Source organism: Sceloporus occidentalis, unplaced genomic scaffold (genome assembly GCF_023333645.1).
Source record: "Sceloporus occidentalis isolate IW3139 unplaced genomic scaffold, rSceOcc1.0.p SCAF_1, whole genome shotgun sequence".
Classification (NCBI taxonomy): Eukaryota; Metazoa; Chordata; class Lepidosauria; order Squamata; family Phrynosomatidae; genus Sceloporus; species Sceloporus occidentalis.
This window is the reverse complement of record NW_028316981.1, coordinates 21,197,041-21,257,988: the sequence shown is the minus strand read 5'-3', so window position 1 is coordinate 21,257,988 and position 60,948 is coordinate 21,197,041. Positions and strand designations below refer to the sequence as shown.

General features: G+C 40.7%; 1 protein-coding gene and 1 pseudogene across 1 annotated transcript; one reads left to right on the top strand and one right to left on the bottom strand.

Moving 5' to 3' along the window:
- Window positions 1-251: 251 nt before the first annotated feature.
- On the top strand, window positions 252-319 carry LOC149321100 (U6 spliceosomal RNA; annotated as a pseudogene).
- Window positions 320-1,391: 1,072 nt separating this feature from the next.
- Window positions 1,392-13,921, bottom strand: LOC149321099 (uncharacterized). Its single transcript, XM_089491292.1, has 4 exons — window positions 13,825-13,921; window positions 9,630-10,700; window positions 5,470-5,576; window positions 1,392-3,669 (listed from the first exon to the last, which is right to left on the bottom strand). Exons 1-4 carry the CDS (start codon window positions 13,889-13,891, stop codon window positions 3,571-3,573), a joined length of 1,344 nt encoding a protein of 447 aa, XP_089347418.1. The 5' UTR covers window positions 13,892-13,921; the 3' UTR covers window positions 1,392-3,570.
- Window positions 13,922-60,948: the final 47,027 nt, after the last annotated feature.

Here is a 60,948-nt window from a genome sequence, read left to right as displayed (position 1 = left end):
TCTGGAATAAATACTAAGGGCTCATTGTAACAGGCAGGATAGATGTAGTCTGAGGAGGAAGGCTGAAAGCAAAAGCAGCCTGAAATTTACCCATGATACGGGGGAAAGAAGGGTTGCTAAAAGGCTAAGGGTCAGCATTTTGAAAAACTGGCTCTGCCTGCTTCCTTCCCGCACATTTAAAGCATTCCACCACTACCACCCCATGTTTTCTGTGGTGGCTGCTTAAAAAGGAAGACTCATGAGATACAGCATAGCTCACTTTGGCAGCACATATACTAAAATTGCAACGATACAGAAAAGATTAGCATGGCCCCTGCACTTGCTCTCCAACATTTTGCAGATGAAAGTTGGGACATGCATGGCCTAGAAACTCAAGGTGTGGTCAAGATGGCAAAAGAGGTGAATGCGAAAGAATACGGAAGCTAGGAGAGAATGCAGCAGTTTGCTTTTGCCTAAATCTGCTTGGAAAGACAAGACTCCCCTCCCTCCCCCCCTCTCACCCATGCTGAGTTAACTGAGTGCAAATTCAGTTGATAAGCAATTCAAGGAAGAGGGAAAAGGAGAGAGAAACTGGGATATTTTAAATGTAGCTGAAACCATGGGATAACAGAGGATTAATTAGGACTGTCTAGGCAAAACGGAACAGCTGGACGGTATAGATACAGTACTAGCTCTCCACTCCCTGCCATTTCGTGTTATTAAGTTGAGGGGAAAAAAGATTACATCCCTTGTTGCTTTTAAAGTTACTTTTGAAACTTTGAGGGAGAAAAATATTGTTCAATAGTAACTTTTGAAATAGAAATTAGTGCACATTACACCAATAAAGTAACTCCATTTTTTAAACATTACTTTTGAAATGTAGCTTCATTACACTTTTTTTGGGCTTGTGCTACTACTTTTGTACTTTGCATTCAGTTTGGAGCAATCGTAATTTTAAACATTTTTTAAAGAAAAGAAAAAAAACCTAGGGTCTTAAATACCCCAAAGGCACCAGATTCTGTCTTGTCTAGCCAGCCCTGCTTAGTACTTGGATGGGAGATTGCCAACCAGGTGCTGCAGGCTATAGTTCAGAGGAAAGAACTGGCAAAACCATTCCTTGCTTGCACACACAAACACACACACACACACACACACACACACACACACACACACATCATGGAGGGGAGTGGGATCCCAGGCATTATTTGTTACACAATAAAAGCAATGCCCAGTTGGTCCCAACAACTATAATCTTTATAGTCAATTTGTCAACATATTTTTGTCCCCAGTGCTAACAAATTTCATACCACTCTTACTATTTTTGAACTTCACAGTACTTGGGGATAACAAGAATAGGAAGGATACATCACCAGAGCCAGAATTTGATTAGATAATGCAGACAGTGCAGATATTGTTACTTTATTTATTAAAATTTCCCATTAATAAATTATATTAGAATAAATTACAGTAGGATACATTCCAGGATCATATTCATCTACTCAGGCTTCTTACTAAGACCAGTAACCACATTTTTAAAGCTAATTTTCTTATTGGGATATGATAGCATCCAAATATATTCTGGAATCTTTGATTGAGCTGAGATTCCAAATTCTCCCAGTTTCTTGATCTTCAACTCAGTCTTCTCTATATATTTTATACTGTAAGTGTCATCATCCCCAGCAGGCATGAACTCAATGAACTCAATTCAACACCCAAATGTTCAGTTTCCCTCACCCACACCTACTATGGCCTGCCTTCTGTAGGACATTCAACTGTTAGCAGGGGAGAGAACTGAGATATTAGACCATCTCAAGAGCAAATTTAAAGCAAATTAACCACAAAAATAACTTACAATGATTTAAAACAATACATAAAATTCTGTACATATAGGCAAAACAAGTTACAAATACTTGTAAATCTCCTGAAACATCAGTTTAAATAAGAGGAGTCACTATATTTTCCTGAGAAACAGCAGAGCATGGGTCTGGATGGTTTTTGTTAGGATGCATTTTCCATAATTCTGGCGCCATGATGGAGATGACCTGTCTATAGTTCTAACATGTCTGATGGATGGGACTCTGAAGAGGACATGAATTAGATGATGGCATTAAATTACTGATAAAAGAAAAATGTACTATTTCTCCAGAAGTGATTGAAAATGGTTCTTTCTTCAAAGGCAACATTTTTCCTGAAGAAATAATTGAGTTGAAGGCCCTTTCAAATATGTAGTCCATCCACAGCTAATGTTTGCTAATATGAGATTTTCCCATGAATATTCAAACTGGTGGAGATGAATATATACTGCATATACTCGTGTATAAGTCTAGAAATTTTAGTCAAAAAAGTGACTGCAAAAACCTGAGTTGACTTATCCACGGGTCAATGTAAGTATTGTGCTTTAACTCTCATATATATATATATATATATATATATATATGTGAATGAACATGAACCAGCCCCTGGTGAAAGGCAAGAGAGTAATCTGTCCTGTAAGCAATGACTTCCCTCTATTCTCTCATCGATCCAGCTTTTAGCCTCCTGGAATTTTGTAAGTACTTTGGCATTGTTTTCCTTTGCTTCATCCTTTATATCCTTTGTTACATGGCCCTAAATTTTACCCTCAACATGTCCACGGGTCATATAAAAATTCATAATTTTGGCTGCCAAACCTGCTCTCGACTTATACATGAGGTTGATTTATAGTTGGGTATATACAGTAATCAACCTCATTTATTTCAATATTTACATCCCAAGGCTTGCAAGGTTACACGGTGTTTAGATTCCTTTGTCCTCACAACAGTCTTCCAAGTTATGTTTAACTGAAAGACAATTAACTGGGTAAGGATCACCCAGTATACTTCATGGTCAAAGAAGGATTTGAACCCAGATTTATGTAATTACTATATGACTGAGCTTCTGTTGTACTCATTAGCCCCTTGTTGGTGTTGTTATTGTGTGCCTTCATGTCATTTTTTTTTTTTACTTATGATGAGTCTAAGGCGAACTTATCTTAGGGTTCTCTTGGCAAGTTTCTTCAGAAGGGATTTTGTCATTGCCATCTTCTGAGGCTGAGAGAATGAGACTTGCCCAAGATCACCCAGGGAATTGATTCCTGATCTCCAGAGTCAGATTCCAATGCTCAAACCACTACACCATGTTGGCTCTCTAGCTCTTTATCTACTTTATTTTATTTACTGGATATGGACATAACTCCATGACCAAGGCCTAGTTGGCTCTACTGGACTAAAACAAAAGAAAAAGTCCCTGCAGACTATATCAGTTTATCTAATCAACTTATCCTTAGCTGCCTTTCAAGAGCATGGCCTGCTCAAGCTGATTTACAATACTTGAATGAGCAAAATCCAGTATCAAAACAACAATTTAATATGTATTCTTCCCAAAATTGCACTGCAACGAAATGTTTCTCTTGTCCCACTTCTGGCCTCTAGGGAAGTCTCTAGGTGCTTGGCAAGAGGTGAAGGCCTCAAGACACTGATGAAGATGGGATGTTCTCAACAGACAAAGGGGAAAGTCCACCGACATGAGTTTAATGAAGCTTATTGCTGTAACTGGCTCAGAAAGTCTTTCCCTTCACCATCTATAGTCACGGAAACTCTGGAAGACATGGTGGGTCCGATACAGAGGAAGGGAGACAGGGCTGCTTGTCTCTGCTCTTAGGCAATAGTAAACCTAGAAATATGGGGAAAACAGAGGTAAGTGTGAGGGGAAACATAATGTATAAACAACAATGTGTCTGATCTATAATTATCAGCTGTTCTTCCATAATTAAGATACATCTTCTCTTGAGGTCTTACACATAGAATCATACACATTCGCGTCTCATTCACAGACTTATAGCCCAGGATATAGTGGATCCATGCACTCAAGTGAGGTTTCAGCTGGGAACACAAGTTTAGCTCTGTGGTTACAGAAGCCTATGGATTTAGTTTTTATTTCACCTATCCAAGTGAGATAATTGGTTAGCTCTCTGGGCCAAATTTATGGTGTTCTCCAGCTTAATGCTTCCTGCCAGTACTGAAGATTTTTGCTACTTCTCTGTTAGAGTGGCTCCTTAAAAAAAAAATCTTTGCCACAAAATTTTGAATGAATTATAGCCAGTAACGGGTGGTAATGAGGGTTTGGAAAACACCCCACCCCACCCCAAATGTCCTTTTGAGCTCTTCTCCCATAGCAGGGATGGACTGGCCACTAATCTTACTGGGAGGTGTCTGCCCTGCCCATGTGTATCTTTGTTTTCTGGTGGATGATATTAAATCCATTTTTAAATAATGTATTTAGAAATATCAGACCTCATCTACTTTTCATTTACTTATTCCACCTGTCCTCATTCTATTCAGGCCACCCCACCTCATAATTTCTTACTATAGGCTTGATCATGTGTCTCCTTTTAATGGTTTTCCATGAAACAAGTTGTGTCTGTCTATTGCCTGTACTCAAGACAATCATGCATAGAATGTGTTTACGTTACAGCAGTTTGATACTACTTTACCTGCTATGGTTCTACCTTATAGAATCTTGGGATTTGAAGTCTGACAAAATTAATTAGCATTCTCTAGTATATTGCTCATAGCCTGCAACAGCTATGGGTCAGTCAGGGAAACCACAGCTTTGTTGTTGTGTGCCTTCAAGTTGTTTCCAGTGTATGGTGAACCTGTCATGGGGTTTCCTTGGCAAAATTGGTTGGCTTCCTCTGAAGCTTAGGCTGCATCTGCACTACAGAAATAATTCAGTTTGTCATGACTTTAATTGCTATGGTCAATGCTATAGAATTCTGGAAATGGTAGTTTTTTGAGACATTTAGCCTTGAGAGAGTTCTGGTGCCACAACAAACTACAATCCCCAGAATTCCATACCATTGAGCCATGACAATTAAAGTGGTGTCAAACTGGATTATTTCTGCAGTGTGGATGCAGTCTGAGAGAATGTGACTTGCCCAAGGTTACCCCGGGGTGTGTGTGTGTTTCAATGGCTGAGCGAAGATTTGAACCCTAGTCTCCAGAGCATTTGTAGATCAAAGCTCTACACCACACTGGCTCTCAACCCACAGTTAGTTCTCTGAACTCCCAGCTGGTCCTACAGAGTTCCAATTTTCTCCTGGAGTCCTGCCTGTTGAGCCAAGCATATTGGCTGCTTAGTTTTTTTTTTGTGTGTGTGTGTGTGGGGTTTTTTGGCTATGTGGCCATGTTCTAGAAGAGTTTCTTCCTGATGTTTTGCCAGCATCTGTGGCTGGCACCTTCAGAGAATGCTTGCCTGGAAAAGAGTTGGGTATGTATATACTGTGTGACCCTGGGAAGGCAGGAGTGATTTGCATGTGGATTGTTCTGTTACTAATGGCAGGCATAGCAGGTGGTATCAAACTGCTATAATGAAGTATAGTAACTATAGCCAAAGCTTTCTTAAAATCTATTTGCTTCTGTTTTGCAGTACTGTACTTGGTGATGGACTTTCTTGAGCCAGTTTATTTCTTACCAAGCAGCCAAGCGATATCAACAAAGCAGCACCGAATGCACAAGCCAAACCGATCAAAATAATAGCCCAGAAGGGAAGGCCAGCTTCATCTTTGGGTTTTGCTGTAGCTTTAGGAGAATGAGAAAAGAAAAGAAAAACTTTAATGGATCACAATAACAAGATAGAAAACAGTCATCTCCTTCTACTTTTTTGGAGCTCTAGGACCAAATCCTTCCATAAGCAAGTGTGTGTGTTAACTGCCCTCAAGTCAACCTCAATGTATAGCGACCCTATGAATGAGACCTCTCCAGGACACAGACATACCAGGACCTACATCTCCCAATTAGTTTATTGAGAGTGAAGAAGGTTGTGTGAAGGACCTGCCACAGGATCTTCTGGCAAGCCATTTTTTTTTGTAATTGGAGTGAGGTTTTCACCCACCATTATCCTTCTCCTCTTAAAGGCCTAATTAGTTTGCAGATGACGCGAGATTTTTATTTTATTTTATTTTAATCTCATTTTTCTCCAAGTATGGGACCCAAGGTAGCTTACAATGCAGTAAAAACAAAATATAACTAAAACCAATGGATAATACAAATGTTTAGAAAAACCATTAAATAAGCGATCTCATTATAATTAATTTTAAAACATTTTAAAATATAATAGAAATAGAAGCCCAGCATATTTCCTCTGCACAACCAATGAAAAGTTGATGTCTCTCAGTTCCTGCCAGTGATAAGAGAGTCCAGAGGAGGCCAGCCATGTTTCTTGAGGGAGAGAGTTCCATAGTCTGGGAGCAGCCACTGAGAAGGCCTCACTCCTATACTCACTCACTTGTGGAGGTAGCAGGATGGTATAATAGATAGTTCTCTCCCAAAACTCACGCAGGAACATGTGGAAGAATATGCTGTGTCTGATAAATTGTATCTATACAGGGCCTTATAAGTCATAAAGAGTACAGTCAGCCATCCTTATCCATGGATTCTTTATCCATGGATTCAATCATCCACTGTTGAAAATACTTTAAAAAATAAAACTTCCACCCAAAAACAAACAAACAAAGAAACAAACAAACAAATAATACAAGGGACACCATTTTACTATACCAATGCATATAATGGGACTTGAGCATCCATGCAATTTGGTGTCCACCGAGGGTCCTGGAATCAGACTCCAGCAGGTACCACTGTACTTTGAATTTTGTCTGGAAACCACCTGATAGCCGGTGGAGCTCTGTTGCAGCAAGGGAGTTGTCTGTTTACTACACCCAGCCCTGGTTGGCAGCCTGGCCTCAGCCTTTTGGACCCACTGAATTTTCTGAAAAGTTTCCAAAGGCAGCCCCACATAGAATGCATTTTAATAATACAAACTGGATGTTTTGAAACATCACCCCTTGATAAATAATTTGGAACTGAGCAGTGCCATTACTAGGGTTGGCATCATGGCAGTGTGGTAGTAGTGGTAGTAGTAGTAGTAGTAGTAATAATTTATTTCTCACCTCTCCTCAGGGTTCAAGGTGGGGTACAGCATGTTAAAACACGATTAAAAATACACAAACCTACGGTTTTAATGTGGACTGTAAAGTTATTGGCCTTTCATCTGATTCAGAGCCTAGGTATGATGGAGCTGTGCCTGCCTCTTCTTCTCTCCCTCCAAGGTGTCTATCCATTGTCCAGATGCCTTTCCCTTTCTTTTTTGGACCAGAGTTTTCCTTCCCTTTCTCCCGTGCACCCCAAACTGGCAAATATTTTCTAAGCAATTTTGCTTTGCAGAGGATCTCCCTGTGTTTGTCTTCATGATCTGGGTTCTGGGCACCACAATTTAAAAAGGATGTTGAAAAACTGGAGCGTGTCCAAAGGAGGGTGACTAAAATGGTGAAGGGCCTGGAAACCATGCCCTATGAGGAACGACTTAGGGAGCTGGGGGTGTTTAGCCTGGAGAAGAGAAGGTTAAGAGGTGATATGATAGCCCTGTTTAAATATTTGAAGGGATGCCATATTGAGGAGGGAGCAAGCTTGTTTTCTGCTGTTCCAGAGACTAGGACCCAGAGCAATGGATGCAAGCTACTGGAAAAGAGATTCCACCTCAACATTAGGAGGAACTTCCTGACAGTAAGGGCTGTTTGACAGTGGAACAAACTCCCTCAGAGTATGGTGGAGTCTCCCTCCTTGGAGGTCTTTAAACAGAGGCTGGATGGCCATCTACTGGAGATGCTTTGATTGGGAGTTCCTGCATGGCAGGGGGTTGGACTGGATGGCACTTGAGGTCTCTTCCAACTCAATGATTCTATGATTCTTTGATCTGAAATAGCTTTCCTCCTGGTCCTGCTCAGGTATTGGCTACACACTGATTTCATTCAAATAATAATAATAATAATACTAATAATAATAAATTTATTTATACCCCGCCCTTCCATGAGTATGATCAGGGCGGCTTACAAAATTTATAAAGCATTTCAATACAAAGTTAAAAATTCAATAAACAGTTAAAAACAGTTACTACAAAAACGGGAACAGGAAAACAATAAAATACACATATCAAGGGCAAATAAGAGCAAAAATTTACATCGGTCCGGAGTTGAAAAGGAAAAAGGAGCAGGAAAATAAATAGACAATCTAAGGTGGGAAGGCCAGCCGAAATAGATATGTTTTCAGCTGTTTTTTAAAGACAGCTAATGAGGCGGCGGAGCGAAGCTCTGCAGGGAGCTTGTTCCAATGTGAAGGGGCAGCAATAGTAAAAGCCCTCTGTGAGTTCCGTGTAAGGTTAGACCTAGGGACCTCCAACAGTTTAGTCCCGGAAGTTCTGAGTGTGCGAGGCGGATTATATGATCTCATGTGCACATTCCTTCTAATTTTACCTTTTGTCATACAATTGCATAATTGCTTATTCCAAAGCTTTGATCTGTGTGTCTTCTCGAGTGTGGTACCCTTTTGAGTATCTGAACCACCCCACCAACAACTATAATGTAATTATTACTTGACCTGGGTCATTGAGATACATGAGTACTGTTATGTACAGGCATGTGGTCATCCATGCTCATACTCATTTGAGGAGCAAGTGTCTACTACAGTGGGTCCTCGCCATACGCTGTCTTTTTATAGGCGGCTTTGAGCATAGGCGCTCAAAGCCGCCGGCGCGTGCGGGGCGGAAGGGGCGGCGCGTCCCATTCAATTGAATGGGCGCACGCGCCCGTTGCACCCTGCGCATGCCCGCGCCACCGTGCACGAGCCCCATTGTTTCCAATGGGGCTCGAGCATAGGCGGAATTCGCCTTACGCGGAGGGATCCGGAACGGATCCCCCACGTAAGGTGAGGACCCACTGTACTAGGAATAGATGTGCCGAAGTCAGTATATCTAGATGCAACTTCTGAGGCTGTTTTATTTAAGTTATGGTGCAGAGAGGATGGCCTGAAGTGACAGCAATAGACTCAGTCACAGTTTCAGTGTTAACATTAAGTGTTGATGTTTGCTGAACAGTGCCATTTTTTTACTACAGTCCATGATTCAACACACAGCAGTGACCACATCATAGAATCATAGAATCATAGAATCGTAGAGTTGGAAGAGACCACTAGGGCCATCCAGTCCAACCCCCCTGCCGTGCAGGAAATCCAAATCAAAGCATCCCTGACAGATGGCCATCCAGCCTCTGTTTAAAGACCTCCAAAGAAGGAGACTCTATCACCCTCCGAGGGAGTGCATTCCACTGTTGAACAGCCCTTACTGTCAGGAAGTTCCTCCTAATGTTCAGGTGGAATCTCTTTTCCTGTAGCTTGCATCCATTGTTCCAGGTCCTGTTCTCTGGAGCAGCAGAAAACAAGCTTGCTCCCTCTTCAACATGACATCCTTTCAAATATTTAAACAGGGCTATCATATCACCTCTTAACCTTCACATGCAGGATGGGGGGAATCAAACACATGGTTATCACATGCTGCTTTGATGGCTGCATGTGAAAAGGATCTTGGTCTGTTTTGTCCTTTTCTTGAGGGACTAGAAATCATTGCAAAGCTTTCTGACACATTCCAATAAAGTTCCTCACCCACATGAAGAAAAACAATACATTTTGGAGAAAACAAGGTCATACCCTTCTCTTTTAAATTTTTTGGGGTACAGGGATTAAACACACATAAACATATGGCAACCTAAGGTGCTGGGTTATAGTATGAATAAATAAATCTACCTGTGCTGGCAGTTGATGGCCAAAATGAAGTAGTGTTTCCAGAAACTGAAGTTGCATTGTTGCTTGGTTGTCTTGCAGTGGTGCTGGGACTAGCCTCAGCTGATGGCGATGCAGGAGTGCTGGAGGGGGAAGAAATGTCTGTGGAGCCAGGAGAGGTGGAGGCAGAGGATGCAGTATTAGAATAGGTTCCATTTGGAAAAGATATAGGAGTGCTGGAGGAAGAAGGAATGTCAGTGGAGCCAGGAGAGGTGGAGGCAGAGGATGCAGTACTAGAGGTGATCTCAGTTGCAGGAGATGTAGAAGTGCTGGAGAGAGAAGTAATGTCAGTGGAGCCAGGAGAGGTGGAGACAGAGGATGTTGTATTAGAGTTAGTCCCAATTGGAGCAGATGTAGAAGTGCTGGAGGAAGAAGAAATGTTAGTGGAACCAGGAGAGGTGGAGGCAGAGGATGTAGTATTAGAGGTGGTCTCAGTTGGGAGAGATGTAAGAGCACTGAAGGGATAAGAAATGTTAGTGAATCCAGGTGAGTTGGAGGCAGAGGATGCAGTATTAGAGGTGGTCTCAGTTGCAGGATATGTAGAAGTGCTGGAGAGAGAAGTAATGTCAGTGGGGCCAGGAGAGGTGTAAGCAGAGGATGTAGTATTAGAGTCGGTCTCAGTTGCAGCAGGTATAGGAGTGCTGGAGGAAGAAGAAATGTTAGTGGAGACAAGAGAGGTGGAGGCAGAAGATGCAGTACTAGAGGTGGTCTCAGTTGCAGGAGATGCAGAAGTGAGAGAAGTAATGTCAGTGGAGCCAGGAGAGGTGGAGACAGAGGATGTTGTATTAGAGTCAGTCCCAATTGGAGCAGATGTAGGAGTGCTGGAGGAAGAAGAAATGTTAGTGGAGCCAGGAGAAGTGGAGGCAGAGGATGTAGTATTACTGTTGGTCTCAGCTGGGGGAGTTGTAAAGGTACTGGAGAGAAAAGAAGTGCCAATGGAGTCATGAGAGGTGGAGTCAATGGATGCAGAGCTGGAGTTGGAGCTGGATCCTTCCGTGGAAATTGTGGTAGTAGAGTCATCTGGTGACACAATGGCTGTGGAATTCAAAATTATGTGGTTGATAAGACATTCTTTGCAGCAGTTGCTACCTCTAGAGGCAAATCACGGCTTCCATGTCAATGGAGTAGTAAATCTGTTCTGGGTTTTAATCTGTTTTTAAATTAGCTATCCAAGGTGCTGAACCTGTTTTGGCGATAGTGTTCAATATTTTGAATAGCTGTTTTGAAGTTAAAATCTTTATTGGAATTACTCTCTCTGTACTGCATAAGTTGCATCTGAATAATAATAAAAATGGTCCTGAGAAATAAGATGCACAATTCTTTTTGTGGATCATACATGTGTACATCACTATTGTTGTTGTAGGTCCCCCAATGAGTTTCCATGACTGAGCAGGATTTTGGCCCTGGTCTCCAGAATCATAGTCCGATGCTCAAACTACTACACCACACTCATTCTCATATTTCTCACACTGGTTCTTCATCTTAATAGAAACATTTCTTCATGTGTAAAGAAGAAAGGGAAATACCACTGCTGAGATGGCACTTGTTATCGAGAGTTTTTGTTAAGTACTTTCATTTTTCAAAAAAATCCATAAATTGTCTGCTCAGTTACTATTTCTAGTCAATCAGAACAGAAGTCAGTCTTTTGAAGTTCTAACCAACTAAGCTGAAGGTGGGCATCTTTTGGCTATCCAGATCTTGTTGAACTGTAGCTCTCAGTGCCCTTCACAAGAGACTATGCTTGCTAAGGCTACCACAAGTTGTTGGCTTCTGAAGTAATCAATCAAATGTTTAATCTTTAGGAACAATTCTACTGTCTTAAGATGAGTTACCAAACCCTTGGACCTGGTTATTTAACGCATCAGTTCATCCCACATTGTGAAATGATTTACTTAACAGATTACCTTTCCAAGTTCCATAAGCAGCTCCATAATTTACATGACAGAAATACAAAACATAGAGAGCTATCATAGCATAGTGGTTTGAGTGTTGGACTATGACTCTGGAGACCAGGATCCAGTTTCCAACTCAGCCATGAAAGCCACTGGGTGACCTTAGGTAAGTCACATGCTCTCAGCCTCAGGGGAAAGCAATGGCAAACCTCCTTTGAACAAATCTTACAAAGAAAACTCCAGGATAGGTTCGCCTTAGGGTCATCATAAGTCAGAAATGACTTGAGGGCACACAACAACAATACAAAACATGACAGGTACACCAATGTCACATGAGTAATTCTCAGCACAAATGTGGAAGAATGAAGAAACAGACACATATCCATTGGCACCCACGAACATCAATGAAGGACTTAAGAATACATTTAAGTTCATAGTATACATGGTGTTGTGGCAAGGCAAGTGGAGCTTGGGGGACCTGGCTAATGTACAAAATGTGAAGCTGTTTTTATCTAGTAGCTGACACATACCCTCCTTCCTCCACTGAAGTTGAAATGTGATCCTGAATGGTGGCACTTCACAGGATTTAGAAAGGGAGGTTTTTTTCCTGGTGGGTTGCGTCCCCCAGCCAGAATGACCAGTGGTCCGTTTAAAAAAGTAGAATTTTGGACTTTTATTCAAAGTAACAGCAAGCAGTTGCACAGCTGAATATTCTCCATGCAAAAATGACCTCCACATTGAAAACTACATAGAGATCATCTAAGCCTTGTCTTTTTCCAAATGATCTTGTTTTCTATGTGTACTGTATAGATTTGTTTTGTACAGGTGTGTATTTAGTAACCTCATCCCTTATTAGCCATCTGATATAGAAAAAGCACAACACAGGTTTTCTTCCTCAGTGTAAATTGAGTCTTTCTCTCAGTGCAGAGAGAACCAGTGTGATGTAAGGATTTGAATCTTCAACTAGGGATCCTGCGACACTGCAGAAATAAAGCAGTTTGACTCCACTTTAACTGCCATGGCACACCGTTAGGGAATTCTGGGATTTGCAGTTTGGTGGCGCACCAGAGCTCTCTGATAGGGAAGGCTGAATGTCCCACAAAACTTCAAATTCCAGAATTCCATATTACTGAGCCATGGGATTTACTCTGGGAGACCAGAGGTCAAATCCTTGCTCAGCCATGAAAACCCACTGGGTGACTTTGGATAAGTCACATTCTCTCAACCTCAAAGAAGGCAATAATAAGCCCATCTAAACTAATCTTGTAAAAAAACAACAACCAGTGAAGGGTTTGCTTTAGGTGAGCCATAAGTGAGAAATGACTTGAAGCCACACAACAATAACAACAGCAGTAGCAGCAGCAACAACAACAACAACAACAACAACAACAACAACACAGCACATAAATACCCAGTATATGGACAAATACATTTTTATAGACTCATGTTGGAGAGGGACAATTGATGGGTGGGAAAATGTTATCTGATACCTGTTGATTATTTATCATAGGAGAGAAGCATGAGTTGATTCTCTTCGGCCCTGGTTTAAAGAGGGCTGGGGGAAAAAGTTTCTGTGGTTGTTTTGTTTTAAACCAGGTTTTTTCCTTTTGCATTAATGGGTAGTACTACAGTATACTGATATAGGACTAAATCAGAAAATTAAGTAGTAAAATGTAGCTCAGATGTTATGGGCAGCAGCTTTTGAAGCAAGTTGTTTTTGGTTGAAATTATTTCTGAATGACATTTCTTGCACTATACAATAAAGTGATTAAAAGAAAGCAAGCGACACTGGATACTGATCTAACAATGAACAACTGCTAACAAACTGTTAAAGTTAAAATGTTTACATTCACACAGTCATTGTTGTTTCAGTAAGAGGGCTGGAAATAATAATAATAACCAGAATTCTTTTTAAAAAGTTACTTGCTTTAAAAAAAGGTTTAAACCAAATTGGTTTAAATCAGCCAAATTTTGCTGTCTGAAGCAAAACAGCTCCCCATCTCAACTGGCTAAGATATTTAATATCTGAGGCCAAAATCACATAGGTGCCCTGAGAATGAAAAAAAACACCACACAAATAAATTAAATAACTTGAGTTAGTTGCTGTTCTTACATGTCAACCAAGCCAAGCTGTCTAGATCAGGCTCTTTATTCTACCTAATTGCAGGACCACCAGGGGAAATTATGAATTTCTGCCTTCAGTCCAGGAGTGAGATTTCTGGGATTTGATGCCATAGCAAAATGAAGCACAGGGGGAACTTTCTTACCTGGCATGTTGAGGCACAAATACAAAATAATCCATACGAGAAATCTGTGTCCGATCGAAATGTCCATTGTGGCTAAAGCTGGCTGTGATATGATAGCTCAGAAACACTCTTCCTGCTTATATAGCTTCTTACAAAATGAAGCGCCTCTAATTCAGAAACTATCTGATCACATAATTCCTGAGCCTTCATATTTGTAATGGTGGGCGAAAGCAAATGTGCTACTTTTGGTCCATAGGGTGTGGCACACCTTATTCATATTAATGGACTGTACATAAAGGGCAGGGCTCAGCATGAGTGTTTGGAGAAGCTCATGCACTTAATCTTATTCTTTGCTCATTTCATGACGAAGACGGTGAAATATTCCTCTTGACAAAAGGAGTGGAAGAGTTAGTTTGTAGCCAAAAAAAAAATTGAGTAGTTATGTGAATTCTCCCCTCCTCTGATCTTTTTTTTCTTCAAAAGGAGGAAGTATGAACAATATGCCCCAAGGGAGTTTTATGTAGCTGAATAAGACTAGATTTAGTTCCAAATGCAGAACTCATGGAACAAGAAGTGATGAATCAGATGTCTCAACTCATATTGTATGCATGACAGGAGACTTCAGGAGAGAGCGATTGGGGAAGAAAGTGAGAATTTCCTAAATAGAGAGGCTGGTCAGGGTTAGGAAGCCATTTTGACTTGGCAAATATAGGGTTGGCAGATTGCAATCTCAAACTGGCTCCATTCCCTTTAATGGTTGTATAGAAGAGGAAATTTCAGAAAGCGTTGCTTGTCACGCAAACAAATCGCCTGGCCCGGGCATGGAAATTTGTCATCCTGTCCTTGATGGGATTAAACTTCCCCTGAAGGACAAAGTACGTAGTTTGGGAGTACTCCTGGATCCATCCCTATGTTTATCATCTCAAATAGATGCGATGGCCAGGAGTGCCTGGTATCAGCTTTGGCTGATATGCCAGCTGCGTCCCTGTCTGGACCGAGGGGACCTAGAAAAAGTAGTACATGTACTGGTAACCTCTCGTTTGGATTTCTGCAATGTGCTCTACATGGGGCTACCTTTGTATCAGGTTTGGAAACTTCAACTGATCTAAAATGCAGCAGCCAGGCTAATTACGGGTACAACGAGATTTGATCATATAACACCTATTTTAAAATATCTACACTGGCTGCCAATTCGTTTCCGGTCCCAGTACAAAGTGTTGGTTATTACCTTTAAAGCCCTAAATGGCTTGGGCCCGGGTTACTTGAGGGAACGCCTCTCCCTGCATAATCCTCCCTGCACACTCAGAATTTCTGGAAAACTGTCTCTTAACCAACCTAAGGTGAGGCTGGCGTCCACTCAACAAAGGGCCTTTTCGACCGTGGCGCCCTCTCTATGGAATGCCTTACCTGAAGGGATCCGTCTTAGTGGATCAGTGGAAGGCTTTAAGAAGGCTAAAAAACTCATCTCTTCCTTCAAGCCTTCCCTCCTAATTCCGTTTAAGAATATATTCCCCTATTGATGTATAGTATTTATGATTTTTGATTTTAACAATGTCATTGGATGTTTTAAAATTTTGCTCGCATTTAATCTATTTTAATTATCTATTTTTAGGATGTGGTTTTTACTGTTTTTATTGTCTGTTTTTAACAATTTCTGTACACCGCTTTGATCGTTGGAAAAGCAGTTAATAAATGAACAATTTATTATTATTATTTAAACAATTATTTTTTCAAAAATAACTTCCATACACTGCAAGTGTTCCAGTTTGTTAAGGACAGTCCTGTTATCCTACCTTTTCAGCTGCTTTTTAAATGTCTTAGGAGACTATCACACGGGAAAATCAGGGGTTTAAACAGGCATTTCCCGAGGCAGTTGTGCGATCGCGGCTAAGATTTTCACACACATGGGGTTTCCCTGTGAATGATCTGTTGCTGAAGCATTCCTGGTTATTCCTGGGATAAGTCCTCTCTAATCACAACATTGTGTGAAAATCTTTGCTGCAATCATGTGACTATCCCGAGAAAATGCCTGTTTAAACCCCCAGTTTTTTCCATGTGATAAAGTCACCTGTTTCTCTTTCTTCCACCTGCTTACCACTTTTCTCATCAACCTTGAGGACAAAACTGAGACCTTTATCTTACTTCAGTTGCTGCAAAATGAGTTCAAACTTCAAAAGTAGCCTGCACTCAGATAATCAAACAGGGGAGAGGAGAAGAAGGGACAGAGTCTTGCCCTTCCCAGAATCAGGCAAAAGCAAACTGGTGTAGCCTCTCCCAGCTGGTGTGTTCTTCCTTATTAATAATGTTTGCGTCTTGACCTCACACTGAAGTTATTTGGCCACATCTGTCTCCCTTAGAAAATGAAGGTGTAGGAATTATCATGATATTGTCTGTAATAATAGTTCAGGGGGAGGATTTTTTCAGTTCTGGAAGTGACAACATTGAACAGTTTTATTAGACACCAGAAACACCGCTGTATTGGGGACAATACAGGTACAATGTGTCAAGAAAATAATAGAGGGGAGTGGAATTTAGCAGCACCTTTAAAACTGATTTATTTTAGCGTGGGCTTTCGTGAATATCAGTCCATTTCTTCTGATGCACTGTTAGAACATCATTAAAGGTACGGCATATTTACACACTTGTGGGGATGAGAGGGAATGTAATTGTTAAAGATGCCAATGGTGATTTTGGCTGTAAATCTTCAAAGGGTTGTGCAAGATTACACAGGTCTTTCAAGTAACTGGTCTTTCCTGTACCAGCACATTAGTATTTACTCCTGAAATCAATACATTTGCTTACCAAAGTCAGCTTCCTTGGAGTCAAAACCTCCTCTGAGGAGATTCCTTTTGTTATATTGGCAGGTGTGCTTGTGAGGATATGTGTATTAATATATGTACTATGTCAGGAAACCATTGTTTCTGTTTATGCTTCTGATCTATGCTGTTGCTAGATCTCCCCATCTCCTCTCCCCCATACATTTCTTTTACTCTGTGATGGACTTACATGGCCATCTCTTCAAAAAAATGTGTCAAGAGCAAGTTTCTTGGCATATGAGGATGAAATAGTTCATATAGGTTGAATCTCCCTTATGCAAAATTCCCAAATCAAAATACTCCAAAATCCAAAATTGTCCACATGGGTGCCTGAGATAGTGACATTTTTGCTTTTTGGTGGTTCAGTGTACACAATCCTTGTTTTATGCACAATATAAATTATGTATAAAATTAAATTCAGACTATGTTTATAAGATGTATAAGAAACATGAACGCATATCATGCTTAGACTTGGGTCCCATCTCCAAGATATCTCATTATGTATATGCAAATATTCCAAAATCTGAAAAAACCCAAAAACTTCTGGTCTCAAATTTTTTGGGTAAGAGAGACACAGCTTGTATTATGACGAACCATAATGACATAAAGAGGGTCATTAAAGGAGACTGTCAAGGTGAAGGGTCACATGTAAAAAGGATATTTTGAGATAACTGAATCACTTGCAAATACAAAAGTAGGGTTGGTTTGCCAAATGCATGACATTTTGCCACCTGAGGGAGAATTGCCAATACCTCCCTCCTGCCCAGTGAACTGACTCAGTACCAAAGCTGGTCAAGTTATTTTGGCATCTGAGGTGAGAAATCCACTAAACCGTTTTCCTAGGCATAACAATATAATAATACATTATAAGGTAACCATTTGCTAACCTGTCACAACAGCATCCCAAATCAGCTGCCCTGCCTCACTTGGTCTAGTAATAAGGCCAGTCCTGGGCATTTTGGTATGATTGCTTAAAATTTATAGAGGATTTCCTGCCTCTGAAACTGCCACCTGCAAGGAGAGTGTTCTTTTAATTATGGCCGTGGTGCTTTTGAAGGCCTCTGTAATAATGACCTGAGACAGTTGTTGAGTCAAAACATAATTTATGAAGACAGAAGCAGGTTGCAGTCTTTTGATTTTAAAAAATAGCCTAGTATATTCCTGCTAAGAGGACTGATCCAGAGTATTTTGCTGCCTGAGGCAAAGAACAAATTGGCACCCTCTCCATATTCCATGTCTAGAAGCTGACTGGAATGGCATTGTCCAAAGCATCTTCCAATGCACCTGAAAGGAGCAAGCTACCTTAGAGCAAATCATGCAGCATTAAGCTTTTTTTCCTCCCAGTTTTTGCTACAACCAGCTGAAGCAACCATCTCACCCTGACTAATGATAGGGCCCAGCCTTGCTTGCTGACAGCAAAAGCTTTCTTTTGCCCCTGCAGCTGGCAGATAGAGTGGGCTGAGCCTGTGTATGGATCCTAGTAAATGGCAAAGATGATAGGGAGGCAAGGCAGGAGGTATGAGAATGTAAACCATAGGTATTGTTGGCACTAGAGACAATCTGATGGGAAACTTCACCTTAAAAATGGAGGTGTGGTGGATTTTGAAATTTGGCAAGAGATAGCAGGGGGCATGGATAAGGCAAAATTTTAGAAATTTGGAGGCGGACATATTGTCAGAAACTTCTTTGACGTTTTATTTTGTGGGGGTAGTTATGTTAGCAGAGCTCCATAGGGCAGCCGAAGACATCTGTTTCCATTTCCATTGGTCAAAGCATTCTTGTGGGGCATGTGGAGAGAAAAAGCAAAATGTTGGCATGATCAATGTGGTGGCAAAATATTTTATTTATTTATTTATTTATTTAGAGTACATATAGTCTGCTCTTTAGCGACAAAGGATCTCAGGGTGGCTTACAAAATGTTAATTTGTTAATATGGGCGGGGGGGAGGAATCAAGAAGGTCATGTTTTATCACTGCATCGATGACTGGAAGGCAATTATGTTGTAGCTTCACAGGCCTTGGTTGAAGTCAAAGGGCTTCCTTCTGACTTCTTGCTGACAACATTATAGTCATATTTTGGGGGTGGGAGAGATAAATGTGGAAAAAAGAGATTTAGACCTGAAGCCACAGAGGTACTTATAGTAGGGCCCCCTAACCCAGATATTGGGATACAACCTCCAGTCCTAGACTGGCTCACACTCTCCTCAAAGGACTGTGTTAGCAGTCTGGGGGTACTCCTAAACGTGTCGCTCCAGATGACAAATCAGGTAGATGCGACAGTCAGGAGTGCCTGTTATCAGTTTCACTGACATGCCAGCTGCATCATTTACTGGAAGTTAGGGACCTAGAAACTGTGGACCTAGAAACCCCAGTTGTCTCGGATAGAGAGGCGGGATACAAATAGAAAAATGTATTATTATTATTATTATTATTATTATTATTATTATTATGTTTATTCAAATGCTTGCATGTGTGAGCAACCAAACTTGTAGAGGTACATATTGATGCAGTTCCATTGTGTGAACAATAAACCCGGAATGCGTGAGTGAGATGATTTGCATCCTCACACTGACCAAAATGACGTCTGAATGACCCCAAAAATAGAGTTGATGATGCAGATGTATTTGAAATATGTTCAAGACATACAGAGTTTTATCCCAGTTTAACCCAAGTCTGTCACATCAATTATTCACACTGCTGACAATGCTAATCTTTCAGGAAAATGTAAAAAGCCCCCCCAAACCTAAGATTGGTTATCCTGTGTTTTGTAGGGTTTTTTTGGCAGCCCCCTAAAAAAACTTAATCAGATTCATTCAAAATTCATGGGAACAATAGAGATTCAACCCATGTTTTACTAGGATTATTTACACTGTCTGAATAGCCCCCTTCTCTAATTTCTCTGTGGGAACTCAACAGTGTTATTTTGCTTCAGGATGCAAGGTGGACACACCTCTTTCTCTGCCCTGTGTGTCAAATATTCTAGGTATGCCACTATTGGCATATAGTCAAGGAATACCTGTTACCCCTCAACCAATGAACAGACGATACCTAAATTAGGGAAGGTTTGGAAGAGTGATTCACAAATGATATGACCACGTGAGAGGACACATTGAGGTCAGAGGCAACAGACACCTGTTAATCTTTTGAGTTACTTTTCCTTGTTTTATGAGCTATTTTCAGCACTGATTTTTGTGTGTGACTTGACTTTTATGACACTAGCAGGAAATTCTTCTTTCTTGAATGAGGATTTGTAGAGACTTGTCCTGCTCTTCTACTAGATTAGCTAGAAACATGAGATGGAGTAAGTTAGGGTGGGGATCTGATGGGAATCCATATTCACCCAACTGAAGTGTTGGAGGAAGTTAACAATACCGGGCACATCAAGCCAAAAACGGAAGTGACTAGAAAGAGACAGCAGTGAAACTGTCTTGTTTTGGTTAACAAAAGAGCATGTGAAACCTAAACAAGGGGACTGTAGTGAACCAGGGACAGAATGGAACCACAAATTCTTCTCAATATTCAGTTTTCATATCGAATATCCCCCAGTTGTTGAAAATTTGCTGAATATTTCTGGAACAGTGGATAACTGCATTTGATTCCATTACTTGAGTACAATCCAGTTGACTCTGGTGGCAACCAAGCTTGAAATCTTATCCTGTTTAGGATTGTCAAATGCTGTATATATCAAATATCAAATTAATATCATTTGTCAAACATCAGGGCCCCAATTTAGTTAATGCAATTGAAATAAATATAAGTTCAATGGGTCTTATACCTATTCACAAATAACATGCACCAAATTCACTAGGACAATAATAATAATAATACTGAATTGTGGTGAACGTCCCACTGAAGGCTAATTGCCATACCATGGATCTGCTACTACCTCGTACCCCCTACCTTCCTCCACCATCACCGCTACTGAGAGACCTCTGTCACTGCATCTGACTTGGAAACAGAGCACTTGGCTGCATCCACATGGTCAGGTACCCTGTTTCCACAGCAGGAGTCTTCTCAGTAGTGTTGGTAGAGGAAGGTAAGGGAAAAATGGGACCTGCTGGATCCACAAGATCCCATTTTCACTCTACCCAATACCAACATGATTCTGACACAGGGCTAATGGCAGACATCATCTGAAAAGGGTAATGTGAGGCCAACGGGAGCATGGGCCTTTGAAAATGGGACATAATTCCGCTCTTTTAAATCCCATTAATCTCAAATTGGACCTTCTTGGGGTTATCCATAGTTATGGAAATCCTGATCTGGTTGTGCCCCACAATTTTGTCTTTCAGGCCCCTATTACAAACATATCTGTGTATATAAGCTTTCAGCAAATGTTCAAGTTGTCTCTGACTGGTGCTCATTGTACTGCTTTTACCATATTCTAGCTAACCCTTTTAGCTAATTTTTTAAAAATAATGTATGATTTTAGATGAAATGTAATTTTGAATGACATGTAATTTTGTGATTTTAGATTTGGGATTTAGATATTTGTAATTTATGATTTTTTTTATATAAGACTGTTAGCCATCTTGAGCTTGCACAAAGAAGTGAAGATTATAAACAAAAAAGAAAAGAAAAAAATGTTGGGTTAAGTATCTGTTTAGCTCTCTCATGGTGAAACCAATGGGATTTAATCGTGTTTAATTTTGACAGGGCCGTGAATCAAACTAAATGACTCATTTGGTGCATGAATGCATTTTTCTTTTGTTACTAAAACAGAAGCCATACAGGCACTTGATTAAATTCAAAGGTTACTTTTTGGATTACAACCCAGTAATAGTCCAGAAAGTACATTTAGAATGCAGTATGTGGAGGAAGCTTTAAAAAATAGCAACAATGTTCTATCTACCTATGTTGTTGTGCTGATAAAAATCAAGGTAAAGAAGACAGTCCACTTATACTGGAACTGTGGAGAAAAAATGATTAATCTGCAGGCTACCATTTGTTTGATGCTATCAGAATGTCTGGTCTCTCACAGGGTTGCCACCTCAGGAGTATCATAGCTCATAAAATTTCAGCACCAAAACCTAAGGCATAGGCATGACTCCCTATGATATAACAAGGACATATCTGAGCCAGAATGGTGTAGTGGTTTGTGCTATGACTCTGGAGTCCAGGGTTCAAATCCTGACTTGGCCATGAAAACCCATTGGGTGGTGAACTAGGGCAGGTCACACTCTCTCAGCCACAGAAGATGGTAATGGCAACCCACCTCTGAAAAACTTGCCAAGAAAACTCTGTCATAGGGGTACCTTAGGGTTGCCACAAGTTCGAAATGACTTGAACACACACAACAGCAAGAGCAGTAACAACAACAACTATTACAAGCAGTAGCTTCCTGGTGAAGCTATAAATTAAACATTAAATACAATTAAAACACCAAGTCTAACAAATGAGGAAAATACACAAAGAGTAGTGTTCTTGCCCTGAGATCACCCCACTTTCCTTGAGGACTGGAGAAAATGGGCCAGGCCCTGAGAATCAGGTCCAGGTACTGAGTCCTGTCAACCCTTGGTTTCTGTTAGTCTCCCATACAATCATCTGATTGCAAGTTAATACTGTACATACAACTAGTTCAGTACTAGGCTTCAGCATGAATACAATAGAAAAGATGGACAAATAAAGGAGATCCATATATCCAGTACCCTTGAAAGAGTCCCATCTAACCTGTGTTTAAAGACCTCAAAAGAAGGGGATTTCACCTTCCTCCAAGGTAATCTGTTCTGCTGTTGAACAGCTCTTACATTAAAAGGGTTTTAATGTTTAGATGGAATCTGTTTTCTTGTAATTTGAATCCTTTGGTTCATGTCCTGGGCTGCAGCCACTCTGAAAAATCAATGCAGTTTGACCCTGCTTTAACTGTTATGGCTCTGTCCTGTGGAATCCTGGGATTTGTAGTTTGTTATGGCACCAGAGCATTCTAACAGGCCAGGCTGAGTACCTCACAAAACTACAAATCCCAGGATTCCATAGCATTAAAACATGATAGTTAAAGTGGTTCAAACGGCATTAATTCTGGAGGGTAGATGCAGTCTGAGAGAATGAGACTTACCTAAAGTCTTAGTCTCTGGAGCAGCAGAAAACAAGCTCACTCCATCTTCTACATGACATCCATTCAAATACTTAAAGATGGCTATACTGGAGATTATTGCATTAGCTTCACTGCCAGAATAGACCTGGGATGTAACTTTCTTAGGGTGGATTTTATTGCATTCACCCATTGCCAGGCAATATGCAGCCCATATACAACCTGGGCTTCTCTAGGCTTGTCCCACAGCTTTTCAAGAATGGGAAAATCCCATTCTTGAAAAGCTGCGAGAGAAGCCCAGGTTGCATAAGGGCTGCATACTGCCTGGCGATGGGTGAATACAATAAGATCTGCCTTGAGAAAGTTACATCCTGGGTCTATCCCAGGAGCAAAGCTAATGTGATAATCTTCACTATCACCTCATAGTCATCTGTCTGTCATTGGTATTTATAAACAACTGCTCTTTTCTGTAGTATTATTCTGCAAAGGTGAATTGTGGTGGACTCATGGATGATTATTACATAGGGCAGAGGAATTTTGAATAACCAAAAAAGTTGTTTTTCTTCTTTATTTTTTCAAGAAAATGAATACATAAAAACAGAACAATTGTAGCACACAGACAAATTGCTGCCTAACACCTGAGACTGTACAGTGCAGTTCCTTATTCTGTCATAATGGCTGGTCTCTAGTCTATGCTATGTGAACAGCCCAAATGGAGAAAAAGGTACAATAATTTTTTTTAAAAAATGACTTTTGTGCCCTTCCCTCAGCCTCAGTTCCTCTTCCTCCTACTTTATAGTGGGGTGAATAATACTGACTGGTTTACCTTACAGGGTTGTTGGAATAGCTCTGCAATAGTGCATTAAAAGCTCTTTGAGCACAGAGAGTGCAATATCAAATTCTGCGTAGCACTGCTGTGAAACAGCAGGTTTGTGTATCGCTCTGAAACTGCAAGCACTGCTTTCAATGGAAAAGCACCTCTATCTATAAATAAATATATTTATGTTCAAATATAAATAGTGGAGAAGTGGGCCCTGTCTTTTGGTGCAAAGAGAAACAGAACATATCGAGCAAGTTTTCGAAGAAGTAGCTATGTTAGTCTCTTGCAGCATAAAAAGGAGGAAAGTGAGAGCAAGGGAGAAAGAAGAAGAAATGCGGCAGCACTTTTAAGACTAACTCGTTTTTATATTCACATAGTGTAAACCCATTTCTTTGGATGCAACCTATCAGATGCAGAAGTATCACTGTGTACTGCATCCAAAGAAGTGGGTTTTATAGCTACGGAAGCTCATGTGAAAATAAAAACCAGTTAAGTTCTAAAGATGCTGCCAATTTCTTTCTCTCTCTCTCTCTCTCTCTCTCTCTCTCTCTCCCTTTCCTCCTTTTTAAAGCTTATCCAGGCTGCTGTCCACTGACAGAGAGTGAGCCCTTGCTGCTGCCATCTAGAGGTAGTTACAAATACTTGGTAGCAGGTGAGCAGATTGATTTTTCTACCATTTATCACGCAAGAAAAGAATGCTGAAATGGAGCAAGAGGGTAGTAGCTTTTCCTGTGCCTCTCTGCATGCCATCGAATCACTTCCATTCTCTTACTGAGGAAGATGGTTGTAAAAGTGTTTCTTTTGTCACTCTGGAAAAATCCTTTCAAAGGCACACCTTTATGACCATCTCCCTTGGGAACAGAATGGAAGTGGTATGACGGCATGTGGAGAGGCATGCCGAAAGCCATTACTCTCCCACTCTATTTCAGTTTTCTTTTCTCACATGATAAAGCTCTTGCAGTGCAACAAAAGACATGTTTTTATGACTGTCTCCCCCGGGAAAGAGAATGGAAGTGCTATAATGGCATGCAGAGAGACATGGAGAAAACTGTTACTCTCCTGCTCTGTTTTGGCTTTCTTTTCTCATACAATAAGGCTCTTCCAGTATGACAAAAGACATGTTTTGCAACCATCTGCCTTGGGAAGAGAACAGAAGTGCTTTGGCGGCATGTAGAGAGGCATGGAGAAATCTGTTACTCTTCCGCTCCGTTTCAGCTTTCTTTTCTCATGCAATAAGGCACCAATAATTATTCCTAGCAGCGCTCCTGCCTCTTTATCTGATAGTTACAGCACTCCTCTCATCACTGCTTCAGAAGCACTTTACCTCCTGTACATTTCCTGGTTATGCAGCTGCTAAAAGCGCAAGAGGGGGGAAAAACAAGGAGATCAGTTGACAAACCTTGGAGCAGCTCTGCAGATCCCAGAGTAAAAGTTTTTAACCAAAGTGATCACAGGCAAATAAATATGTCAGGAAGAAAGCCCAAAGCCTTGTTATACCAAGGCATAATTATTATTATTACTTTTATTGTTTTGGTAGACGTTCTCCCTTTCCCAGTTCCAGTCCTGTGGGGTCTGCAGTATCTGCTGGCTGTTGTTCTGGCGCCTCTGTTGGCCATAGTTCCTTCCCCAGCTGCACTGCCGGAAGCTCTGCAGTATAAAGTGGCTTCTGTATACATCAAAAGTTACAGGTCTTACCATGGACATGGGAGACTTCAGGCAGTGGATGACCTGCAGGAGAGAGCAGTTGAAGTAAGAGAAAGTGGGAGGCTATGGGAAAATGGAAAGCACCAAACAGCACCAATAGAAGTCAGCTAGGGATGCTTCTAAACTGCAGAATTAATGAAGTTTGACACTGCTTTAACTGCCATGGCTCCATGCTATGGAATTCTGGGATTTTGTAGTTTTGTGAGATATTTAGCCTTCTCTGTCAGAGAGTGCTGGTGCCTCAACAAACTACAAATCCCATGATTCCATAGGATGGAGCCAGGGCAGTTCAAGTGGTGTCAAACTGCGTTCCTTCTGTAGTGTGGTAGCAGCCTGAAAAACACTGTAAGGTACAGGGTCCCTGGTGCTGTTTTGGATGGTGGCCTTTTCAGATGCCGTGCCAAGCTCATAAGCATGATGAACTTGGAAAACTTTTTTTATTTAGACTACAATTGCCAGAATATTGCGTGGATTCTGGCAATTGTGTTTTTAAAAAGTAACTTCTTCCAGCTCTCCCTGAAGGCAAACAAATATTGTATATCTCTAGGCTGAGAAAGAGGGAGAGAAAGGACCTCCATTAAGCCTTGCTTGTCCCCAACAATCATATCAGAGGAATCAGTAGAATTCTTCATCGTTCTGTCATGGGCCACACAACTGCATGAAACATTTAAATCACATGCTCTAAAATGAGGTTATAGGCTGGGGACAGCATATAATGAATCATAGAGGTTGAGGTCAGCATGCATGAGCTCACACCTTAATCACACATTCAATCTACTCCAAGGATGGGAATTGTTTGGCCCATGTACTACACGTGGCCCATGGGAGTCCTGTGTATTCCATTGGGTGTCTCTTGTGGTCCTTGGGCCCCCATTGTACATCCAAACCCAACAGTCTCCATTTCAAAATTTCAACAGAAACCTCCAATTTTTGGCTGAAAAAAATAGTCTAGGGGTGCATCTACACTGTAGAAATAATGCAGTTTGACACTATGTTAAATAGAGGCTCAAAATAGCCTTTTGTGTCTCCAAGCACATGCACCCCAGCCTATCATGTTCAAAGTATATGCTAAAATGCTTGAACAGGACTGTTGCTATGCTGGTGCTCTGAGTATGAGGATTTAACGTCATGGAGGACCTGTCTCTCACACACACTCTGTCACCATTTAGAAACAATCCAGAATCTACTTTTCTTTTGCTTTGCTTTTCTAAACAGTTAAGACTTTGAATTTGTGTTGACTGTCACCTGGTGGTTAGAGAGTAGAAATTCAGAGACAGATCAAAGAACAACCAGCCTTCAGACAATATTTTTAAAAAAAATTAAGGATGAAAGCAGTGGATGTAGGAATGCTGAGGTAAAGTTGGAAATGCTAGGAGAAAAAAGGCTGAGGAACCAAGTCAACCCATACCACTAGCATGTATATAAAAAATACAATAGGCAAGGGCAGGAGTTGAAGAAGGAAAGGAAAGGATAAGTCTCATGTTGAGCTGGAAGATCACTGTTATTTTCAGGGATCAACCAGATGACGTCAGATCGGTGGTGGCTGGTCCATCTTCAGATCCACTGTGGTCTAGATCCTAGAGTACAGGAACTTGGAAAATCACAATTCAAGTCTCTATTGAGACATGAAATATCAGTCTGATTTACCTCACATGGCTGGGTTATGAGTTAACAGCTGGGAGCAGGATAAATATTCATAGCTTTTACTCAGTGGAGGACAGATAAAATAAAAATGTAACTAATCATTTAAAAATGTTTTTTAAAAGTATAAATTTAGCTGTTGGGAACTCCAGTTCAGATTTGACACATACCATTCCTTTGTATGGGAAACCCATACCAAGTAGCACCTGGGGTTTGAAACCAAACCCAAGGCACTGCCTCTCCTGCATGAGGGAACTGTATGATACTTGTATATTTTCCCTATTTAGCTACTAATAGTGTGTGTTTAGGACAATGTGATTCATGGATACTGCAGATTGTTTCAAATGAAACCTCTTGTTGTTGTGTGCCTTCAAATCATTTCTGACTTATGGCAACCCATAGATGTCAGCTGGGGGTGCATCTACAGAATTAATGCAGTTTGACATTGCTTTAACTGTCATGGTTCTATGCTATGCAATTTTGGGATTTTGTAGTTTTCTGAGATATTTATCCTTCTCTACCAGAGAGCTCTGGTGTCACAGCAAACTACACATCCCAGGCTTCCATTGCATTGAGCCAGGGCAGTTAAATCAGTGTCAAGCTGCATTATCTCTGCAGTACAGATGCAGCCTTGGGCCTCCAGATTCAAAACTGAGTCCAGGAGTACATACAAACTACAAACTTGTGTCTTCAGAGGGAGTGTAACCCCTCTATGTAGTCTCGGTTTAAATGAGGGTACCCATCAGCTGCATTTACCCTTTTAAAAAATACATTTATATGGGGGACACTGACCCTTTTGAGTATCTTCGTGGCAACTGGAAGTTGACTGTAGTTTACTATAGATGTCTGCACTTCCCTTGATCCCAGTGATGGGAATGTTAATAGAGCAGTGGATGTGTTCCAGAATTTAAAGGAGCTATTCAAAGTACTGAATGTTGTCTCCAGAGATAAATTCAGTGCCCTGAGTAGCTCCTTTAAAGTTCAGCCCAAAACCAAGCATGGATTTACTGTCCTGCAGATATCAGAGCCAGCAGTTGCCCCTTGTTCAATCTAACCACTCTAACCACTCAGACCTTATTTCCCTTCCCCATCCTTACCAAGAAGCCAAGGCATGTCAGGAGTATGAAAGCCCCTGCAACAATCACCCCCAGGATGAGGTTGAAAGCCCACTGGGGCAATTGGTCTCCTGCAGAGTTGAAGGAAAGAGGAAGATAAAATAAATCAATGAATTTTGGAAATGGTATTACAGCTCTGAAGTAGTTCAAATACTTAGGAAAGTGAAGCTAAACCTTGTATGAATAATCTGTCAGTTATTCCAGGCCATTTTAGTTGATAGAAGTCCTTAGGTCTGTTTTGGACAAGAGTGGTAATTTTTATAAAATTACCAGCTTGGTAGATGAAGGAAATGATGTGGATATAGTATATCTTGATTTCAGTAAGGCCTTGACAAAGTTCCCCATGACGTTCTTGCAATCAAGCTTGTAAAATGTGGGCTAGACAAAGTAACTGTTACATGGATTTGTAATTGGTTGACCAGCCGAACCCAAAGGGTGCTCAACAATGGCTTCGTTTCATCCTGGAGAGAAGTGACCAGTGGGGTCCCACAGGGCTCTGTCCTGGGCCCAGTGCTATTCAACATCTTTACCAATGACTTGGATGACAGAACTGGGGGCACACTAATCAAATTTGCAGATGACACCAAATTTAGAGGAGTAGCTAATACCCCAGAGGACAGCATCAAAATTCAAAATGACCTTAATAGATTAGAAAGCTGGGCCAAAGCTAACAAAATAAAGTTCAACACGGAGAAATGTAAGGTACTCCACTTAGGGCAGAAAAATGAAATGAACAGATATAGGACGGGGGACACCTGGCTGAACAAGACTAGGTATGAAAGGGATCTTGGAGTCCAAGTAGACCACAAATTCAACTTGAGTCAACAGTGCAATGTGGCAGCTAACGAGCCCAATGGGATTTTAGGTTGCATCAATAAAAGTATAGATCAAGGGAAGTATAGATCAAGTGCCACTCTATTCTGGTTTGGTCAGGCCCCACCTGGAATATTGTGTTCAGTTCTGGGCGCCACAATTCAAAAAGGACAATGAGAAACTGGAGCGAGTCCAAAGGAGGGTGACTAAAATGGTGAAGGGTCTGGAAACCATGTCCTATGAGGAACGACTTAGGGAGCTGGGGATGTTTAGCCTGGAGAAGAGAAGGTTAAGGGGTGATAGCTCTGTTTAAATACTTGAAGGGATGTCCTATTGAGGAGGGAGTAAACTTGTTTTCTGCTGCTCCAGAGACTAGGACTTAGGGCAATGGATGCAAGCTACAGGAAAAGAGATTCAACCTCAACATTAGGAGAAACTTCCTGATAGTAAGGGCTGTTCAACAGTGGAACACACTCTTTCCTCGGAGTGTAGTGGAGTCTCCTTCCCTGGAGGTCTTTAAACAGAGGCTGGATGGCCATCTGTCGGGGATGCTTTGATTGTGAGTTCCTGCATGGCAGGGGCTAGGACAGGATGATCCTTCCAACTCTGTGATTCTCTGATTCTATGGGGAACATGTGGCTCTCCAGATGTTGGACCACAGTTCCCAGCATCCTGAACTACCAGTGTTACCACTGATAGGGGGTGATAAGAGTTGTGGTCCACGAAGAGGTGGAGGGGTCACATCCCCATTCCTGAGTCAGGGATATCACTCAGTATTTAAAGAGCATTCTAGGATCCAGTTTCTGTGATTGGACATCATGCTAAAATCATGGAAGTGGAGATATTAAATATGACCATAACTGTTTGCTGATATGGTGTGCTGGGCCATTAAGGGATACATATATTTTATTCTTGAAATAATACTTCTTGATAAGATACAAAATATAAAAGCTGCCTCCCTTGCTGCTCCCACCACATATGTGCAGAAAGCAGTCCAGGATCTACTGCTAGATCCCTCGGTGATTTGCAAAAATTAGCCTTGATGACTGACTCCCAATTGTTTAGTAAGTGCAACAATGAAATGGATTCCTATTTAGCATTTGGGATCAAGAAAATCTGGTCAGTGTGGTCAGCTCATTACTGGTACTCAAAACAGTTCTGCTTAGCAGCTATTTAGACACATCCTTAAAAAAAAAACCACCCCTAAATGGAGCATGGGAAAATTAACTTTTTTGGACTGCAGCTCCTAGTAATGCTCAGTGGCAGTCCTGTTCATGGGATACTGGGAGATCTATTGTAAAGAAAAAAAAAATAGAGAGAGATATTGCCCTTGGAGAAAAGTTGGACTTTAAGTCTAAAAAATAATCACCACCACCAGCAGCACCATCATCACCTTCACCACCACCACCACTCTTCTTTCCCCCTTACCATCACTCAAAACTATTGTCTGTTTAGATGTATTTGTGACATAGGTAGTACTGGCATGGGATGGACCCCTGGCAGGGGCTGTTGGCACATTGTCTCCAGTTGCATTGGTCCCATTGGTAGTGTGAACTCCAGTCACTGTGAAAATTGGAAACTGGTTTCAGCAATTATCTGAAAAGGGAGAGCAATCTGCCTTGAAAGTTATAGCTCTGTAGGGTAACTGGATCTGTAGGGCTCTGTAGGGTCACTATAGGGTCACAACTGTGTATGTGTGTGTGTGTTTTGTGTGCCTTCAAGATGTTTCCGACTTATGGTGGCTCTAAGGCAACCCTGTCCTGGGGTTTTCTTGGCAAGATTTGTTCAAAGGGGATTTGCCTTTGCCTTCCTCCAAGGCTGAGAACACAGTGACTTGCCCGAGGTCACCCAGTGGGTTTCATGGCCAGATTAGGAATCCAAGCCTGGTCTCGAGGGTCATAGTCCAACACTCAAACCACTATACCATGCTGGTAAATAAATATCTCCTTTTTTGTATAAAGATATAAGCCCTTGCAAGAAGCATGAATACACCTCCTGAGAGAGACCATTCCACAACACTAGGACAGCTGTATAGATCTGCCCTGGCAATCATAGAATCATAGAATCATAGATGCAATAGGTGTTCTCTCATTCCAAATCCAGGAAACAGGTGTAGAATCTTCAAAGAGAAGTCTTTGGGGCTTCATTAATTCAACCCAGATATGGGTGTACATAGTTTTAAAAGCTTTAAAATATGTTTTTGAATTGTTATTTCTGTTTAATATGTTTCTAGCTTATTGAAATATTCTATTTTTTAAAAAAACTTTGTGACTTGCTTTAATGCTTTTTGTAAGCCGCATTGAGATCTTTGATATACCATAATTAATTGGTAAGCTGGACAGTGAAGAAAGTGGATAACAGGAAGGTAGTAGCAAGTAGCAAGTACATTTCTATACTGCTTATCAGAGCACTTAAGCACTCCCTAAGCGGTTTACAATGTGTAAGCTAATTGTCCCCAACAAACTGGGTACTCATTTTAGTGACCTCGGAAGGATGCCAGACTGAGTCGACCCTGAGCCTCTGGCTGGTATTTGAACTCACTGTGGCGTTTGACCACTGCTCCACCAGGTCAAGGGCCTGAATTTACAGGACCTATGCAGAGCAGTAAAGAATAGGGGATCTTGGAGATGTCTCATCTACAGGGTTACCATGATTCAGGGTCAACTCAAGGGCAATTAACAACAACAAATAAATGCAGTAATAACAAGAATAATAATGACGAACTTACCATTGGTGGTAATGACTGGCCGAGTTGTTAGTGATGATGCAGTGACAGAAGTAGACACAGCACTTCCACTTGTGGTGGAGTTGCTTCTTGACATATTGTCCTCTATCCTGGCAGTCACAGTGGTTGCAGAAGTGGTGTGTGATATGGAGGTGGCAGATAGTACAACATCTGTGGTTGTAGAGTGTGCTGTTCTGGTTGTGCTCTTCACTGTTGCCAGGTCTTGTTCTGATGTAGTAGCAGAAGCTTTTGAAATGCTGGCTGGGAACATCAAATGGGTAGCAGAAGAAAGCTTCTCATGGGTAATCCTACTGACAGAAGCCGAGCTGGTCTTGAATGACTCAGTTGTGATGGTACTAGCTATTGGAATTGCATGGTTTTTTTTAAAAAAAATAGTAATTACGTTAGATTCTTTAGTCTATAAGCTTATAAGCCTTGCATGTGTAACAGGGATGGGCAAAGTACAAACCTGGGACAATATGAGTCCCCTCCCAATGCTTTTTTAAAAAAGCATCTCAGAATCCTCCAGATCTGTTGCCTTGAGGAGTAGCAATACATCTTTTAAACAGTTATCAGCCTCCCTCCATACTGTCTAAATCCCCCCCTCCACATACACAGTTTTTCAAATCAGAAAAGGACTTAGGGCTGCTTGTGATTTGTTGACATATTTGGCAGTCCAAAGGATTCCAGAAAAAGAAAATTGGCCCCCAGTCCTGCCAAAGTTGTTCACTCCTGATGCATACATTCTATGGTTCAGTTTCAAGCATATATATTTGAAATGAGTGATGGATAGAAAGTGATGTGAAAGACTTCTGCACCTGAAACTATACATCCCCTGAGTTAACCACTTAGCATTAACGGTTTCATATAATGTTTCAAGACTGGAATGAAACAAGGCAAAATACCAGTACACTTCTGGTCCAGCTTTAAAGGGTTGGTGATGACTTTCAAATGCCTATATAGCTTGGGACATAGTTCCTAGAGGGAGTGCCTCTCCTTATGTCTACACCTGCTTGAATGTTTAGATCTGCTGGGGAGCCCTGCTCTGGGTCCCACCATTGTGAAAAATACACCACATGGGGATGCAGGAGAGAATATTCAGTCATGAAATGCCCTCCCCTTGGAATTCATCCAATGCTAATATTGTCATTATTTCAGCCCCAAATTAAAACCTGGATATGGACCCCTGAGTGTGAGACTGTAGCTGCATCTACACTGCAGAATGAATGCAATTTGACCCACTTTAACTGCCATGGCTCAATGTTATAGAATTCTGGGATTTGTAGTTTTGTGAGATTTTTAGCCTTCTCTGTCAGAGAGCTCTGGTGCCACAACAAACTACAAATCCGAGGATTCCATACGATGGAGCCATGACAGTTAAAATAGTGTCAGACTCCCTTAATTTTGCAGCCTGGCACTACCCCATGTGAGATCATGATTTGGCTTTGGATCTGCCAGATTACACATTTTATTTTTATTTAGATCCAAAACACACTGCAGAAATAATCCCGTTTGAGACCACTTTAACTGCCCTGGCTCAGTGCTGGGGAATCCTGGAAATTGTAGTTTATTGTGGCATAAAAGCTCTCTGACAGAGAAAGCTAAATGTCTCACAAAACTACAGTTGCCAGAACTTGCTAGCATTGAGCCAGGGTAGTTAAAGTGGTCTCAAACTGGATTATTTCTGCAGTGTGTTGTGGACCTTAGACTATTTAACAGATTGCTGTTGTTGTTACCATTACCATTACCATTATTAATTAACACCCTATATTTTTCCCAGTTTAGGACCCAAGGTAGCTTTGAACAATTAAAAACAAACATAGATAAAACGATCACAACACAAAAGAAATTAAATTTTGAAATGAATAAAAACAACATAAAACACAAACTGTGAAAAACAACAAATTTTAAAAAGCCAGCATGTTATAAGGGCCTCTTTAATCTTAAAAACTCAATTCTTAAAGCCTGTAGGAACAAGAAGGTCTTCATCTACATGCAGAAAGAAAGTCCTTCTGACCTTCTAACTTAAGTATCAGTCTAACCTGTCTGGGAAGGGACTTCCAGAGCCTACATTAAAGGGTTATAGATGGTTCCATTTTCAAGCAACCTCCTTCCTTGTACTTCACCTGAGACTTTCTGATAACTGGCGGCTTAGGGGGGAAAGTAAAAAAGAAATAATGAACTTAAGTACCTGTGGTAGTAATAGACCATGGAGTTGTTAATGATGCTGTAATATCAGAATCAGACACAGCATTTTTGCTTATGGTGGAAGGGCTCCTTGTGGCATGAGCTGATATGTCCTGTAACAGTATGGTTGCTGCCGTGATGCTGCTTGTCTTGCTCTCTAAAGAAATAGTTTCTGATGCTGTTGTAGAATCAGATTTGAAGGTTGTTGGCTGCACTTGAGTTGTAGGAGCAGTACTCAAGGAGGTGGTTGACCTGACAATATGGGTTGCACTTTCATGTGAATTTGTTTCTGGCATAATTGAGGATTCAAACATGTCTCTTTTTGGGTCCCATAGCGTTGCAGGAAAAGGGCTCAGTGCTGTTGTTGGTTCCATGATACTTGTGATTTTGGGAGAGATTGTGTCCAACTTTGTAGTGGATTCTGACTGAGGCATAGTTGATTTCTCCTGTGTTTTTTGTGCTGAGGTAATGTCTGGCTGTGCAGTGGAACCTGATTGGAATGTGGTTGATTCTGCCTGTGTTTTAGCAGAACCACCTAGTATGGTTGTTGTTATGATCCTGCCTGTCTTGCTGTCTGGAGAAGTTATTTCTAGCATTCTTGTGGAATCAGATTTAAATGTTGTAGATTTCCCTTGTGTTCTAGGAGTACTGTTCAAGGATGTTGTTGATATCACATTACCTGTTGTACTTTCCTGAGAAGTTGGTTCTGGCACAGTTATGGATTGGGACTTATCTGTTATTGTGTCACCTAATGCTGCAGGCGAAGTGTCCCTTGTTGGTTCCATGGTACTTGTGTTTTTGAGAGGAATAGTGTCTGACTTTGTAGTGGATTCTGATTGAGGCATAGTTGATTCCTCCTGTGTTTTGGCAAAATTACCTGGCGTGGTTGTTGGCATGAAGTTGCTTGTTGTGCTGTCTGCAGATGTTTCTGGTCTTGTAGACTCAGATATGAATGTTGATTGCTCTAGGGTTGTGCTACTCAAGAAGGTGGTCAATATCACATTATCTGTTGTACTTTCTTGCAAAGTGGTCTCTGACAAAGTTGTGGATTGAGACTTGTTTGTTGTTTTGTCCCCTAGTGTTGCATCTTGACTACTCAGTGATGTTGTTGGTTCCATGGTACTTGTGATTTCAAGATAGGTAATATCTGGCTTTGTAGTGGATTCTGATTGGTACATTGTTGATTCCTCCTGTGTTGTACCAGAACTGCCAGGTATGGTTGTTGGTATGATGCTATTTGTCCTGCTGTCAGTAGAACTAATTTCTGATTTTGCTGTGGACTCAGATTTCAATATTATTGCTTGTTCTTGTGTTGTAGGAGCAGTACTAAAGGAGGTTGCTGAAATCACAGTATTTATTGTACTTTCTAGGGAAGTACTTTCTGGCAAAAATGTGGATTCAGACATGTCTGTTGTTGTATCCCCTAGTGTTGTAGGAGCTGTGATCAAGATAGTTCTTGGTTCCGTGATACTTGTTGTACTTTCCAAAGAGGTAGTATCTGCCTTTGTAGTGGATTCAGGTCGAAACATAGGTGATTCCTCTTGTACTGAAGCAGAACTCACTGTTATTAATGTTGGTATCATGCTCCCTGTTGAACTAAATTCTGGTGTTCTTGTAGAATCAGATTTGAATACTGTTGATTGCTGTTGTGTTGTAGGAATGCTACTCAAGAAGTTTGTTGATATTACATTATCTGTTCTACTATCTTGGGAAATTGTTTCTGACACAGTTGTGGACTGAGATTTGTTTGCTATTGTGCTCCCCAGTATTGCAGGAAGAGTGCTCTGGGCTGTTGTTGGTTCCATAGCACTTGTGCTTTCCAGAGAGGAGAAGCTTGGCTTTGTAGTGGATTCAAACTGGAAAATGGTTGATTCCTCTTGTAGAGTAGCTGAGCTACCTGTTACAGTTGTTGGTCTCATATTTGTCCTGTTTCCTGGAAAAGTAATTTCTATTGCTGTTGTGGAATCAGATTGGAATGTTGATGTCTGCTTTTGTGTAGTAGAAGCAGTTCGGAAGGAAGTTGTTGATATCATAATATCTGTTGTACTGTCTAGAGAAGTTGTTTCTGGTATAGCTGTGGACTGCGATGTGTTTGTTGTTGTGTCTCCCAGCATATCAGATGTCATTATCAAGGGTGATGTTGGTTCCATGGTACTTGTGATTTCCTGAGAAGTAATTTCTGGTTTTATATTGGATTCTGATTGTGATGTAGAAGAACTACTTGCCATGGCTGTTGATTTAAGGTTGCTTGTCCTGCTCTCTAGAGAAAATATTTCTGATGTTGGTGAAGAATCAGATATGAAGGTAGTAGATAACTCTTGTGCTGTAGGAGCACTCATCCAGGAGGCTGTCAACATCGCTGTATCTGTTGCATTTTCTAGAGAAGTTGTTTCTGACACAGTTGTGGCCTGAGACTTTTCTGCTATTGAGTACCCTTGTGTTTCAGAAAGAGTGCTCAGTGCTATTGTTGGTTCCATGGTATTTGTAATTTCCAGAGTGGTAATCTCTGCCTTTGTAGTGGGTTCTGACCTGAATGTGATTGCGTCATGATGTGTGGCAGTAGAGTTTGTTGGTGTGGTTGTTGGTATGATGTTGCTTGTCCTGAGTTGTACAGAAGTAAGTTCAGATGTTGTTGCCAAATCATATTTCACTGTTGTGGAATACTCTTGTGTTGATGCAGCACTGCTCAAGGAGGTTGTTGATATTTCAGTATCTCTTGTACTTTCCTGAGAATTTTTTTCCATTATAGTAGAGGACTGAGACCTGACTGTTGTTGTGTCCCCAAGTGTTGCAGGAGAAGTGATCAAGACTGTTGTTGTTTCCATGGTACTTGCTGTGATTTCATGAGTGGTAGTGTCTGGCTTTATAGTGGAATCAGAGTGAAATGCAGTAAATTCCTCCGGTGTGGCAGCAGAACTGACTGTTACAGATGTTGGTATGTTGCTGCTTGTATGGCTGTCTTGAGAAGTTATTTCTGGAATTATTGTGGGCACAGATTGGAAAGTTGCTAATTGTGCTTGTGTTGTAGGAGTACTGTTAAAGGTGGATATTGATATTGCAGTGTCTGTTGTACTTTCTAGAGAAGTTGTTTCTGACATAGGTGGGGATTGAGACTTGTCTGCTGTTATGTGCTCTAGTGTTGCAGGAGTAGTGATCAAGGTTGGTATTAGTACCTTAGTACTTGTTGTGATTTCCTGAGAGGTAATCACAGGGGTAAGAGTGGATTCAGTGTGGAAAATGGTTGGTTCTATGTGTACGGCAGCAGAACTCAGTTTTATGGTTGCTGGTATGCTGTTGCTTGTCCAGCTTCCTGAAGATGTTTCTGGTTTTAGTGTGGAATCAGATTGGAATGTTCTTGATTGTGATTCTGTTTTAGGTTGACTACTCAAGTAGTTTGTTGATATCACAGTATCTGTTGTATTTTCTTGAGAAGTAGTTTCTGGTACAGTTGTGGAATATGACTTGTCTGTTGTAATTTTTAGTGTGGAAGACGGGATTAAGGCTCTTTCTGGTTCCACAGTACTGGTTATGATTTCCAGAGAGGTAATCTTTGGCTGTATGGTGGAATCAGACTCAAACTTATTTGATTCCTCCTGTGTTGTAGCAGAACCACCTGGCATGGTTGTTGGCAAGATGTTGCTAGTCATGCTGTCTGTAGTTGTTATTTCTCGTGTTGTTCTAAAATCAGATTTGAATGTTGATTGCTCTTGTGTTGTAGGGGTGCTATTCAAGAAGTTTTTCAACAACACATTATCTATTTTATTTTCTTCTAAAATTGCTTCTAACACAGTTGTGAATTTAGAGTTGTCTGTTGTTGTGTCCCCTAGTGTCACAGGATGAGTGTTCAATGTTGTTGTTTGTTTGGTGGTTCTTGTGATTTCAGGAGAGGTAATATTGGATTTTGTAGTTGATTCTGTTTGTAACATGGTTGATTCCTCCTGTGTTGTAGCAGAACTACCTGCCTTGGTTGTTGACATGATGTTGCTTGTCCTGATTTCTGGAGAAGTAATTCCTGATATTGTTGTGGAATTGGATTTGAATGTTGTCGATTGCTCTTGCATTGTAGAAGCATTACTCCAGGAGGTTGTTGATATTGCAGTATCTGTTGTACTTTTTAGAAAAGTTGTTTCCGGCACAGTTGTAGACGGAGACTTTTCTGTTGTTGTGTGCCCTTGTGATTCAAAAGTAGTGCTCAGTGCTGTTGTTGGCTCTGTAGTACTTGTGTTTTCCAGAGTGGTAATCTCTGCATTTTTAGTGTTTTCTGACCTGTACGTAATTGACCCCTGGTATGTCACAATAGAATTTGCTGTTTTGGTTGTTGGCATGATGTTGCTTGTCCTGTTTTTTGCAGAAGTAAGTTCAGATGTTGTTGTGTTCTCTAGTGTTGTAGGAAGAGTGATCAGTACTGTTGTTGGTTTTATGGTACTTGTTTTGATTTCAAGGGAGGTAATGTCTGGCTTTGTAGTGGATTCTGATTGAAACATAGTTGATTCCTCTTGTGCTGCAGTAGAACTACTTGATATGGTTGTTGGTGTGATATTGCTTGTCCTGTTGTCTAGATAAGAAGTTTCTGGTGTTGTTGAGGAATCAGATTTGATGGATGTTGATTGCTCTATTGTTGTAAGAGCAATACTGAAGGAGTTTGTCGATATCACAGTATCAGTTGTATTTTCTAGAGAAGCTGTTTCTGACACAGTTGTGCCTTGAGACTTGTCTGTTGTTCTGTCCTCTGGTCTTGTAGGGTGGGTCCTCAGAGTTGTTTCCATGGTACTAGTGATGTCGGATGATGTAATCTCAGGCTTTGTAGTGGAATGTGGTTGGGATATGTTCGATTCCTCTTGTGTTGCATGAGAACTACCTCTTAAAGCTGTTGGTGTCATGCTGCTTGTCTTGATGTCTGGAAAATATGTTTCCGGTGTTGTGGAATCATATTTGAATTTTGTTGATTGCTCTTGGTTTGTAAGAGCACTGATCAAGGAGATTGTTGAAAATACAGTATCTGTTTTACTTTCTTGTGAAGTTGTTTCTGGCACAGTTATGTAATGAGACTTGTCTGTTGTTTTGTCACGTAGTGTTTCAGGAGTAGTGATCATGTCTGTAGTTGATTCCATGGTACTAGTGATTTTAAGAGAGATAGTGTCTGACTTTGTATTGGATTCTGACTGACGCATAGCTGATTCCTCCTGTGTTTTAGCAGAACTGCCTGTCATAGTTGTTGGTATGATATTTCTTGTCATGTTACTTGGAAAGGTTATTTGTTGTGCAGCTACAGAATCAGATTTCAACGTTGATTGCTCTTGTATTGTAAGAGTGCTACTCAAGAAGGTTGTCGATATCACATTATCTATTGTATTTTCTTGGGAAGTTGTTTTTGACACAGTTGTGGATCGGGACTTGTCTGATGTGCTGTCCCCCAGTGTTTCAGAAGGAGTGCTCAGTGCTGTTGTTGGTTCCATGGCACTTGTGCTTCCCAGAGAGATCACCTCTGGCTTTGTAGTGTATACAGATTGGAATATGGTTGATTCCTCATGTATAACAGAAGAGCTACGTGTTATATTTGCTATTGTTATGTTGGTTGTCCTGCTCTCTGGAGAAGTAATTTCTGATGCTGTCGTGGACTCAGACTGGAATGTTGTTGATTGTTTTTGTGTTGAAGAGGCAGTATTGGAGGAAGGCTTTGATATTACAATATCTGTTGTATTTTCTTGAAAGGTTGTTTCTGGTACACCTGTGGATTGAGATATGTTTGTTGTTGTGTCCTCTAGAGTGTCAGATGTGGGTATCAAGGCTGTAGTTGATCCCATGGTACTTGTGATTTCCTGAAAGGAAATTTCTGGGTTTGTCGTGGATTCTGATTGTATTGTAGAACTACCTACCATGGTTGCTGACATGACATTGCTTGTCCTGATATCTGAGGAAAAAATTCCTGAAGTTGTTGTGGAATAAGATTTCAAGGTTGCAGATTGCTCTTGTGTTGTAGGAGCACTACTCCAGGAGACAGTTGACATTTCAGTATCTATTGTAGTTTCTAGAGAAGTTGTTTCTGGCACAGGTCTGAACTTAGACTTTTCTGCTGTTGTGTGCCCTAATGTTTCAGAAGGCGTGCTTAGTGCTGATGTTGATTCCATTGTACTTGTGCTTTCCAGAGTGGTAATCTCTGCCTTTGTAGTGGTTTTTGACCCAAATGTGACTGACTCCTGGTGTGTGGCAGCAACATTTGCTGTTGCATTTGTTGGTATGATGTTGCTTGTCCTCATTTTTACAGAAGTAAGTTCAGATGTTGTTTTCGAATCAGATTTGAATGTTGTAGAATACTCTTGTGTTGATGGAGCACTTCTCAAGGAGGTTGCTGGTATTGCAGTATCTCTTGTAGTTTCTTGAGAATTTGTTTCCATTACAGTTGATGATTGAGACTCAACTGCTGTTTTGTCCCCTAGGGTTGCAGGAGAAGCGTCTGTTGTGGGTTCCACAGTCCTTGTGATTTCATGAGTGGTAGTGTCTGTCTTTATGGTAGATTCAGAGTGAAATGCAGTTGATTCCTCCTGGATAGAATCAGAACTCACTGTTATGGTTGTTGGTATGGTGCTGCTTGCATGGCTGTCTGGAGAAGATATTTCTGGCATTACTGTGGACTCAGATTTGAAAGTTGTTGATTGTGCTTGTGTTGTAGGAATATCTGTTGTACTTTCTAGAAAAGTTGTTTCTGACACAGATGAGGATTGAGACTTGTCTGTTGTTGTGTATCCTGGTGTTCCAGGAGAAGTTATCAAGATTGGTGTTGGATCCATAGTACTTGTTGTGATTTTCTGAGAGGTAAATTTAGGGGTAAAAGTGGATTCAGTATAAACCATGGTTGCTTCTGTGTGTCTGGCAGCAGAACTCATTTTTATGGTTGTTGGTATGCTGTTGCTTGACCAGTTCCCTGAAGATGTTTCTGGTTTTGGTGTGGAATCAGATTTGAATGTTCTTGGTTGTGATTCTGTTTTAGGTTGACTGCTCAAGTAGGTTGTTGATATCACAGTATCTGTTGTATTTTCTTGAGAAGTAGTTTCTGGTACAATTGTGGCATGTGACTTGTCTGTTGTTGTGTCTTCTGGTGTTGTGGAAGAAGGGATCAGAGCTCTTGTTGGATCTACAGTACTTGTTGTGATGTCCAGATAGGTAATCTTTGACTGCAGAGTGGATTCAGAGTGAAACGTATTTGATCCCTTCTGTACTGTAGCAGAGCTACTTGTCTTGGTTATGGGTGTGATGCTTGTTGTCCAGTTTTCTGGAGAGACTATTTCTGAAATTGTGGATTCCGTTTTCAATGTGATTGAATCTTCTTGTGTTGTAAGAACACTACTCAGGGATGTTGTTGATTTTGCATAATCTGTTGTATCTTCCTGAGAAGTTAGTTCTGGCACAGTTGTGGATTGTGACTTATCTATTGCTGTGTCACCTAGTGGTGCAGAAGTGATGAAGTCTGTTGTTGTTTCCATGGTACTTGTGATTTCCAGAGGGACAGAATCTGACTTTGCAGTGGATTCTAAATGAGGCATCATGGATTTCTCCTGTGTTTTAGCAGAACTACTTGACATGATTGCTGTCATGACGTTGCTTGTCATGCTATCTGGAGAAGTTATTTCTGGTGTTGTTGTAGATTCAGATTTCAATATTGATTGCTCTTTTGTTATAAGAATGCTAGTCAAGAAGATTGTTGATATCACATTATCTGTTATATTTTCCTGGGAAGTTATTTCTGACACAGTTGTGGAGTGAGACTTGTCTTTTGTTCTATCCTCTAGTGTTTCAGGATGAGTGCTCAGTGTTGTTGGTTGCATACTGCTTGTGATTTTGAGAGAGATAATGTTAGGCACTGTAGTTGATTCTGAGTGGTGTATAGTTGATTGCTTCTGTGTCACAGCAAAACTTTCTGACATGGTTGTTGGTGCACCACTGCTTGTTCTGCTGTCTAGAGAATTTATTTCTGATATTCTTGTGGAATCAGATTTGAATGTTGTTGATTGCTCTTGTGTTGTAGGAACACTACCCAAGGAAGTTGTAGATTTTGCAGCAACTGTTATAGTTTCTAGAGAAGTTTTTTCTTGCATAGTTGTGGATTTAGATGTCTCTGTTGTTGTGTCCCCTAGTGTTGTAGGAGAAGTGATCAAGATTGTTGTTTGTTCCATGGCAAGTGTTGTACTTTCCAGAGATGTAATCTCTAACTCCGTAGTGGATTGTGACTGGGATGTAATTGATTCTTCTAGTGCTGCATGAGAACTGCCTCTTAATGCTGTTGGTGTCGTGATGTTTGTCCTAATGCCTGGAGAAGATATTTCTGGTTTTGTTATGGAATAATATTTGAATGTTGTTGTAGTTGATTCCCCTTGTGTTGTAGGAGGACTACTCAAGGATATTGTCGATATTGGAATATATGTTGTACTTTCTAGAGAAGTTGTTTCTGACACAGTTGTGTAGTGAGATTTGTCTACTGTTGTGTCACTAAGTGTTTCAGGAGGAGTGCTCAGTGCTGTTGTTGGTTCCATGGTACTTGTCCTTGTGAGAGAGGTATTCTCTGACTTTGTAGTGGATTGTGATTGGGATGAAGTTGCTTCCTCCTGTGTTGTAGCAGAACTACCTGGCATGGTTGTTGGTATGATGTTGCTTGTCCTGATGTCTGGAGAAATTGCTCCTGATGTTGTCAAGGAATCATATTTGAATGTTGTTGATTGCTCTTGTGTTGTAGAAGCACTACTCAAGGACAGAGTTGTAGTTTCTAGAGAAGTTTTTTCTTGCATAATTGTGGATTCAGATGCCTCTGTTGTTGTGTTCTCTTGTGTTGTAGGAAGAGTGTTCAACATTGTTAGTTTTATGGCACTTGTTTTGATTTCAAGGGAGGTGATGTCTGGCTTTGTAATGGATTCTGACTGGAACATTGTTGATTTCTCTTGTGTTGTAGTAGAACTACTTGATATGGTTGTTGCTATGACATTGATTGCCCTGCTGTCTAGAGAAGATGTTTCTGGTGTTGTTGAGGAATCAGATTTGAATCTTGTTGATTGCTCTTGGGTTGTAGGAACACCACTCAAGGAGGTTGTCAGTGTTGCAGTATCTGTTTTACTTTCTTGTGAAGTTGTTTCTGGCACAGTTGTGGATTGAGACTTCTCTGTTGTTGTGTCCCCTAGTGTTTTAGAAGCAGTGCTTTTTGCTGTTGTTTGTTCAGTGGTTCTTGTGATGTTGAGAGATATAATTTCAGGCTTTGTAGTGGATTGTGATTGGGATGTAGTTGATTCCTCCTGTGTTGTGCTAGAACTACCTGGCACAGTGTTGCTTGTCTGCATGCCTGGAGAGATAGTTCCTGTTATTGTTGTGGAATCATTTGGGAATCTTATTGATTGCTCTTTTGTTGTATGAGTACTACTTGATAAGGTTGCTGACATTGCTGTATCTGTTTTACTTTCTTGTGAAGCTGTTTCTGGAACAGGTGTGAATTGAGATGTATGTGCTGGTGTGTCCCCCAGTGTTTTAGGAGGAGTGCTCGATGCTGTTGTTGGTTCCATGGTAATTCTGATTTCAAGAGAAGTAATATGTGGTTTTGTATTAGATGCTGATTGCAGTGCAGTTGATTCCTCCTGTGTTGTAGCAGAACTTGCTGGCTTCATTGTTGACATGTCATTGCTTGCCTTAATATCAGGAGAAATAATTTCCAGTGTTGTTGTGGAATCAGATCTGAATGTTGTTGATTGTTCTTGTGTTGTAGGAGCACTAATTAAGGAGGTTTTTGATATCACAGTATCTCTTGTTCTTTCTTGTGAAGTAGTTTCTTGCAGATCTGTGGACTGGGACATGTCTTTTGTGTTTCCCTGTGTTCTGGGACTAGTGCTCAGCGCTGCTCTTCTGCTCTCTGCAGAAATAATTTCTGATATTTTTGTGGAATCAGATTTGAATGTTGATGCTTGCTCCAGTGTTTTTGAACTAGTAATCAAGGAGTATGTTGATATTTCAGTATCTGATGTACTTTCTTGATAAGTAGTTTTTGGCACAGATATTGATTGAGACTTGCCTGTTGCTTTGTTGTCTACTATTGTAGAAGCTAATGGTATTGTGGGTTGAGTGGTACTTCTTGTGGTTAGAGTCGATGTTATTTCTGACACTGTTATACAATCAAAGTTAGGTGTGATTGAATCCATCTCATTTGTACTCATAGGAAATCTGATTGTTGTTAAGGTAGTATTGGTCGATGCTGGTGGTGACATCATTTTCTCAGTTGGTGCTGATTCTATTTGAGGTCTTGTTTCTCCTTCATTTGCAATATCTGTTTTTCCTCTGTTAGTCACAGTCGATGCTCCTTTGAATATAATAAATAATATTTATGAGAAGCATATTATCCTCAGTTCATCATTTTTAGGGTATGTGCCAAAAATAATCTGTGAAAGTTAGATGGGGTATGTGTATGTGTGTGTGTTTGTGTGTGTGTAGAAATCTACCAGCACTACAAGACTTTAGGGCCCCATTATTTGTTATACTGTTACACTGCTACACTATTCACCCATTTTTAAACTTTTCTTTTTGTTTTACCTTTTGCTGTGCAGCAGGCCAATTCTTTTTGCCCTCTTTGTGGCTTCCCCTGTGTTGCTCAATTTTTATTTTCCTTAACATTTGTGATGAGAATAGCACCTAAGGCTCTGCTGCAGAGATGGTCTGGTCTGGGCTCTCCTTTAACTGCTGAAGTAGGAAAGGCTGCTCTCTTTCTTCACCTGCCACCTGCACTACAAAGCAAAGTAGTGAACTGTCTGACCCCAGGCTTGTAAGAGCCAAATGCTTTGCATTGACATAAGAGCTGGACACCTGCAATTGTCCATGATTTTATTTGCATAAACATTACATAGTCTGAGGATGAGGAGGGGAAACCTGTGCCTGAACAGCTGGTCCAGCCATCCTTATCTGTTCCTCTGTGTGGTGGACCAGCCCACTCCAATGCTTGGTCCAGAGCCATATATTCCCAATTATGGGAGAAAGGGGCCACCCAAGAGGCTGGCCTGCATTGACCAAATACATAAGCTAGGCCCTAAGGTCCTCGCTGTCCCCTGCACATGCCCATTTTCCTAAATATTTTAGTGTTCAGGACTTTCTTTACTCATTTTAATTCCTGCAAGTCATGACAAAAGATATAACATTGAGAATGGTGTGCAATCATAGTTAGTAACGCTTGAGCTTTTATGCCCTAACATTCTCTCACCCATCCCTGTTCACCCATGAGTAATCTCCAGGCAAAAACATGCCACAGTGACAGTGAAAACAAAATCCTTCTTGCCCCGGCAAGGGCAACCAGCAATAGCCCAGGAATACTCAGACTGAAGTGGTGAGTGAGTGGGTGGGTGCTAGGAAGCCAGCAGCCAAAAGAGACTAGACCTAGTTGAGCAGATAAGTATATAGCCTGCTCAAATCTCATGAGAAAAGGCCCTCTTGTGAGACTGCTTAATTTTGCAAAACTTTCTGGTCTTGTGAGGTTACACCTTGTGTGAGATTTCCTCCCCCATATGAACAGGGTGATGGCAAGTTTGCCACAGTGGGCTCTCTTCCCTTGAGCTGTGTTCAGAGGGGGCATTCCTTCCAGCCTATGACTAGATGATAACTGAAGGCCAAGTGAAGCTGCTTAAGGAAAGAACTGGGTGACTAAGTTGGCCAACCCATCTTCTTCTTCATCATCATCATTGGCTATGCAGCCCCAGAAGTGAAGGCTCATTGGCTGAAACTCTTTTGTTTCATTGTGAAGGACTGGTTTTATTGCAAATTGTGTGTATTTTGTAGTCTTGGATGTTAGCACAATCCTTCATTTCTATTCCATGGTTCACCATTGCCAAAATGCCACTGCCTTTCTGACATGTGGATCTCTGGCATGTAGGGCTCCCTGGCTTCCATCTAGACTTTTAACTTAACTATAAAATGACAAAAATGTTACACCCTTTTCATGACAAAGAATAAGCTGTGTTGGTGCTTCAAGATGCTTGTTGATGCTTCAAGGGGAACTTTGGCTTCCCTGAGTAATCTGGCCATGTTCTTGGGGCAGAATTTACCTGCAATGATACTAGCATTGCTTCCAGGGCATTCTTGAAGGAAAAATGGAAAAGGAAAATTTCCTGAGGTAAAACGGCAATTAGCACAACCCAAGTAAAGGTGCATAGTACTCAAAGCTAGCCAAGTTATTTTGATACACGGTCCCAAAGGTGCAGTATTTTAGTGCATGGCCGCCTCTATTTAAAACCTGCAGAACCTCCTCCTAAGCCTGGTTTTAAATAATTACAACCAAGTAACAGTATGTTGCCCTTGTATGTCAACAGAAATCTGCTCCTTTAAGAAGCCTCTTCACTCTGCCTAATGGCAGGGACAGACCTGGCTTGGTAAGAAACAGGGCATCTTTTTAGAAATTCCATTTGAGATGTAGACCATGCTAAAGTAATACAAAGAAATGTTTAAGTGACAACAAATACTATTATTATCTATATATGCTGCCTAGCACCTTGTGAGGTAATTAGATTGACAGATCAGGATCAGCCAGGATCATCTGGCACATTTCATGAATGAATGAACATTTGAACATAGGTCTCTTCCATCTAAACCCAGTCTAAGTCCTAATCACTAAACCTGCATTTACCTCCTAGCTAAAATATCTAACCCAATTTTGGACTTCTGCACTTCTTTCCTGCCAGCCTCCCTCTTTTTTCTTTTTATTTCTTTTATTTTTAAATGACTGAGCTTGATGAATAGTTATGGAGGACTTAGAAATATGCTATTGTGAAACTGTAGCAGATCTTGAGAAAGGTATTGCACAACTGTGGATGTTTATTCTTCCAGACCAACCTGGTGACCACTTTTTTAAAAGATACCATACCAACTTTTAAATCAAGAGCGATTCTGGGATACAAGGACAAGTACTGGGCTCATGGGGCAGCCACTACTTATAAAAGTTTCTATCTGTTTGTAGAAACACTGTACAAGTTATTTTCAAGGCTTTATCAAAGGGGTAGGATTGGTTTGCTTTCCATATGTTATTGCAATAGAACTCCCAGAAGTCTTGGCCAGCATAGTTAATGGTTAAGAATGTTGTGTGTTGTGGAAGCCACAGAATTCCTGACCCTGCTTTCAGAATAGATGCATTCTTGGAGCACAATCCATGAGGGTATTCTCCTGGAATAAATGGGACCTCCTAAGACCTTTCTACAAAATCACTTGACAGCATGGTATTCTTGGGATGCAGATGGGAAGACAATGCTTTTTAGATTGCATTAAAATTTGGGCCAAAATCGGTACCACAGAATCCCTGGTAACTCAGCTAAAAGATAACTTTGTGAATCCTGAAGCACAGTTCTTAACCTAATTCAACCTGTACCACAAAGAGTTATATGGTCAACATGGCTATCCCTGGAAGGTTTTCCCAATCCTTACTGCCTGAGATAGCCAAGGGCCAGCTGAGAGGACAAGAAGCTAGCTGGATTTTTGATACACCCATCCCCCCCAAACCAGGCAGCCTGGGGGTGTTGGAAATTGCTTAGGTCTACCATCTCTTTGGCCTAACTTTGTACTAACATGGTGTCTGGAGGTTTGAATCTGGCATAACCTGACTCTGGCTGATTTGTTGTTGGTTGTTAAGTGCCTTTGCATCAATCTCGACCCCTGGTGACCCCGTAGATGAGACATCAGCTGCTTAGGGGGAACAATAAACTCCCACCAGGACATAGTACCTAAAGCCAGCAAAGTGATACTGACATAAGACATCAAACATTTCACAATCATTCTCCCAGTCCATGTCAGTGGAAATACAACAACCAAGAAAAATAACAATTTTCTGCCCATGACACCCCACATCTATAGCCTGAGACAGCCACCTTTCTCTGCTTAACATCAGGGCTAGTGTTGAACTAGCTGCTCTTTATAGACCAGAAGTAACATTTATTAACCTAAAAGCAAAAATTTCATATATATTTAGGAACCATACACCGTATCTTATTTAATCAACTTTCCCCCCCTCACAACCGCATGGCAGCAGTCCTAATTGCTTAAGTGTCTCCCTATAATTTCCCTGTGAACCATATAAACTTCCTTCTTGTTTTCCTTATCTTCTATTATATTTTCACCAGCAGCTGTTCTATTCTTTTCTGCCCTAACTAAACCGTGACTCCATTGGGGACAGAGGTTAATATCATGGTACAGTGAATTCGGGGAGGGGACAATGACAGGAGTCCACTCAGGGTTGCCAAAGCAGTGGTTGTGCAAAGGGACACAAAGATAAATATCCTGACCATCAAGGGAAATGGCATGGTGCAGTTTTAGATTGCCTCTAAAGTTCTTACTGCTTTTATTCTGTTTCCTGGTCATAGTTGAGTTGTTTTACTGTTTATACAAATTGTTTCCAGTACCTAGCATATATTCTTGTAACAGTTATTTATTTTTGGGACTACATTCCCCAGAATCCCCAAATGGCTGTGCTGATTGGGAGGTTCTGAGAACTGTAGTCCAAATAAACAAAAGCAATAGTTTTTTGTGGGATTTTCGGGCTGTGTGGCCATGTTCTAGAAGAGTTTCTTCCTGACGTTTCATCAGCATCTGTGGCTGGCATCTTCTCTGAAGCCACAGATGCTGGTGAAACGCCAGGAAGAAACTCTTCTAGAACATGGCCACATAACCCAAAAAACCCACAAAAACTATGGATGCTGCCCATGAAAGCCTTCGACTTTACAAACAAAAGCCTCATTCCCACATTTTGCATAGTTTGTAGTGCAGCATTATGAAGGGTGCTGGCACAGAAAAGGTGTTTTCTTTGTACAGATTATTATGTGTTCTAACCGTTTTACAGGCCACATTCAATCCATCTATTACTTGTACAGCCAAAACATGAATTGTCTCTGTCTTTATTTTATCCATCCATCTTTCTTTCAAAATCAAGACCACAGCCCAGAAATGATGAATCCCAGAAGCATGAAATGCAAAATAAAATCCTTACCTAGTGCCACCTGATGTACACTCAAAGCTAATATTATCCATAGTGCAACCCTGGGTGCTGCTGGAATTCCATCCATCACGGTTATTGCTGGACATGTGATGGTCTGAGAACACCCATCTTCCTTATATAGCTTCTGAAGAACTCGAAATGTGGCTTATGTGGAACGTAAAGGTGTTGCTTCTAAGTTATAACATCTTCTTTTGAGCCGAAGGTGTGGTGTTCTTCATTCATGTCATGTACTTTGTGTTCAATGGAGTGTGTACAAGGGGCAGGGCTTGGCAAGGGGATTAATATACCTTTTATCGGTTTAATCACAGTTTTTGTATCTGATTACTTTTAAATGTTTTTTTCTAAAGCGATTAACTAAGGGAGGTTGATTTACTGAACAGCTAGTGAGCTTCAGGTGGAACAAGGGACAAAGAAAGGGCTCTTGCCAGTAGTGCAGATTGTCTGCATATATAGATAATGAATTAGGGTGATTCGAGAGAAATTATGAGTGGGGAAAGGTTACGTGGGGCAAATACAATATACAGGTTGAGTCTCCCTTATCCAAAGTGTTTTGGATTTGGTGGGGGGGGGGGATTTTGGAATACCTGTGTTTGCATATATGTACATAATGAGATACTTTAGAGATGGGATCCAAGTCTAAACACAAAATTCATTTATGTTTCATATACACCTTATACACATAGCCTGAAGATAGTCTTATACAATATTTTAAATAGTTTTGTGCATGAAACAATGTTTGTGTGTAATGAACCACTAGAAAATAAATGTGTCGCTATCTCAGCCAACCATGAAAAAGTTTTGGGTTTTGGAGTATTTCAGATTTTGGGATTCCAAATTAGGCAGACTCAACCTGTATGCGAATACTGATAGAGTAGAAATGTATTAATGGATGAGAATGGATGACAAGTGTCATACAAAGAACAAAAGCTTCTGTTTGTGTGCATAGGCTTATGTGGTTTGAATTGTGACAAGAGTATAAGTGTATTTCTATGTAAACCAATAACATATTTTACAACATTTATATTTTCTAGGTAGAGCAGTAATAATAATAAAGAAAATGATGATGATGATGATAAAAAAGAGAAAGATGTTAACAAATAATATTAATCTGAAGATAAAAATAATGTTTCCAGATTTTCCTGTTGTCTTTGAGAAAGGATGTCTCTCTTGATACACTGCGACTACCGGCTAAAATGTTTGTCAACTGCTGTTAGATTTTTTTTTTGCCTCAATGCTTTTTTGCCAGCCGCCTCTAGCATAAATAGATAAACACATAGGATTTATGTTTAATCCTCTCCCCATCCTTTACTTTATGCAAACAGGTGCAAAACACAATGTTTTTGCCTGAAACTGTCTATTTTGCACAAAAAGAGATCTTACTAAAATTACCCTCCCCCAAGTCACAAAATGTGAAAAAGCAATCTGATTTTATTGACTATTGTTTTCTTATTTGGAAGCTTTTTGGATGAAGTTTTCACTGTTTCTTTTTGTGCAAAACATTTTTTAAAATCTGCAAAAATTCTTGCAATCTTGGCTATAAAAGCTTCTGAATATTTAAGCAAATGTTTACTTCTTTGCACTTGTCGTAAGGAAAACAAATTATTGTGACAGTAATTTTTCAGTCATCACTATCATCATTTTTCCATTTCCTGCCCTTGACATATGTGTTTTATACTGATTCCTGTTCCCTTCCTTGTAGCAATGTTTTTAACTTTTATTGTATTGTTTTTATCTTGTATTGTAATCTTCTTAGCCCTTGTAAGTTGCCTTGATCATCTTTTTGGAAAGGCGGGGTAAAAATAAAAATTATCATCATCATCATCATCATCATCATCATCATCATCATCATCATCATCATCCATTATCTCTTTACAAATGAAATTGCTTATCTCATTTTTCTTTTAATATGAATTTCTTGACTGCTAGCCAAAATTATCATTGGGAACTCTTCTGAAGATGCTGTCACATGTAGAGATGAAGGATAAGACATCTAATGAGGACCTTTTTGGTGGTTATCCACTCTTTCTAGAACTTCCTTAGATCCACTTTCTTTTTAAAAAAAATAATTTTTATTCAATTTTTGTTATAAGGGGGAAAATAGACAATGTAGTAGATTAACATGACATCAACCATACACAGAAGAAACTTCAACAAAGAACCATTAACAGACATAATTTTACCAACTGAGTACTAGAGAATATTCTACATAAATGCTGAAGTGTCAACCTTGAAAGGGGAATCAAGACATTGGTCCACTTGAGCAGCTGGAGGTTGCAGTCGAGGTGAATGATTGTTAATATATTCAATAAATTTTGACCAGTCATCATACACTGTGCCTTTTTTCTTGTGCCTATTTACAGTTTCTTATTGTATACTTAGCCAAGAGTCCCACACTATTTCCCACCAATTGTCTATTGTTAGATCACCTGATTTCCAACATCTAGCTATTTATAGATGTGCTGCTATGAGGGAAAAAAAAGTAATTAAATTTCTTTTATAACAATAAAAGAGCAGGATAGAAATGAATAATTTGATCTGTAATGCGAGATATCTGGTCTAGAACTACAGTCCAGAGGCCATGAGTATGAGTTTACAGGACCTAAACAGAATAGTGAAGGATGGGGGCTGGGGGGGCTTGGAGATGTCTCAGCCACAGGGTGGTCATGAGTTGGGATCGACTTGAGGGTAGTTAACAACAAAGAACAACAAGGTCTGGTCTTTTCAGATACACCTTTGTAGGATCCTTTAATTAATTTGGTGTGAAAAATGTTTTCTTTTTTCACCCTCTCTCTCAAAAATATTTTTTAACAGAGGACCCAACAGGTATGTCTTTAAGCCCATTTTGTGACTTATGGTCTTCATGGCTAGACCATCTCAGAGCACTGGAGAAGTGTGTGTCCTGTGGTCTGCCCCTGCCCCCATAAATTAGTCCGTGGCCCTGGATGAAGTGGAAATAAAATAAGATACTGTGCATCTCTTGTGAGAGGACACCATGTTATCCTTGACGTCAGCAAAATGCTTTGAGTTGTCCTCGCACTCTGCTTTTCTCTCTTCCAGTACAGCTCACAGCACCCATTCCATGGTGAGTTTTCTATAACACTTCGGAGGACATAGTTGTCCACAGGAGGTCAGCAGACGTGATGGCGGCAGCAGTGACAAGATCCAGCAGTTGCCAGCTGCGTACCCTGCTGTCATCTGAATGCCAAGCATGAAACAAGAGGTCGCATCCTCCATGGGTTCTATGCTAAAGAAAGGCCACATCTGCACTGCAGAAATAATGCAGTTGAACACCTCTTTAATTATCATGGCTCAATGCTATGGAATTCCGGGATTTGTAGATATTTAGCCTTCTCTGTCAGACAGTTCTGGTGCCACAACAAATGCCAGGTTTCCAGCATCGAGCCATGGCAGTTAAAGTGGTGTCAAACTTCAATATTTCTGGAGAGGAAGATGCCTCTTGAGTCATACCAGGTAGTCTTCAGGTGGTGCAGTGTGATGAGTGAGCAGATTGTGTTAGTATTGGGAGGAGGAGATGATGCAGGAGCCGATATGTTCTCTCCCCCTGCTTTTATTTCAATGACACAGGGGCCTTGTCTAAGCCACTCTCCTTAAACATGGTGTCACTGTCAACACATGGAGGAATACAATGACATGTGCTAAAATAAATATCATCCAGTGGCTGATTCTACACAGTAATATGGTGCTTTTCCCGGGCCATTGCTTTTATTAAACTGCTGGCATTACTTAGCTAATCTAAATAAGAGCAGTTTGATGACACACTCACCAAAAATTCTTGTTTCTGTGCAAGAGGGCTGCAGAAATCACCCCAACAATAACAGCACATGGGCCAAAAATGCAAACAGAAAGTAACAGTCACAAAAAGTGAAGAAGGATGGGATGATCAGAAAGCAAAGCTGATACTCAATTTAACATAGAGGCTGGATGGCCATCTGTCAGGGATGCTTTGACTGAGAGTTCCTGCATGGCAGGGGGTTGGACTGGATGGTCCTTGCGGTCTCTTTCAACTCTATAATGCTATGATTCTATGAAAAACCCACAGCAAATTAAGTCCAAACTGCTTTGTACTCAGAATTTGGAAGAAAAAATAAAACCTTTATGGGAAGATCGCTACCATGCTATCTCAGGGGCCATTTACACTACCATATATCCTGAATTTCATCCCAGATTAAAAGTGGGTTGATCTGGAGTTTGCACATCTGGATCAGGGCTTTGCACACCTGATCCAGGGCATATCCGCCTCAGCGCAGTATTCCTCCGGTGCAAGTGAATGTGAACATGGCCCCGATCATGATGGGCTCAAGTTCAGAGGAGGAATCAAGGTCAGAGGGTGGGCAGTTGGTGGAACATGTCTCCCCTCTCACACTGGCCACTTTGGTATTTTTTTTTTAATTGTGTGCGTGACAGAATATGCCTTTCCTTTCAGATTTGGCAAAATGCTTGTGTGAATGCTTGTGCTTGTAGATCGAGCTAGGGCAAATGCACCAGTGTGAAAGGGGCCTCAGCCAGCCTGGTAACTGACCATGGTGGTCGGGGGATTCTGGGAATTGTCATGTAAAAAGTAACTTAGCCAAGCTCTGCATCTGTTTGTAAAAGTAGATTGAGGATCTCTTGTCCTTTGCAAAGCTTTGGAAAAGTTATGTTTTTGGACAGCAACTCTCATTAATTCATCCCATGTTGCCAGGGTTTTTTTTTGGGAGCTGTAGTATAAGAAAGAAAGTTTTCTAAGTGCTGGTTGTTTGCACAGTACCCTTGCAAATATATATGGGATAGAGAGCTAAGGAGCCATTTTCCTCGGAAATACCAACCCACGTGCTTTCTCAATGTGGCTCTCCCCCCTCCCTAGTAAACAGAAATGAGTTAGAAATTCAGGAGGAATAAAAAACCTTGTGAAATAAGGAGGACATTTTAGGAAACAACATAATGGCAGGTGAAGAATCAAGCATTCCTTTGCCCTCTGCTACATTTCAGCTTCAAAACACAGCCTTCTATGAGTGTGCTGCAAAAAAGAAGGGGCTGCTCAGTCTTCATTACATATTTTTGTCCTGTAATGTGCAAATTTTATTATGTTTTAAATGTTTCCTCCCATGACTCCCTTGGATCCATAAATGCCAGGGGAAAATCCCCCCACAACACGAATGATCCCCCCGTGAACTCACTCAAATGCAACAGTGTGCAGAAACTGTCAAAGTTTTTTTTTTTAAAAAAAACAACCCACAATGCTGCACCATGCTCCTTGAGAACTTCCCTAACCTCTGGCCAACAGGGGGAAAGGAACCAATTCACCGGCAGAAGTGGAAAACAGCTGCACGGTGATTTAAAGGGACAACTTCACAGTGCGGGAAATATGAAATTACAAAGAGCCCCACGGAACTGTGAGCGCTGAGAGGGAGAAAAGAATGGCGGTTTGGCAAGACCTGTGGGATGTTCCACCCCTCTGTCTACCCTCTACCCATTGCCAGTCCCTCCTGGGTGCCCTGAATGGCAGCATGTTCATATTTGTGGTGATCTACGTCTTTTCAAAAGACATGATAAAAGACTTGGAATCAAAATAATTCATTCAGGCGGGTTTGTGCTGATTCACCCTGAACACACTTGTGGGTGTAATTGACTCAAGTGTGAATGATGCATCTATAACCTAGTTTGCAAACTGGGTTAAATTGTAGTGTGAATGAGGCCTTGGTAGTACTAGGCAATGATCTGTTTGGTGTGGAATTTCCTTTTTATGGTGGAGAGATCTGCCCATAACTGTGAGCACAAAAGAGCCACTGTTGGGCATTTAAATAATTTTGCCATTTGAATATCTTTGCGTTTAAACTGTGGTTAAAATATCTTTCTTAAACTTCCCCTCTTTTGCAGGGACTTTCTAATGACCCCACACTGTGTCCTCCAAACTTTGCCATTTTGTATACCTAAAGAACCATTTCATTCACTCAGAATTTACATCAAGCTAAAACTGGATAAAAAACTTCTCCACTGTAAGTAAATGCTACTTGATAGATTTTAGCACTTACCCATATCTCCAGTATATTTAGATAAAGGCTTTTATTCTATCACTGCATTATCTTGCTAAGCATTTCATGACACATTTCAAACAACCAAGTGCTGCATTAAACTAGATGTTACCTAGAATGAGGCAGTGGGAAGACAGTAGTGTATGTTTTTATTTAGAAACGTCTCCACTTATTATATTTACATATGTTTTAAACTTGCTGCTGTAACATTTAATGGTTGTTTTTCTGCTGCTGTCATATCGGTCAAATCTAATGTTGCATGAAATGAAATCTTGCCAAGAAAACCCTGTGATAGGTTCACTTTAGGTGCTGTAGCTGCACTGCAGAAATTATGCAGTTTGACACCATTTTCAGTGCCATGGCTCAATGGTATGGAATTCTGGGATTTGTAGTTTTGTGAGATATTTAGCCTTCTCTGTCAGAGAGTTCTAGTGCCACAACAAACTACAAATCCCATGATTCCATAGAATGGAACCATGGCAGTTAAAACAGTATTTCTGCAGTGCAGGTGAAGCCAAGGTCTCCATAGGTAGGAAACACCTACTTATGGCACAGAACAACACCAAAATGAACTGATGAGATTCTATTTACTTTTATTTATTTGTCTAGAAATGCTTTCCTTTGCATCCTTTGCCAGCTATCTCTTCCCACTTCCAGTTTGTGGTTTGCTTTGTCCAGTCTTTTATAGGATTAGTTTCAGTGTGGCAACACGACAATGATTCATGCATTTATTTATTTCTTGTCCCCTTGCCAAACAAGTGACATACATTTTTACAGTTAGTAGTTAGCAGCCATCAAAGACAATTAAACATTCTGCTATACTGTATAAATGTCAAGACTACAGATTTTTCTTCTCTGCAAAACCAGAGCATGTTTGCAACAATATGCAATTCTCCTTATAATACAGAATTATAGAGTTGGAAGAGGCTGTAAGAGATGCCTAGTCAAACTCCTTATACACAACTACAGCAGTCCTGAGAGAGGAAGTCCTCGGTCTCTGTTTAAAGATCACTGAAGGGGGAAACACCACCTCTTGAAACAGTCTATTCTACTGTCAAACAGTTGCTGTGGAAAAGGGGGGGGGAGTGTCGCAAGGAATGACCACAATACACCCATTTGGAAGAAAAACAGGCCACAGCATTATTAAATACAGATGACATTTAGGGTTGGCCTGAAACATATGAGGTCTGGATCTGGCATCAAACAACCCCCTATTGATCGATGAACCAAGTTACGTGGTCACGACCAAGCTTCGGGATGACAAAGAGGGAACTGGCTGATCGTATATTTTCCTTCAAGGAGCCAGTTGAATGCATATTCCCTTGTCACTGGGGGACACTGATCCAGCATGGCAACACCACAACACTCTCAGTGCCCTCAGGTCCACAGTGCTCCACAGCACAGGAAACCACTCTCACCACATTCAAGACCTATGCTACTGCCTCTGGGAAACAGCACATCCCTATCCCGGAAATGAGGGAGTGAGGGTAGGAAGAGCCGAGTGAAAATGACGCTGGCCATCAGTGCCCCGTGGCCTTAAATAGGCCCATCAGCCAATCACCTTTGTGGAGGCCCAGAAGTCCCACCCCGTCTGGCCTCCCCCACCAATCCTGGTGCCTCCTCACCCTGGTGCCAACCAATGAGGTGGCATTTGTGCTTCCAGTACAAGCCAAGAGTTGTAATCCAGTGCCTGGGCTAGAAGTGGCACCTTTTCTGGCCCAGGCAGCCAAGGAGGCCCCCTGAATCCTGGCTCCAGCCCTCCAAGGCAACACTGGGGTAGGGGGACCGGCCTGGGATGATGCCTCCCCCTGCCACAGCAACCTGGCCGGCCTGGTGAGTCAGGTGGCCCCTTTTCTTACAGTTGAGACATTCTTCCTAATATTTAGTGGGAATCTCATCTGTTGTAATGTGAATCTATTGGTTCATGTGGTAGCAACAGAAAACAAGCTTGCTCCATCTTCTACATGACATTCATTCAGAGATATTTAAAGATGGCTATCATGTCATCTCGCTAAGTTATTCATTGTAAGGCTTGGCTTCCAGATTTTTGATCATCCTTGTCATCCTTCTCTGGACATGTTCTAGGCTGTCAATACCCATCTTGAATTGTGGTGCCCAGAACTAGACACAGTATTCCTTAGTTTACAAATTTAGTTTGTTCTTGATAAGTTTATACTTGATTCATATACCCTCAAGACTTGATTCATATAAAGGACTGTGAAAATATAGGCTAAAACAGTGCCATGAAGGTTTGAATAGATAGATAGATAGATAGATAGATAGATAGATAGATAGATAGATAGATAGTGCTAGTACTTGACATGAAGTAATTTTAGACCCTAAAGGCCCTAAACTTTTGTTTTTACCAGTAAAAACAGTTCTTTCTTTGCAATAACTATGTTTCTGCATCTTCCTGGGTCCATTTTTCTCCAATGCTCCATGTATAATTTGTGTACCCGATCCTTTCCTGGCACAGGCGGGCAACTGTTGAAGGTTAAAGGGCCATGTTGCCTCCCCCCCCCCCCAATGTTTGGGCCTCCTTGGAGGGTCATGCCAAAGATTCCTTTTTTCTCTTCAGGAATGTGTGGGGCAGTTTTGCCATGCTTCTCATGGGGAAATATTTTAGAGCCAAACAAGGACCATTTTAAAGGCAACAAGAAGTGATGCAGAAGTCACCTTCTGTTTTATTTCCTGTTAGAAAAAGGCTTTTCATACTAAACAGTCTGAGATAGGGAACATTGGAAAACTGTCCCCCTACACCACTTTGGTAGCCAAAGGTGGTCTGCTGGCAGTGCTTTCCTAACCCTGATTTAGACTAAAGGATTTTGAGGGCAGAAACTGCAGGTTTGTTTGGATGATTGCTTATGCCCTTTTGGTAGAGTTCATATAGAAGGGCATGGCTCATTGTTTGTATTTGGTGGAAACTGGCTTTCATTTTGAAAATTTCATAGGGCTGAAGTGTCTGGGGCTGTGCTCATCCCATGCATAGATTGCAAGCAGTCAGACTTGTTTTTGTCAGTGCTGAGGATCTCCTTGATCCTGTTAATCTCTTCAAAATACAGGCTGAGAGCGAAATACGCTTTTGCCATGTTAGACTGGGCATGAGAACCACTCACAGGCATGTGCATGCAGTGTTAAAAAATAACTTTCTTTGTGCGTCATTGACTCCGCAACATATTTTATGAGCATACTGAGATTGTGTTTACAGTTATAGAAACAGGGCAGAACGGCGAGCAAGAGAGAGCAGGAATGGTACATAAAATGCATGTATCCTTATCTCTTGCAACTCTGATCATCCCCAGCTAGTGTGGCCATTGGTGGCTGGTTGGGGATGATGGGACTTGTAGTGCAATGTATCTTCAGAGAGTATTGAAATAACAAGTTACAAGTAACATTGTTATCTGTAACAAGTTAACCTTTTAAAAAACCATTAAGATTGTAAGACATTTACATTTCAAATGCAGTGCAGTGCATGGGCAGAAAGTTTCTTGGTTTAATGAGTGGCATTTCCTAGTTAGTTTGAAAAGTTGCTTTTAAAGGGCATTTTAAGGAGCTTTTGACAGGAATTTTCCTAAGTTTTATGTCATTTTATCAATCCTGTGGGCTTTTTAAAAAGGTATGCAAAGTATAAAAACTAAGAACACGAAGCAATAAAACCAGCAACATATGGGCACTTTGAACAACAATACTGTAGCAATATTATTGTTGCTGGTAGCAGGAATGGATTCTTTTTAAAAAACAAAACATTAAGTATTATCAACTCCTTCTGGAAGTAACAAGACTGAGAAGACTGATACTGTATACAGTATAAGAAGTGTATGTTTTTTGTTGTTGTTGTTGTTCCGGTATAAAATCAGGTCGGGGAAGTCAAATTTATTATTTTCAACAGTGCTAGGAATTGTATAGCACTCCACATGTTTTTGGACTGCCATATCCATCAGCCCTTGCCAACACAGCCAAATGTGAAAAATGCTGGAAGCTGCAGTTCGACAACAAGGTTGTACGGTTTGCACCCCTGCCTTACAAAGAATGGAATGGAGGGGGAACAAAAGACATCGCCCCCATGGTATATCTGGCTACAGCTTTAAGCACTCCTCTCTACATCTCTCCCATTTCCCCATTTGAAGGCAGTGTATATTTGGGGAAGCCACTTAAAAATAGTGGAAGGCTTTTTCATTGCATCAAGGTACTTTATGACTCTAAGATGAAATATTCTGCTCTAGCAGTCTGAAAAACTGATTATGTCCTTCTACACCTTCTCAGGATACTGAGGTTATTGAGTCTAATTTCATGTACAGAAAAGGAAGAGAGGCAGGAAAGATTAGACAAAACAGTTTGCTATGCACTTTTTGCAGACATATTAAACACAAGGCAGGACACTTATTTTAGCTCTGTAAATACAATGCATAGGACACACTCCCTGTTTTATTTAAGCTCATAGACTACATGGCAAGATCATTTTCTTTGGAGAAGGCTTGTAAGCATCATCATTCTGTATTCTGGTTCAAGCAAAGCCAATCACTTTAAAAAAACATTTTTTCATACAATACAATAAAATAATATTAATGTGTGTGTGGGTATTTGTGTGGGTGTGTATAGAGTTTTTATAATAAGAGTTAAAGTATAGTACTTACATTGACCCAAGTATTAGTCAATTCACATTTTTGGGGTCAATTGTTAGACTAAACTTTCTAGACTTTTACATGAGTATATATAGTACTTTAAAAATGTCCCAGTTTCCCTCATTTCCTCCCTCTTTCCCCCTTGTCCTCAACTTACTTTCACTGGTGCAAAATGAGTTCAGACTGCAAAAGTAGTTTGCACTCCATTCACTCAGCAGTTGGGAGACCAAAGGAGGGGGTGTGGGGAAGGAATTGTGTCCTCCTCTGTAGGCTCAGGCACAGGCCTCCTACATTAAACAGAGTAGAGATGTTATCACTTGCCCTAAAGGAACTGATACCTGAGAGGTCAATGCTGATGCTATAAGCTGGATGTGTGGTTATGGTGGTATCAGCTATCAAAGCCATGTTTTCTTTGGAAGTGGTGGCTTCTTTGGTAGTTATGTTAGCTGCGGTTTCTTTACTAGCTCTGGAAGCCAAAGGAACCTTGGTTTGGACAGCATTGCTGGGCCCCACAGACATCTTGGTTTCAGTGCTGGTATGTGAGATATTTTGGGCAGAGAATGACTTGGAGGTATTGTCTGTGGTAAGGGGCAGGCTTCTAGTAGAAGGCACCATGAAAGAAATAAGCTCATAATGTACAACTGCCACCAAACTGGAGCAAAATATTTATGTGATCTTAAAATCCCAACTTTCCCCTTTCCTAACAGCTTTAAGCAAGCCACAAACAAACAAACAAACAACCACTCAGCCAACCAACCAACCAACCAACCCCCCCAAAAAAACCCAGACTAAATGCAAAGGCTTCAAACCATCTCTGACAGATGTTTAAACACAAATTTGTATTTAGTTCTTCACAATAGTTACCAGAAATAACTTTGTCTTTCAGCCTTTGATAAGTTGACCCTATGCATGTTTACTCAAAGTATGTTTTGTTTTGTTCAGGAGGAATTATTTCGTAGTAAAGTTGTTTAATAGTAGGCTACATTACTCAGTTCCTCTTTTGAAGGAAGATTCTTTCATTCTTCTCAGTGACCCATAACTGCTTTTGAGTTGCACCTGTGCTAGAGATGGTCCTTTGTGTGCGGGTTACTTGCCCAACATTATAATATAAGATAGAAAAGATATGTCAATCAAAACACTGTGACTTTTGTAGATACTGTGTTATCATAACTAGATTTAAAGAAGAAGAAGAAGAAGAAGAAGAAGAAGAAGAAGAAGAAGAAGAAGAAGAAGAAGAAGAGATAAAACACAACTTTTTAATAATCAAAATTCTGTACATGTGGCTAATTCCATGTGAAATTCCAGAAGAGTTAATTCCTGAAGATAAATATTCAAGTTATAGTTCATGGTAATTGAAATGTAATGCCTCTTATTGACTGGCATGTGTTGTTGTTGCGTGCCTTCAAGTAATTTCGGATTTATGGTGAGACTAAAGTGAATCTATCATGGGGTTTTCTTGGCAAGATTTGTTCAGAGTGAGTTTGTCTTTGCCTTCCTGTGAGGCTGAGAGAGTGTGACTTGCCCAAGGCCACTCAGTGAGTTTCCATGGCCAAGCAAGGATTCAAACCCTGGTCTTCAGACTCCTATCCAATGTTCAAACCACTATACCACAATGGTGTGGGAACCTAGACCCTTTCACATTATAAGT

What these genes read in the sequence shown, in the direction of transcription:
- LOC149321099 (XM_089491292.1), bottom strand. Translation starts at nt 13,891, where the DNA reads ATGGACATTTCGATCGGACACAGATTTCTCGTATGGATTATTTTGTAT. An exon ending in TTTGTGCCTCAACATGCCAG is followed by an intron (nt 10,701 to 13,824) that starts GTAAGAAAGTTC and finishes TGAATTCCACAG; the next exon opens with CCATTGTGTCACCAGATGAC. An exon ending in TGATATCGCTTGGCTGCTTG is followed by an intron (nt 3,670 to 5,469) that starts GTAAGAAATAAA and finishes CCATATTTCTAG; the next exon opens with GTTTACTATTGCCTAAGAGC.